At 37.5% G+C, this 69,843-nt stretch overlaps 4 protein-coding genes and 3 pseudogenes across 5 annotated transcripts; 3 read left to right on the plus strand and 4 right to left on the minus strand.

Moving 5' to 3' along the window:
- Window positions 1-12,479: 12,479 nt before the first annotated feature.
- LOC120201502 (scarecrow-like protein 6) lies at window positions 12,480-14,788 on the minus strand. Of its 2 annotated transcripts, XM_039202100.1 has the most exons (2): window positions 14,368-14,788; window positions 12,480-14,334 (listed from the first exon to the last, which is right to left on the minus strand). In XM_039202100.1, exons 1-2 carry the CDS (start codon window positions 14,634-14,636, stop codon window positions 12,483-12,485), a joined length of 2,121 nt encoding a protein of 706 aa, XP_039058031.1. In that variant the 5' UTR covers window positions 14,637-14,788; the 3' UTR covers window positions 12,480-12,482. The 2 variants fall into 2 exon arrangements, with proteins under 2 accessions (XP_039058031.1, XP_039058029.1); XM_039202098.1 differs by having other exon boundaries at window positions 12,480-14,788.
- A 2,848-nt stretch (window positions 14,789-17,636) lies between these two features.
- LOC120201501 (scarecrow-like protein 27) lies at window positions 17,637-20,507 on the minus strand. Its single transcript, XM_039202097.1, has 2 exons — window positions 20,493-20,507; window positions 17,637-20,244 (listed from the first exon to the last, which is right to left on the minus strand). Exon 2 carries the CDS (start codon window positions 20,157-20,159, stop codon window positions 17,994-17,996), a length of 2,166 nt encoding a protein of 721 aa, XP_039058028.1. The 5' UTR covers window positions 20,160-20,244; window positions 20,493-20,507; the 3' UTR covers window positions 17,637-17,993.
- Window positions 20,508-34,319: 13,812 nt separating this feature from the next.
- LOC120201494 lies at window positions 34,320-36,672 on the plus strand (annotated as a pseudogene).
- LOC120201495 (14 kDa proline-rich protein DC2.15-like) lies at window positions 36,567-38,068 on the plus strand. Its single transcript, XM_039202091.1, has 2 exons — window positions 36,567-36,656; window positions 37,724-38,068. Exons 1-2 carry the CDS (start codon window positions 36,567-36,569, stop codon window positions 38,066-38,068), a joined length of 435 nt encoding a protein of 144 aa, XP_039058022.1.
- Window positions 38,069-39,866: 1,798 nt separating this feature from the next.
- On the minus strand, window positions 39,867-41,461 carry LOC120201496 (annotated as a pseudogene).
- A 6,311-nt stretch (window positions 41,462-47,772) lies between these two features.
- On the plus strand, window positions 47,773-54,240 carry LOC120201482 (annotated as a pseudogene).
- Window positions 54,241-56,402: 2,162 nt separating this feature from the next.
- On the minus strand, window positions 56,403-58,667 carry LOC120201503 (axial regulator YABBY 1-like). Its single transcript, XM_039202101.1, has 7 exons — window positions 58,339-58,667; window positions 58,074-58,226; window positions 57,865-57,988; window positions 57,270-57,318; window positions 57,048-57,123; window positions 56,844-56,918; window positions 56,403-56,750 (listed from the first exon to the last, which is right to left on the minus strand). Exons 1-7 carry the CDS (start codon window positions 58,432-58,434, stop codon window positions 56,682-56,684), a joined length of 642 nt encoding a protein of 213 aa, XP_039058032.1. The 5' UTR covers window positions 58,435-58,667; the 3' UTR covers window positions 56,403-56,681.
- Window positions 58,668-69,843: the final 11,176 nt, after the last annotated feature.

Raw genomic sequence — 69,843 nt, forward strand, 5'->3', positions numbered from 1 at the left:
TTCGGCGTTTTTATGTGTCGATTTTTTCACTCAAATTCAGGGTTTGGAGAGTGTATCTACAGAATGAGCATGGAACATCATCAGAAGTTGAATGCAGAATGATTAACTTGTCTAATAAGTTAACCCAAATTTTATATTTCTCTATGTTGAAAATTTATTGTTTATAATTCATCTCTCAGGGATCTCGAAACCCCTGCTCGCCAAAAAAGCTCTGATGCTTATGCTGCTGTGGTATGTAATGGGCCTCCTTATGACTTATCACATTTTTAGGTTTCTATGATTGAAGAAGAAACTGTATTTCTTCAGTGGTGTTTGTTGTAAACTTTTGTTTTATTTTTGTGAAGTAGACCATGGATTTCAATTTTGAGCTCATTTATTATCTTCTGATCCATCTTTGTTTGTTGTCTGTACATATTACTATTTTTGCCACGTGACATTGAAATCGATTTGCTAAAACAGATAGCTTTGCAAGAAAAACTTAGAAGAGGTGCACCACTGGACATTGATTTTTCACCAGAAGAATTTGTTGATTGAGACCTTGATGGGTAACGAAATCCTTGTTTTCTTTCGTAGACAAAGAGATTGGAAATATATTCGCTTTGTATTGATTCTTGTGTTTTACTCAGAGTGGAGAAAAATATGAGTTTTGAAGTGCATACATTTAACTCAAACGAGTTAAATTACACAGAGAATCAGACATGGAAGCTGCCCTAACAATATGTCACTTCATCTAATCTAGCCATCCAATATGCCGAGCTCATGAGCTAGATTATTATCATATTCTGCACTCGTAGTTAAAGAGAATCATACCGTATTCTAAAGCAATGTTTGGCCTTCACTATAAGGTAGCTCTTTGATGACAAGTTTCAAATCTGATTCTATGATGATACCCCTGAATTCCATCACTATAAGCTAGCTCTACATCTCTATCTTAATGATGAAAAGGAGAGAAAGCAGGAGCTGTCTTAGAAGTTGCAAATGCATAACGCATTCAATAAGAATGTTTCTGATTTCACAAGTAATATTATATATCACTGGCTATTGAGTTTGGACATGGCTGGTTCTGATTTCGACTATTATTTTAACTATAGCTTTTGCTTTTGCTTTTGCTCCACTCTAAATAAATAAGAATGTTTACAAAGTCATGAACTACAATAGAGGATTAGGAAGTAGGCCTCAGAAGCAGCGTGAAATTAGAAGGAAAAAAAAACATAATCTCAATGGCGAAACAGTCCTCTTAAAGAATTACACCAACTTCAATTACACTTTAAGTACTGTCACGATTAAAGCTTCCATTTTGTTTTTGTCTCTTTTGGTTCGAGATTTTGTAGGTCTGGCGAAGATATTGAAGAAATGGGAGAACCAAACCTTCTCTCGAAGCTGGTTATGGAATGTGAAAGCACCATTGATCAAGTATAAACCCTTTGAAGAATACGAGGGAAAATGTTGCGGCACATTAACCATGGAAGAAACTAGAAGACTGAGCTCTACCAAACACCATTTTCTCTTCCCCCATCACTGCATACCGCCAAGTTACCCTCTTGTTCCTCGATGTAAAATCAAATACTTTGACTGAGGAGCTTTAGCTTTTGTTGAATGTATTAGTTACCATGGATGCTAGAAAAACACGTCCAATGTGTGATGGACAAGAAACTATTCCTCATTGTATTGTCATGCATTGACAGGGAGTGGGAATTACGGATTTCATAATTGTGGCCGACTTCTCCATGTAAAATTCTCGGGGTTTTTTTAATAAAATTATAGCTTAAATTTGTACAAATTCTACTTACGAGATTTGAACTCAAGCAGACAGAGAGCTTCTTATGACTTGATGCAAATAGGTTGGTCATTAACATAATAAGTCCAATTCATACGCACTGATTAAAGGCCCAAAAGAAATTTTCAAGTTTTGATAGTTCTCGAGTTCATGGGTTGAATTAGGGACATATTCAATGATAATATTGATTTACCTTGAGATCATTTATTTGTTGTTAATATTAGTATTACGGACAAAATGATGGCATTCATTACCAATGAAAATTTTCTTATAATGACCAATCCCCCAGCAATGAAAATCTTATCAAATGGAATGATTATTTTCTTAGCAGCAATCCAATCAATCGTATCCACATTTTGCACTCATTTAATCTAATAGTTTATAATGGGAAAAAGAATATCACCATTATCTTTTTATGATTGTTGATCGAGTAAAGATGTAAATAAAGAGAGATGAATATATCTAAAGTAAGAGAAACATTAAGAATAATTCAGTCATTTTTTTTTTACAATTATAATATTAGCAACCGTGATGATGATGGTATAGGAATGGAAAGAAAAGATTAAAAAGACTTGAGCTATATATAATGAAGGTGGGGTTGACATTTAATGAGAGCAGAAATATATAGGGTTAACTAAGTCCACTCCGGCTCCAAATATATGGAGATAGGGGAAAGCCCAATTACGTTAATGGATGACCACATATAAATTGGCTTTTCACCAAGCATTCAATGCTTACTTTTGAGTTTTGGTATATATAAAAAATGGAAAATCACAAATAAATAAAACATTGCAATGAAGGCGTTGTTTATAAGCTGACTAAAGGAAACAATGGAGGAGAGGAAGTTAAAAAAGAAGATATGGTGGGCATCTATTAAAGTTGAAAGCCAAAGAGTGATGAAAACCCTAACGTTTTATTGCAGACGCACACCCTTGTATGTCAGCTCTCCCCTTTTGCTTTTCTTCCGCATATGTTCCGCCTTGGATGCTCACTAGGTCTTTTCCTTTAAGCGTATCATAATATTATTGGATGATGCGTTTTCATTTTGGTATTGTTGGTTCAAAAGCTCCCATCATTGCGCATCTGCATTCATGTTTTTACCCCAAGTTTGAGAGTTGAAATCAATAGCATTTTGTGATTCATAATTAATATATTGCACATGACATGATCAACACACACATGTTTTGCTTCACTGCTAAGACAACATCAAATGCCTAAAAGTGAGAATCATATTAACATTACCACCTTCATCATAAAACAAATGTTTGAAGTTATCGAAATAACATTAACGAGGGGAATAGAGTAAATCTTGCGATTAACCTTTGTTTTGGGTCAATCTAAGGAAGATTTTAGCGTTTCAACCCAACTGTAATTAAGTCACCTCAAGAAAGGTTATTGGGAACTGTATTTTTTCAACCTTTACGATATTCTTTACCCATGCAGGGAGGGACCCCATTTGTTTTCTTTTCGTATGCTCTAGAAGAAATGTAAGGTACACTAGGTGACTCAATTCCTCACTCCAAGGAGGCTTCTTGAAGACAAAAGAGCTAACGCCAATTCCTTAATGAAAGCTGTTTATCATTATATTTACTTTCCAGGGAAGAGCTTCAAAGAAAAATTTTATGAGTTTTCCATATCAAGAAGATGCCAAGCAAAATCTGGAGGTCTTTTATTTCTTCAAATCCCTGGAAGAATCTGCTTTCAGCTGTTGAGGTGACTATAAGGAAACAATGGGCAGGTCCATTAGTGAGAATGATAGTGGGAGAAAGCCACTTTTTCCCCCTTGCATTTTTCTTATGCCCTTCCCCTTTCCATCTCTCTAATGGACCACGTACAGACTAGAGAGAGAGAGAGCAACCATAGGTTGTTTTTACTCCAGCCTCCATCCAACAACCGCCATGATTTCAATATCTTTTTTTTGGCTATAAAGATAACATCATTTTTGCCTTGTCTTTTTAAACCTTGTTAAAAGTAAAACTACATGTAGTGCGTCTTTGTTTCGTGAAAGTTCATTTGTGGGGTTGCCTCTCCTTTGTGGACGCTAAACTTGCCACCTTAAGACATTCTCTAAGCCCTGAAAATGACTCTACAATTACATGGTGTTTCTAATATCCCCATTTATGCAACTTTTGCCCCCCTTAATTATGTGTAGTTGACCAAATGAGATATGGGTCCCCAAGGCATATCTTTTTGGATGAGTAAAACAAACCAACGGTCTATGTGATTTGCATTATAACTATATGCTTTTGAATCATTGATAGCTATAAGCTACATGTATGTCATGAACTTAGGTTTTTTCTCACACTTTGGGTTATGTTGGGCCACACTTGATCTTGGAGGTTGATAGAATAGTGTATATTATTCTAGAACACTCAAGACTTGTACATATTCTAGAAGTATTCTAGAGTCTTCCATGTTAGGTAGGAAATTATGGAGAATTCTAGAGAATCTTTCCCTATCGTAGGATCAAGTCAATCTCCACCGTCCATTGAGGAGGTGGGAGGCTATAAATAGATGTAGAATCTTCATTTGTAAATCATCCAAGAGTTGTAAGCTTTCAAGCATATCAACAAGTTTTCTCTCAAAGTTCTTTTCTTTCTTCTTTGTTTCCTTGCCAATCCTTTCCCACATTAGCACGAGTTTGAGTGAGGCTGACTTAGCTATCGCGAGGGGCGAAAAGGAGCTAAGGTCGCACGAGGCTTATTGAGAGATTAAGTCTGTGACAGTTGGTATCAGAGCCAGTAAAGGCGTCAATATCGTGCACGTGTCTAGTAAGAATGGCCAGGAACTCGAACGAGTCGACTGTTGCTGAGGAACGTGGGAGAGAAGCTGCACCCACCAACAAGAATAAGAAGAGGGACCAAAGTAAGGCCCGCGAGAGCGCTTTCTTAGAACCGATGGTGGCAGAGTTTGGCGAGAGGCTGGAGAGGGTCCAGCACGACTTCAAGACGTTGGAGGTAAAGACCTCTGCCTTAACGACGAGGCTGCCAAGGTAAAGACCTCTGCCTTATATCTTTCTGATACTGCTATGTTATGGTGGCGTAGAAAACATGCCGACATTGAGCGAGGGGCTTGTCGGTTAGATACGTGGGATGAGTTCAAGAAATAACTCAAGAAGCACTTTTATCCCGAGAATGTGGTCTACGAGGCTCGCAAGAAATTGCGGGAGTTGAAGCAACGGGGTATTATGCGAGACTATGTGAAAGAATTCACAACCCTTATGCTTCAAATTCCCAATATGTCCGAAGAAGATCTCTTGTTCTACTTCATTGACGGACTACAAGGATGGGCCAAGCAAGAGATGCACCGTCGGGACATTAGAACGGTTGATGAGGCCATTGTCATCGTTGAGTCACTCGTGGACTTCCAACCCTACTCCCACACCAATGCGGCGAAGAACAAGGATAAGTATCCAGCCAGAGGTGGGGGAGAACGGCAGGAGAATAACCAAGGCAACCGAGACCGAGTTCACCGAAGGCCACAAGCTAAAGAGGGGGATCGAGATCGACGTCCGGGTCGAAGGAAATACGAAGAGAAGAAAAAGGCCTTCGTTCCGAAAGGAGGATGCTTCTTGTGTAAAGGGCCACATCCGATGAGTAGTTGTCCCAAACTTGGTTCATTGTCCGCTATCGTCGATCGTCAAGACACAGAGTTTCAAGCAGAGATGGGGTCACTCCAAGTTCTAAACGCCTTGAAGGCCAAGTCGTTGACACCAACACCGAGTAATGGGCTCATGTATGTGGAAGTGGTGATCAACGAGAAGCTGACAAGAGCCATGGTGGACACGGGAACTACCCACAATTTCGTGTCTAAAGACGAAACCAACAGTTTGGGCCTAAAGTACACTGGAGCACAAAATGGCTCAAGACGGTAAACACACAAGTGGTACCACTCCATGGCGTGGCACGAGGGGTCGAGCTACACTTAGGCACTTGGAAGGGCCAAGTGAACTTTTCTGTCATTCTCATGGATGACTTCAAGGTCGTTTTGGGGTTGGACTTTCTCCGACAGGTAACCGTTATCCCTATGCCTTCCTTTAGTTCCGTTTGCATCTTGGAGAAAGGGTCTCCTTGCATGATCCCCACGGTCGAGGCACCGAAAGGGCAAGATCGAGATGCCACCCAACTCTCGGCCATACAACTTGGTAAAGGCGTCAAGAAATGGGACATTACTTACTTAGCCATGCTAAAGGAAGATGACGAGATCGAGAAAACGGATGACCTGCCATTGATCATCCGTGAAGTCTTAGATGAGAACAAGGACGTAATGACACCCGAGTTACCAAATAAACTTCCACCAAGGCGTGAAGTAGATCACAAGATCGAGTTAGAACCCGGTGCCAAGCCGCCTGCCCTGGCACCCTACCGAATGGCCCCACCCAAACTTGAGGAACTTCGAAGGCAACTCAAGGAGCTAGTCGATATGGGAATGATTCGACCTTCGAAGGCACAGTATGGCGCACCGGTACTCTTCCAAAAGAAGCACGATGAGTCGTTGCGCATGTGTGTCGATTACCGGGCACTTAACAACGTAACCATTAAAAATCGCTACCCGATCCCTTTGATTGTCGATTTATTTGACAGACTTGGAGGAGCCAAGGTGTACACAAAGATGGACTTGCAAAAAGGCTACTACCAAGTTCGAATAACAGAAGGCGACGAGCCAAAGACCGCGTGCATCACCCGATTCGGATCGTACGAGTGGCTGGTCATGCCCTTTGGTCTAACCAATGCACCGGCAACGTTTTGCACGCTCATGAACAAGCTCTTCCAACCGTACTTGGACCAGTTCATGGTGGTGTACTTGGACGATATCGTGGTATATAGTAACTCCATGGAGGAGCATATAGACCACTTGAGGATTGTGTTCAAGATACTTCGAGAGAACGAGCTGTACGTCAAGAAGGAAAAATGCACGTTTTCCACTGAGGAAGTACACTTCCTTGGACATGTAATCTGTCACGGGAAGCTATTAATGGACGAGAGCAAAATCAAGGCCATAACCGAGTGGGAGCCACCGACCAAGGTAACTGAGATAAGATCCTTCCTTGGTTTAGTAAACTATTATCGTCGGTTTATACAGGGTTATTCGGCGCGAGCCTCACCATTGACGGACCTACTCAAGAAGGGGAAGGCATGGGAGTGGTCCGAATAATGTCAGAAGGCCTTTGAGGACCTGAAGGCAGCAGTTAGCCAAGAACCTGTATTGGCCTTACCCGACTTTACCATGCCGTTCGAGGTGCATACCGATGCATCTGACTTCGCTATCGGGGGAGTACTAATGCAAGAGGGACATCCGATAGCATTTGAGAGCCGCAAGCTGAATGACACCGAGAGGCGATACACGGTGCAAGAGAATGAGATGACAGTCATCATTCATTGCTTGCGGGTATGGAGACATTATTTACTCGGCGCACACTTCACCATCAAAACCGACAACGTGGCAACGAGTTATTTTCAGACTCAGAAGAAGTTGTCACCAAAACAAGTTAGGTGGCAAGACTTCTTAGCCGAGTTCGACTACACGTTGGAATACAAGCCAGGCAAAGCCAACGTCGTAGCTGATGCCTTAAGTCGAAAGACAGAGCTTGACGCGATCTCTCTAGCCAAGGGAACCGTGTTAAAATGCATCAAGGAGGGCCTTGAGCTAGATCCACTGACAAGAGAATTAGTAAAGCTGGCTAGCGATGGCAAAACCCAACGGTTTTGGGTAGGGGATGGTCTACTCTACACCAAGGGACGGAGAATCTATGTTCCAAAGTGGGACAACTTAAGGCGAGACCTTATCAAAGAATGCCACGACACCAAGTGGGCCGGTCATCTGGGTCAAAAGCGCACTATGTCATTGCTAGAGACGGCATACTTTTGGCCCCATATGAAGGATAGTGTGGAGCTTTATGTGAAGACTTGTCTTGTGCGCCAACAAGACAAAGTAGAGAACCGACAGCCGGTGGGATTACTCGAACCTTTACCAGTTCCCCAAAGACCTTGGGATTCAATCACCTTGGATTTTATTAGTGCATTACCCAAGTCTGAGGGATACGGTTCGATCATGGTCGTCGTGGACCGATTTTCTAAGTATGGGACTTTCATACCATGCCCCAAGGATTGCACTGCGGAGGAGGCCGCGCGAGCATTCTTCAAGAATGTCGTGAAGCATTGGGGCTTACCAAGGAGCATCATTAGTGATCGAGACCCTCGATTCACCGGACACCTGTGGACGGAATTGTTCAAGCTCCTTGGAACCGAGTTAAATTTCTCCACAAGCTTTCATCCTCAAACTGATGGGCAGACCGAACGGGTGAACGCTTTGTTAGAGTGTTACTTGCGGCACTTTGTGAGTGCTAACCAGCGAGATTGGGCTAAATTGCTAGACGTCGCTCAATTCTCTTATAACTTGCAGCGGAGTGAAGCCACAGGTCGGAGTCCGTTCGAGCTTGCGACCGGACAACAACCGCTCACGCCGTACACACTAACAATGCCACTTGACGAGGGTAAGAGTCCCGGGGCCGCCAAGATGGCTAAGTTATGGGAGGAGAACGCCGACATCGCCCGCGCATGTTTGGAGAAAGCACGGAAGAAGATGAAGAAATGGGCGGACGAGAAGAGGCGACATCGAGAGTTCTCTATTGGAGACTTAGTCCTTGTGAAGCTTTTACCACAACAGTTCAAAGCTCTTCAAAGCGTTCAAAAATGACTAATACGTAGATACGAGGGACCGTTCCAAGTACTTGCCAAGGTGGGTAAAGTGTTATCGCTTAGACTTGCCAAGTACACTTAAGATTCATCCGGTCTTCCATGTAAGTATGCTCAAGCCATATCATACCGACAAGGAAGACGCAAGCCGAGGGTATTCGCATCGAGCACCTCCCATAGTAACCAAGTCTTATGACAAAGAGGTGGAAACGGTGCTCACAAGCAGAACGGTCCGTAAGAGAGGAGTCCCACCGCGTACCGAGTATTTAATCAAGTGGAAAGGACTACCAGAGTCCGAGGCAACATGGGAACTAGCTGAATACTTATGGCAGTTCGAAGAACATCTCAAAGCGTTCGAGGCGACGAGGACGACGTCAGAATAGGTGGGGGAGAATGTCACGAACTTGGGCTTTTTCCCACACTTTGGGCTATTTTGGGCCACACTTGGTCTTGGAGGTTGATAGAATAGTGTAGATTATTCCAGAACACTCAAGACTTGTACATATTCTAGAAGTATTCTAGAGTCTTCCATGTTAGGTAGGAAATTATGGAGAATTCTAGAGAATCTCTCCCTACCGTAGGATCAAGTCAATCTCCACCGTCCATTGAGGAGGTGGGAGGCTATAAATAGATGTAGAATCCTCATTTGTAAATCATCCAAGAGTTGTAAGCTTTCAAGCATATCAACAAGCTTTCTCTCAAAGTTCTTTCCTTTCTTCTTTGTTTCCTTGCCAATCCTTTCCCACATTAGCACGAGTTTGAGTGAGGCTGACTTAGCTATCGCGAGGGGGGAAAAGGAGCTAAGGTCGCACGAGGCTTATTGAGAGATTAAGTCTGTGACATGTAGGTCTTAAAAAAACTTTAAAATGGGAAATGTCAAAAGAAAAGCATTTAGTTGATATCAACTCTTCCCTAATACACTTTTCTCAAGTTTAGATATTGGAATCATCAGGGAAAGTCATAGCCAACAAGCAAGTGCAATGTGCATGTAGTTGAATTGTAAAACTAAACGAAAGCTACCCTGAATTTAGAATGTTGTGTAATGCGTACGTCTATGCTTGAGATATATATATATATGTTTGAGTCGTACCGTAAGCGATAGTTAATTGTTTCTTAATGTGAACTCTTCAATAATTTCTATAGTTAGATTGTGTGAACTTGGCACATTTTTAAGTGTGAGAAATCAAATGAATAAAATATTTATCGGATAGACTACACTTGAATACTTTTCAGATAAATCCTTAACAGAGTAGTAAACAGCACTTGAAAAATTCTCACCCCTAGTTATGATTGTTAGGCAACAAACAAATGTTTAAATAAAATAAATATTTAGTCAAGTAAGATGCAATTCTATCGGAATGGATTCCTTGAGAAAGAAAGGAAAAATGTGTCCTCTGGTGCCAGTTTGAGGCGATGAATGAGACCGTAAAGATTGCTTAATCTTACTCGACAAAGACATTTCAGTAGGACGGCCTGTAGGTGATCTGAAAATGGACATGTTTCCGCGTCCATTTTTGGGTCTGAATCTACAAAAATTACAAAGCAAAAATGGTAGCCCCCATTTGTGTGTTTGGACTGGCATCGCATTGAACGTCCCGACGCAAGATCACGACATTTTACTCTTCTTAGGCCCCCTCTGTTGGGTTGCATTTGCCCATGGGTTCAAAATCAAGCTGCTGGGGATTTACACAAACTCATGTCTTAATCATTGCTTCTAGGGTGTAAACGAGCCGCTCGAGTATTGCTGAGCTCGACTCGAAAACTCACAAGTTTAAAATTTTCAAGATCGACTCGAACTCGAAATTCTGAACTGAAGCTCGTGAGCAGCTCGAAAAGGCTCGAAATGAAAAAAAAATCTTAAACTTAACTCGATTAAGGCCTCAAACTCAAACTCGAACATGAACCTTAAATACATAAAATCTTACTGTATTTATTTTTAAAAAAATCAATACATAAATATTAATATTAATATTATTATTAATTTATTTTTTTTAAAATAAAATCTTAATATATTATATTTTCGAGCTGCTCACGAGCTTTTCGAGTCGAATATCGAGTAGCTCGTTTCAGCTCGTTAAGAAATCGAGTCGAGCTCGAGTCGAGTCCATTCGATCCAAGTATTTATCGAGCCTTGATCGAGTCGATCTCGAATAGCTCGCGATCTGTCTCGTCTCATTTACATCCCTAATTGCTTCAGTACTCAACTATCCCCCGTCTATAGGGATTGCTAATATGGAGTTTTATTTTTAATCTGGATTTTTAACTTATTAGATTTTTTAATCTACTTTAATTTTTTTGAATTTGCCATCATATAATGAAAATATAGTTTTTGATGTTTTAACTCCCATCTAATACAATTTAACCTCGTCCCAATTCCAAATATTTTATAATGAAAAAAACTTTATTCATCTCAAGCCTGCAAGATTTAATAAAAAACTTTAAATAATTTACTAAATATAATGAATAATGGCATGTTTCTTTTAAATCCAACTTCCATCCAATCTCAAAAGAACTCATCTCATCCTCTAATTTTCTATATAAAAAATCCTATTATAAACGGGTTAGGTCGAGATCTATCATGATCAGAAAAAATTACCATCCCTACTTATTTGTATCTATATATCACAGGACTAAACTGTTGGTCAATCTCAATTCTTTTTATTTATTTCATGGGGAAGGATGATAAAAATACATGAATTTGAAAGTTTTGACTCAATTTGATCTTATAAAATATTTTTTAATTTGGGTTTGAGGTGGGACGAAACAAATCATGTGAAGGAGAGAGTAGGAGTGATTTAGAGTAAAAAGAATGATATAATCCTGATAATTATTATTATGTATTTTTTATATATAAAGAATTGCTATAATACCTCTATATATATTCCAATTATATACTTATTTTATAAAAAAAATGATTAATATCATATAATGGGTGCGTAAATTTTCACTTTAAAATTCAGGGTAGATTCAAAACAAATGAAATATCATGAAAGAAATTTTGAATTGAGATCATAACAAGTATTAAAAACCAAACCACTCATCCCTAATTATACCATATTTTAACTTAGAATAACAACAAAAGCCAACCACTCGGGAGACTGATTTATATAATTGAAATTAGAATTAAGACGGATAAAACATCATTATTGAACATGTCTATTTCTTCTGTATATACGTCCCAAGTAATAAAAGGAATTAGAAAGAGTTTATCTCATACAACCACGGAACAAATTATTACGGCAATAAAGACAACAATAGCAAGGTCGTTTTCATAATAATCATCACACATTCAATGTTTGTTTGGATAAAATATTAGTTATTACTATTGTTTAATGTTTGTTAGGGGCAATGGCATGCTTAAATTATCATATATAATATGATTTTCTTTTTAAAAAGGAAAACTCTAATTATCTATTTCAACCACTTGATGAAAAGCAGTAGCAAGCTTTAGTTAATTCGTGTAGGCATTGGATGCCATAAATCTATGAACCTGGTTCATGCATGATTAATACCAACACCTACAAGTTAGCATGGGCAAAAAATACAGCTAACTTTAATTTTGTCAAGTTATACGCCACCTAAAAGTAGTAAGGTCGTATTTGATGAAGATGATCTGGTTGGAAAAGCTAACAGGAATGTGTGAACAAGCCTTTTTTGTTCACTTATCTGTTCCAACCAAAAAATTGAAAAAACAGGGGTTGGTAGAAAACAATGATCTAGTGCTGGGATTCAACAACAATTCATTGAATTGAATGAGTAAATATAAGAGATTTGATGGCTTCATCAAGCAATTTAAAGGTTGTTCTTTTGCCTTTGTTGGCAACTTAGGCAAGGAAAAAGAAGCAAAACAGAGTTATACCCACATCTGAATTAAGCTGTACAAAGCCATACAAATGCTAAACGTTTTGTTTCTTGATGCGACATAATAAGACCTAAGGAACACAGGGAATTAGATTAAACAGAAGCTTAGGCAACAGAAATTTTAAAAATGAGACACTACGAGCCAATCATCAGCACTTCCAAGCTGAAGCAGCGATTAGCTCTCTCCTCTGCCAGCAAAGAACAAGTGAAGACTGTCTCTTCTCAACATGGAAACCTCTAATCGGAGTTCTTTGGATTAAGCACTCAGCTTGAGACTCGGTGAAGTTACTGAATGTTAATGGAGAGAATCCAGATTGCATAAACAGACTCCTCCATGGAGGCCTTCTTTCTGGGGACCGATGTCGACCCAACACTATCTTTTCGATGCTAGGTTGAAGGAAGAACCTTTCAATCTTTTCCAAGGCATCCAGATTCATGTTCACAGCATCAAGGGACTCGAGGACGCCGGAATACGATTGGAGTGCATGAATTATATGGTGAGGAAACGGGACATCGGTTCTGTCACAACCCCTGTCTGAAGAGACTACAATTTTGGGTGACAACTGCTTTACGAAACCAAGGATCAGAGGCAGAGTTGAAGGGTGACTGGAAAATGAACCAATTGGAAGATTAACCGCAATTGCTTCATTTTCAGCAAACTGCAGGGGCAATGGCCAAGAACATGAATCCAAGGACTCGAGATTCATAATTTTGATGTCGAAGGCCATGCTGATTTCGCTAGCAAAGTGCTTAAGATTTTCCTGGGTGAAACCAAGTTCTAGCTCATCATGATTGGAAGGAGAATCAAAGGCAGTGATTTTCATACAAGGGGCACCACCACTTCTTAAAACAAGTTCCTGCATCAAAGAAGCCCATTGCCCGCCATACCCAATATCAAAATCAATAATGTGAATCCTACTACATCCTTCAAAAACCTCCAGAAGTGCTTGGTTGCAGGTAAAATTCGCGAAATGAACGATTGGAGAAATCTCAGAGAATGACTTGTAAGCACCAATCTTGAAAATCATGTTATACGTGGACAAAGCCGATGTGTTGGTAGCGTTCAAACGAAGGATTAACTGTAAAGCCTCCTTAAAGTAGAAGGCAGCCCTGATAAAGGGTTTACCTACAGGGGAGAGCTGGTGATTGAGCCGCGCCAATATCCCTTGCGCGTGTACCGGATCCCCAGTTTCGATCAGCTCTGCAGCCTGGATTAGTTGGTCGATTATTGCCTGCTGAAGCTGCTGGTTCGCCAATTCGTCACTCACCATATTCGGCTTCGCTGTTGCTGTCATTCCTACAGCTGAAGGCCTTTGCTGAAGCAGTTGGGTCGGTTGTTGGCGCCTGAGATAAAGCTCCTGCCCTGGACCCGAAAATGGACTCTTAGGGACTTGATAGTTGGGTTTACTTGAGCCAGAGTTAAGTCTCTTAGGCGGTGGTGGTGATAAAAGATTATGTTCTTGCAAATGAGCATATGAAAGTGGAAAGAACATAGCAGGGTTTTGAGTAAATTGAGCTTGGTTTTGGTTCATTATCATCTGTGAATTGAAAAGCTGAGGCTTTTCATCCAAAGCTTCAAGGGGCTGCTGTTGTGCAAAGACACCGGGAGGGAGTGAAGTAGGCAAAAGATTGTGCGGTGAAGATGTAAATGCAGGATTTGATGGGGCTGAAACCATATCCATAGAAGGGTTAATGTTGCTTACCAAGTTGCCACCACTGGTAATGGACTCAAAGGAGAAACCTTGATCCATCAAACCAAAACCCGCGTTGAACTCCATATCTTGGGACCCGCCACCTGGCTGAAGAATTTTGTTTAGTCCCATAGAAGGTTCATCCACATCACCCATAATTAGCCTCAAAATGGACTGCTCTTGACTAGGAGACCCCGGCAGAACACACTCCCAATCCTCCATGCCTAAACCACATTTTTCCGTTCCTACATCAACAGGCTGCCTGCTGCACCTGTTGGAGTTGCCGGAGACAGCTTTCGCTGCCGCCACGACGCTGCTGTCCGTGGAGGCACCGCTGCCTCCGCCGCCGCTTTCTCCGAAAGAGGACGACAGTGTTGAGGAAGATGTTGGAGGACTCGGGCTTCTTCTAGTATTAGTAGTTGTGGGCTCACTGCCCACATAGCAGAAACCTTCCTTGCTGTTTTGCCACTTAGCTTGTTGATGATGGAGCTGGTTTTGTAGTAAGAGAGATGAATCTGAGCAAGAAAAAGAAGAAGAAGAAGAAGAAGAAGAAGAAGAATCTAACGCCCCCTTCCCTTGAAACTCCTCAAAGGATAGGGGCATGGCCTTCATCTAAGGAAATCAACAGCGCAAGTAACCTCCAAAAATCCAAGTACACAAAACTCTCCAGTTTCCAATATCCAATAAACCACAACCTACCGGTTAAAAGAGGAGAGGATGGAAGCTAGAACAAGAGAGAGAGAGAGATAGGCTTCAGTAGGAAGAGAGAGGGAAATAAAGAAACCAATTAGGATGTGTTTGTTAATGGAGGGCCTACCATAATTGGCTTTTGACATAGCATTGAGTGCTGACTTTTTAGTTTTGGTATAAAATGGAAAGAAAAAAAAATGACAATTTACAAATAGAAAAACCATTGTGTGGGACGCAACGAATGCGTTGTTTTTAAGCTGACTATAAGAAATGCAGAAAGAAAATGACGGAAAAGAAACAATGAAGATATGGTGGGCAAGCATCTATTAAAGTTGGAGAGAGAGAGTGAATTAGACATTTTGAAGCGTGGAGCAATTATAATTTGCATGTGTTATTGAACATGTTTGGAAATCAATTCTGACATTGGCAAACCATTGACTGCGACCACCTGTGAATGGGAACAAAATATGATTGTCTGATGAAAAACTCTAATGTTTCATTGCCCCATGTATCTCCTTGGATGCTCACAAGGTCTTTTGGCTTTTGCTTCATTTGTTTTTGTAATGTCTTCCTTTTTCTTTTATCTGTTTAAGCACGTCGTTGATTACTTGATTTGTGTGTAATGGATCATGGCCCGCCTGTTAAAAAGGCTGCAATCATTGTGCTTTTCCTCTACATGTTGAGAACTGAAACCTCTACATGGTTGCAAAAATTGTGGGGGATCCATGAACTGGGTGCAACACATCAAGAGATTGCTTCATTGCTAAGACAGCATCAACAGCATGCTTATAGGGCACAAAAAGGAATATCAAACTTACGGCAACAAATCATATCCTCAAACTTTCTGTCTTCTTTACAGCTTACCCTAAGCAAATATACGTTCTAGTAATGTGCATTGTTCCTAGTGGCAACGTGATATATTGCCGACGAATTAATCCAACTTCACTGACGATCGTATACGCATAGTTGATGATGATTCGGGTATCATGATTATTTTTTTAAAATAAAAAATTAACAAACATAAGAGAATGGTATAATTCTAGATTAACATCCATAAACTGTCTTAGCCCAAATTCAAACAAGATTTTATCATTCCCATGCATCAGTAACTAATTAGCTAGGCCGAAGGGTTATTGCTTTAAATGTTTTTAACCTTCTCGATATTCTTTACCCATGCAAAGGGACCCATGTTGTGTTTTCTATGCTCTATTGTTCATTTATAGAATTAGATTATCGGATTTCATATTGCATACAGACTTTTATCAACGTATTAATGAATACTCAATCAATTATATGGGATCATTCAGCTTTAGTCAGTGACCAGACCCAACAGACATGTTTTTGAAGTGGAAAAGCTGGCAAATATGTCGAGTCTTTAGCATATCTTTGTTCTTAAAAACTATACAACTGAATTCCTCACTCCAAGGAGGCTTCATCAGGACAAAAGTGCTTACTTCATTTCCTTAATGGAAAGTTGTTTATCATTATACTTTCCAGCCAGCGGAAGGATGTTTTTTTCTCTCACAGATTCAAAAACAAAAAAAAAAACACAAACAAAAAAAGTGTGCAACTTTTATGAGCTTCCATATCAAGAAGATGCCAAGCAAAATGTGGAGCTCTTTCTCTCATTTCTTCAAATCCCTGGAAGAATTTGCTTTCAGCTGTTGAGATTACTAAAAGGAAACAAGGGCAGCTCCATCATGGCATTGAATTTGGTTTTCCGAGATTCTGCCACCTCATATTACTCGACCATATGAGATTCGAGGTCCCATTGCATTTTAAGTTGAGCTTTTCAATGAGTTAAATATATATGCGATAAAAACTTAAAAGACGAGTGTCAAAAGTAAAACATTTTGATTGCTCACTTCTAGTTGAACTCTTCCTTGTCAAGTTTAGAAATTGGAATCTCTAGGGAAAGTCATAACCGACTATAAAAGCATAACATGCATGAAGTTGAATTGAACATGTATACGTACATATCAACCTGGACTTATTCAGTTAAAGAAACTAGTATTATAGTAGTGGTAGGTGTTACATTGGCCCATTGGTTCTTCGTCGCAACAAGGCCGAGCTATTGGCTAGTTTTTAGACAGAGTTGAAGCTCTTGTCTTCATCATTGCTTAGGTAAAGCTTATATATCTGATCAGACTCACTAACTAAACTACCGCCTCTCTGTCAGTCGGCTTGTCGCTATCTTCAACATTGACCCCAAACCCTTATTTCTTCCATCTCTTAAACAAATTGGCATTAATTAATAATTTAGCAATTTTGAAAACTAATCTGTTAGACAATAAACTATTATGGTTGATAATGAGCCACAGCATTTCACTTTCTGTCTTTATCCTTAAATAATATAATTGTGTTTTTAAGAAAAAAAATTAATAGTTATGTGGGGGTCCAATGGTACAACACCCATGTGATCATATTAAGAGATGCATTTAAAAAATTCATAAAGTTTTAACCAAACATTAGAATAGAAATTCATATATGGCATGCATAAAATATCATATTATTATTAGATATAATAGTATCAACTATAAGCTGACATAACAATATTATTTATGTATTATCATTATTTAATAAGGTTGGGTTAATGCAGAACCAGAGGGAATTTAGGATTTCGGTGCCATAAATCCACCAACTTACTTCATGATTAATACCAACACCCTCAAGTAAAATCCACTTAACAGACTCGCATGTAAACTTCCCAAAAAGTAAATTAATAAAATATACATATATATCCTATTGCTTTAATAATTGTGCTTATCAAGAACATGAAAAGGATTATCTGATGGGAAAAGCTAACAGAAAGATGTCTAAGCAAGCTCTCCTTTTCAATTATGGGTTTCCTAACCAAAATATAAGTTTAATTGCAGAAAATAAGTTGTGTAACATAAAGAAAATCGATGACATGATGAACAATTAAAAGATTGAAAGTTGTTCATTACCCAGAAATTGTTTTTGCCTTTGTTGTTCAGTGTGCAACAAAACAAAAGGGCAACTTAGCAAGGAATAAAGAACCAAAACAGAGACTTATACCCACATCCCAAGTAAGCTGTACACAGCCATACAGTTGCTAAAATGTTTTCGAACGGAAACAATAGGCTTACGATGGTACATAGATAATTAGCCTTTAAGAGAACCACAGGCAACAAGAGCTTCAAAGCATGAAAAAAAGGATCAGAAACTAAAAGCATGAAAACAAGGATCAGAAACTAAAAGCAGGAAGTTGTGAAGCACCTTTGATGCAAAGTTGAATTGATAGAATCACCGATATGCTCAGCACCTCCAACATGATGCAGCAATTAGCTCTCTTCTCTGCCAGAAAAGAACAAGTGAAGACTGCCTCTTCTCGACATGGAAACCTCTAATCGGAGTTCGTTGAATCAAACACTCAGCTTGGGACTCGGTGAAGTTACTGAATGTTAATGGACAGAATCCAGATTGTATAAACAGACTCCTCCACGGAGGTCTTCTTTCCGGGAAACGATGTCGACCCAACACGATCTTTTCGATGCTAGGTTGAAGGAAGAACCGTTCAATCTTTTCCAAGGCATCAAGATTCATGTTCACAGCGTCAAGGGACTCGAGGAGGCCGGAATAGGACTGGAGTGCATGGATTATATGGTGAGGAAATGGGACATCGGTTCTGTCGCAACCCCTGTCTAAAGAGACTACAATTTTGGGTGACAAATGCTTCACAAAACTGAGGACCAGAGGCAGTATTGAAGGATAATTAGAAAATGACCCAATTGGGAGATTAACAACAATTGCTTCATTTTCACTCAAGCGCTGAGGCAACGGCCAAGAACCAGAGTTCAAGGACTCGAGGCTCATAATTTCAATGTCGAGATCCATGTTGATTTCGCTAGCAAAGTGCTTGAGATTGTCATGGGTGAAACCAAGTTCTATCTCATCATGGGCGGATGGAGAAGCAAAGGCAGTGAGTTGCATAGAAGGGGCACCACCATTTCTCAAAACAAGTTCCTGCATCAAAGAAGCCCATTGCCCACCATACCCAACATCGAAATCAATTATGTGAACTCTACTACACCCTTCAAAAGCCTCAAGAAGTGCTTGGTTGCAAGTAAAATTTGCAAACTGAACAATGGGAGAAATCTCAGAGAATGACTTGTAAGCACCAATCTTGAAAATCATGTTATATGTGGACAAAGCCGATGCGTTGGTAGCATTCAGAGGAAGTAGTGACTGTAAGGCCTCCTTGAAGTAGAAAGCAGCTCTGATAAATGGCTTACCTACAGGAGAGAGCTGGTGATTGAGCCGCGCCAATATCCCTTGCGCGAGTACCGAATCCCCGGTTTCGATCAGCTCTGCGGCCTGGATTACTTGGTCGATTATTGCCTGCTGAAGCTGCTGGTTAGCCAGTTCATCGCTAACAATTTTCGGTTTCACTGTTGCAGCCAATTTGATTGTGGTTGGCCCTTGCTGAAGCATTTGGATCTTTTGCTGTTGGTGCCTTAGATAGAGCTCCTGCCCTGAATCCAAAAACGGAACCTTAGAGACCTGAGAGTCTGGCCCGCTTGACCCAGAGTTGAATCTCTTTGGCGGCGGTGGTGATAAAAGATTATGTTCTTGCAATTGAGCATATGAAAGAGGCAAGAACATAGTCGGGTTTTGAGTAAACCGAGTTTGATTTTGGTTTAAAATCATCTGTGGATTGAAAATCTGAGGCTTTTCATCCAAAGCTTCAAGAGGCTGCTGTTCAAAGACACCATGAGCGAGTGAAGTAGGCAAAAGATTGGGTGGTGAAGATGTAAATGCAGGATTTGTCGCGGCCGAAACCGAACCGGCACCGGGAAAATCAGAGCAACTTCCAGCTATATGAGAGTCAATGTTGCTTACCAAGTTGCCACCAGTAGTAATGGACTCAAAGGTGAAACCTTGATCCACTACACCGAAACCAGCATTGAACTCCATATCATGCGAACCACCTCCTGACTGAAGAATTTTGTTTAGTCCCATAGAAGGGTCATCGACATCACCCATAATTAGCCTAAAAATGGATTGCTCTTGACTAGGAGACCCGGGCGTAACACCCACCCAATCCTCCATGCCTAAACCACATTTTTCCTTTCCAATATCTAAGGATTGGCCATTGTTGTTGTTGTTGCCGGAGACAGCCTTCGCTGCAGTTACACCGATTGTGTCCGTGGAGGCACCGCTGCCTCCGCGGCCGTTTCCACCGAGAGAGGAAGACAGTGTTGAGGAAGATGTTGGAGGACTTGGGCTTCTTCTAGTATTTATAGATGTGGGCTCACTGCCCGCATAGCAGCAACCTCCCTTGTTGTTCTGCCACTTCCCTCGTTGATGATGATGATGCTGGTTTTGGAGCAACAGTGATGAATCTGAACAAGAAGTAGAAGAAGAAAAATCTAACGCCTCCTTCCCTTGGAACTCCTCAAAGGATAGGGGCATGGCCTTCATCTACAGAAATAAAAAACAAAAGTGCCCTCCAAAATCCAAGCACCCAAAACTCTCCAGTTTCTAATATTCAATAAACCACCAGCCACTGGTTATACAACAAGAGGAGGGGGGTCTCGAAACCAAGAGTGAAGGGTTCGTTTGATTATTAACAAAGAAGTCAATAAGACACAAATTTCAACAGGAAAACCAACTCAAAATTTGGATGATACACTTTCTGAAATATCAAAAAAGAAAAAAAAAAGAAATACTCCTAACATGCTATAATTAGCTTCTTCTTCTTCTTCTTCTTCTTCTTGAGCTTTCTTGCTTTTAATCCATGGATGTTATTGTTACCTCAACACCCATTTTTGATGCGATCTTTTTCTTAGAGTTGTTTGTTCTACCCCTTTTCTTTGTAGTAGTACTATGTCTTCCTTCTGTTTTCTGCTATGGATGCGTACAACATATAAAAGTGATAAAGTACCCCCCCCCCTTTTCTTTTCCCTCTATTTTTTTATTTTCTATTTTTTATGGCTTTTGTCTGTAGACGTAGTTATCTCTCTAGTAGGGTTTCTGTCGTTCATTCAACCCCGACTCTCACCTCACCTGCGCGTGTGATGTTCTTCAATTCTCAGCTAATTTAATTACAAACTAACCCAATAAAGAAATGGTTTAATAGATTATTCGAGCACTTTTTTCATTAAAAAATATACTATAGTTATAAATAAAAGTGTGAAAGAGGGAAGATTATATAAAAATATAAAATAATTCTAATATCTGATATGAATTGAATTTGGTAATTAACTCTTGAAGTCTCGAGATCAAACAGTTATGTCTGTAATGTGTTTGTTATTAATAATAAAAAAATATTATAAACGCATATTATCTTATAATTATTACAAACTATTTAAAAAATAAGATTTAAACTCATATCTTCAAAACTGTAAAAATTCAATTTTACCGGTCAAGTTAAAATTTAATTAAAATTTGAGTGATAAAGTTCTTTTAAAATATATCAAGATAATATTAACTTTAATTTCTAAAAAATAATATTTATTAAAATTTCAATTAAAATAGTTCCCCTTTAATTCGTAATATCAATTTATTTTTGATTTAAAATATAACATATTTTTTAGTTAACTCAAAACGCTAATTTATTGTGGGTTCTCATTGTAATATAAAGTAAATTAAAGATTAATATTATAAAAATTATTATATTCGTATTAATTTCTAATCGTAAAACTAATTATTATAAATCACAAATTAGACATGTCCTAAATTAGAGTAACTTTTGACGTGATTTAAAGGGGAAACAGACAATAATTATATAGAAAATTCTACTGTATACAACGCACATCCTAACATACTATTAAATTGATATATTAATATATTATTAATAAAATTGTTTTTATTATGTAAATACTAAAAGAACAATGATTTATTTAAAACTAATCATTTATTGAAATTGAAATTTAATTTTAATTTTAATTGAACTATAATTAAATTATATTTTTTATATTAAAAATAATAATTAATATAATAAATTTACTGGAGCAAACTAAATTAGGATGGTCGTTATTGCCTCTGCAGTAATCAACCTGGATTAGTCGATCGATAGATTAAATATCGATACTTATATAAAAAATAATTGAATTAGAATTGAAATATCTAACTTGTATAAAAAATTTAAGGGTCACCTTGTCTCACTCAAAAAATCGTTTTATGCTTACTTAGAATTGCGACTCACCTACCCCTTCTCCTAAAAAATTCCATTGCTTTTGCGGTGTCACTTCATTCTTACTATTCCAACCGATATCATATTATCAAAAATTATCTTTTTAAATATATATACATATAGGTATAGATTTAAACTAACACACGTACATATTACGATGTTCAAATTTAGATAATTTAAAAAATCAATATTATCATTAACCACTATAACTACTCTAAATAAAATTTAAAATATTAGTTTTATGGAATTTAGAAGTGAACATATAACTTGACCTGTAATAATGTATAAATAATCGGGAATAGTGTTACACGCTTCTTATAGGCACGGCGATTTATTGTTTCGTATGGATCTTTATTATAATAATTTTTATTTTACAGGAACCGGAGGTGAAGTGGCTCAGAAGTTGATTTTGGGCGACGATGGGTTGTAGGAAGGCAGTTTGGGAATTTCGACCCAACAGATACTGTGCGGCTTGTCTTTCGAAACTGAATCTGACGATGGCAGTTATTTTTTCTCACATAAATTTATTTTATTTAATGAGTAAATTACATAAGAAAAAAAAATGTAGTTGAGTTTGCATGCCTTTGTCCTCGACTCATGTGGACCAATCAGATGGGTTGGGCCCGGACAGCTCGTTTTTTGTTTTCAGGTTATGTTAACATTCTTAAGGATAGACTATACCCCATTTTGTCATTTCAAATTTCGAATTACTCCATTTTGGTTTTTCAAATTTGCAGTTTGCATGCTTTAATTATATTCTTGTTTTGATCACTAAAATTTAACATTATTCAATTTGGTATTTCGAATTTCTCCATTTTTCACTCGTGTTAAATTATAAATAACATGGTAGCATACCCCTTTTTTTGGTGATGTGGAAGCTACCCCATTTTCTCAATTTTAATTTTTTTCCGTGTCATTATATTCTCAAAAAATTTAACATTTTTATATTTTCCTCCGTATCTCATGTCATCGTTGACACTGCCATTCTTTGATGTCATCTTTTACCACTTAAGATATTGATAAACTCACCTTATAGTCTCATATTGCTCAATCAATTTAGATTTTTTCAAAATTTATTTTTAAATCGATAAACTCCAACCTAAAATCTATATAGAGGTGACTTTGATCTATAGTCTCCATCGTTTGATTCCTGTGGAATCAAGATGTATTGCTCATATCCTCCTTCTCCACCTCCCCACTGTTGAGATTTGGAAGAAGATGTTCAAATGTTGAAAATCAAAAGGAATATGAAAAGCTAAGTTAAAATTTTGAGAATGAATATTTCAGAGGGATTTTTGCAAATTTTAAAAAAAATGAGACACTTTCATGATTTTTAAAAGATAGATGTATTGTAATAACATGGTTAAATAATAAACGATAGAGTGAAAAAATGAAGTAATATCGAATTGAATGATGAAATTAGTTTTTTAAAGCTTAATGATCATAACTAAAATATATTCAACGTTGAATGGTGAAATTTGTAGTTTATCCTAATATTTTTGGGGAAAGTTAAGCTCGTAGTTACCATTTAGCTTTTGTGTAGTCATGAAAATTTAATTTATGTTCATTGAAATAAGGTAATAAAAGAGTCGATATTAAGGTTTTAAAAATCTATTCCCCATTCATTTATATGAATTTTCTAAAATAAAATATTTAGAACAAACATGTTTTGTCCATTTCCTGTGTGTGAAATATTTTTTTAATATTTCTTTCGAAATTATGTTTAAAATGTGAGTAACGGTTTATGAAATTATTCAAGAAGATCACCATTGTGCAATTAAATACGTGGAGGGATTTAAGAAGAATCAGTTCCTTCTTTCTTAAGATAATTAAATGTTTTTCGGTGGATAATTAAAGTTGTGTGAACTGATAAAAGTACATGTTCCTTTTCTTGTAGCATACTACAAAAAATATTACTCAACTGAGGGTTTCAAGCAAGGATAACTCTACATGGAATGTTACTTATTGATATACAATTAAATAAAAATAAAGTATACTAATGTGTGAGAAATATTTTAAAAAAATTGTTTAAACAATTAATCAACTGTTTTAAACCAAAACCATATCTTACGAGTTGCATGTGAAATAAAAACAATAATACCTGGCACTAAATAATTAAGCAATTAATGTCGCATTCTCTCTATCATTTGCACGTAGTGAAGCTATAATCATGAAAATGAAAGACAGGTAAAACATTTCCTTTTGCTCGAGTGATTTCATCGTCAATTTTCACTTTTTTCTGGAAAACGAGGAGCATTTTATATTTGTTTATACATACTTGAAAGAGTAATTAATTTTAAAATTCAATGCAGGGGCATTACAGGAAAATTGGGAGGTGAGACATGCTTAGGCTTGCCATGAATTGTTTAGGAAATCCATGATTTGGACATGTCCCTCCCCCATGTGGTTCTTAACCTCTCCCTCTTATCAACCCTCAACTCAATGCTTCCTTTCATTTTTTAAAAACAATTATAATGTATATTTAGAGATATTTATTGTGGTGGCAAAGGTTATTTTTAGTTTTTATGAGTAATTTATATATTTTTTTAAATAATAATTTAATGAATTTCATTGTATTTAACCCTTTAATATTTGTTCATGGGATGGTGAAAGTTCTTTTCTCCATTCTCAAGGCACCCATGGGAGAGAAAAAAGAGCTTGGATTGTATTTATTAACGACTGAAATATAATAAGAGACGCATTACAATAAGTGGTATGAAACTTTTTGCGGGAAAACGAAAACTCAAGGCGCATGAAGTACGACGTGAGGGCCTCTACGAAAATAGTTTGTATAATCCACACAACATGTCATTTTATTTTCTTACGTCGGAGCCCATGAATGATTAACATCCAACACGGAAGAAAATAAAATATGATGAATTATTCATTGGTTCACATGGACCATTGAAACTAATACACACTTTGGCTGACTTCTATGACACAAGGCGCCGCCTATTTAGATCACGGATCAATCAATTCTAAGCACTTATAACATTCAACACACTTCTTGGGTTCAATTAATTATGAAACAAGCGCATGCACATATATATATTCATGCATTTTCGTTTTACTATTTTGATTTTCTTCTACTTTTACCATGTAGAGGACATCATATATTAAAAATTGCAACTTTAAAAAAAATAGTTGTTAGTCAACGTTTTGCTACTAGATAGACAATTAGGGTTTGGCATTTGCTGTTTCGAGTAATAGAGTGGGTGAAGGGCAATGCAGATAATGATATTTTTCATTAAATAGTGTATTTGTTACCTTCTAAAGTTGTGTACGAAACCGCTACTCTGGAAGCAAATAATAATTAAGTTGCAAATACAACCAGACAACTGTCTTTAAATACTTTGACCATTGGTGGCCACCAAGGGTAAGCTGAGTCCGTGAAGGACAAACCATCTTAATTTTAGTGCATTCAATCAACTTAAAATTTGTAATTTAGTATACATGATCATTTCAATTTTTTAACAAATAAGATTACATGATTTTCATATATTCTTTAATTATATGAAAATAGATACGACACCAATATAATTTTACTTGTCACCGTCAATGCATGGGATAATAATCTTTTAGGGTAAGGCTATGTTGAGTAAAAATAACGATAACAATCCCAATCAAGTCACAAGAAAATTTGTTAATTTAAAAAAAAAAAAATCAAGTATTATGGAAAACAATATCAAGGAAAGGTATCCTTTAAAGAGTGAAACTTGGGGTACGAAAAAATCATCCATCTTCATCAATAATCATCTTACTCTCAAGATTATAATTTCATGGGTATTCTCTCCTCTAATAAAAGGAGACTTTTCCCTATTCTAATGCCTTCTTCCCTCTTGATGATTTTCTACAACCATTCATGACGCTGTCTACTAAAAATAATAAACCTTCATACTATCATCTCTCCCATAACATAATTCCGGATTTAGTTGAAGTTACTGAACATGGGAGTCTGAAACATAAGTGTTCTGCAGTGTATTTAAAATGCATGCTTCTTTCTGATTTCTCAAAGGGGTACAAATAAAGAGTAGATGACGATATATATGCTTCTTCTATTACGACAAAGGCCGTCCTTCCTCTCTTGTCAATATGATCAAAGAAACCGCATGAATATTCAACAAATAAAACTAGGTAAAGCTGGCCGCTGCCATTTTAACTCCATTCATTTACTTCATAATTCATAATTCTGACTGTCAGAGGTTTTTCATGAAAGTTACTCTCAACTTGACGTTGGGGACAACCTACTACCTTACCTCCCCTCATCCCATTACATATAGGAATAGGTCAGTTAATTTACTACAATGTTTTTCGTTTGTCGTTTAGCTGTTCTCTTTTACTGAAAGATGGCTGGTTTTGGAAAGGCCTAAATAAGGACATCTTTTATACTTTACTTCGCACTGCAAGCCCATGTGCGTTCCTATTTTCCACATTAATTAATTGACCTACCACTACCTCATCTTCCTTTTAGCCCAAATAAGCTTGTCCACAGAAGCAAACCCAAATTAACAAATCTTATTCCTTTTCATTTGTGATATCCTCATTTAAATCGACCAACATATATTTCAATTTAAGATTTTGTTCCCAAATCTAAATAACAATTAAAGATAAAAAAAAGATAGGTACCAATTTAAAAAACGCTTTTAAGTTCATATATCAAGTTGTATAATAAGTCTTCTTCTAAAGGTAAAGGGTTAGGAAAAAAGGGTTTTGTTGAGGGGTTTCTGTGTATACAGTTAGTAAAATACATATGCATATACATCTTTCTGTCTTTACCCTTCTGTATAGTGTATAATGTATACAGCTTCTCATCAAACTAAAATGTCAGACCAATGAGTGATTTAAAATTCATCCATGTATATCAATAGAGGTTGATTTAAGTGGTAACCAGCTTGATATTGTTTAAGTAATGTCTCGAGTTCGAGTTATTGTGTATGTAAAAAATTCCTATTGGGAGACTCACCTACTAATGTCAGTTGTGTGAAGCGGGTTGGTCCGGATTAGTCAAAGCGGAGCCTTGAAACGGGGAGGGCAACCAAAAAAAAAATATCGATGTGTGTTATATTCCTGCATTTCCTATGGTCAATTAGCGTTGACAATTCGAAGGTGTTTCATCTTGAATCATGAGCATTTTTAATTCTACAATGTTATACGATTTTCTTGTACAAGCTTAAACTGCAATCTTGATTATCTCTGCATGTGTGTGATATACCAAGTTGCACCCATGCTGTTTGGGTTTATTTATATTTATTTTGAAGTGTTAATTCACGTGTCACGTATAGATTCAAGTTCAATACACATCTTAATTTAATATTAAGTGTATGTAATTCTTTAAATACATATAATATTTAAAAAAAATTAAATATACGTGCCTCAAATATATATTCACGTCTCTAACAGTGAAAAATCTTTCTAAATCTGTAACTAGGAAATTGGAAAATAAGCAGCTAAAATTGGCGTGGAGACAACGGAGAGTGAAGCAACCGAGAATGCTGGACTTTTACTAGGCATGAATTGGAGGTGATTTGTGAACTCCCTCATAGCTCAAATCCCCATCGGAGCCTGTCCCGCCGTCGCTCCCTTCTAAACCCAACAAACACAAACATCAACCCATGAATATCGCCAAGCTTCAGCTCCTAAAGGCATGATACAAACAAAACATCAAAGCTAAATGCATGCTCTCAACAGGAGAATGTTTATGTGCAGTCCATGCCTGTTAACGATAAACTTTATTAAATATCTTGGAACTCATTACAGTTATATTGCAAAATATTATTGCTTGGTTTTGTATTTTCAATGCGAAATATTTTGGTCCCAGGTATTGTGAGAGCATTAGAAACAGTGTCTTAGGCAACCTTAATAACCAACTAAACCATCACGGCCATTAGTTACGGGTTTAGTGATGTATTCAAAAAAGCATGGGAGGAGCCTAGGCAACAAGCTTTTGTGGCCATGGAATGGGGGCGAGTGGCAATTTAATGGGTCACATGGATTGGCTGACACATGCATCTAGAGCCGGTATTGACGGTTAAGGTGCACCCCTCTTGTGTTTCGCAACATGAACAAAGAAACGATGGTCCACGCATCCTTGTCTCTTTTCCTTCTATTCTACTCATGGTCTGTCCTACCGTCCCCACACGTTGTTTTCGTAGCCCAACTTCTATTTGCAATGTTTTTGGACCCACTTTTTTATTTTATTTTTCTAAGTCTAAGGCCTTCTTCTTTCTAGTTAGTGTTTTGGGAGGTCCAGGTGCAATCTTTTTAAAATTTTAAACAAGTCAGATCCGTTTATAACTTACTATCGTTCGAATTTAATTTTGGAAACACTACTTGTCAACTTAATCAAATATCAATTCATTTAAAATTATATAGTGTAATATGCAATTTACAAATTTGTTTTATAGAATAAGAGACATTTTGGTCACTAAAGAAGCTTGTTGTCGATTTCGATAAAAAAAAAGGCTTTCCCATTTTTTTTTTAATTTCAGCATTATAATTTTTTAGTTTCAAGTAATTCAAGACCAAATAGTGGGCAAAGGAAAAATGAAGTACAACACGAGCTACATGGCTTAATTGCAGCTCATCATCCTCGGAACACTCAATTAGCTAGCAACGCTAAGCTAGTTAGGCGCCGCGTTATCATTCTTTGAATTCCTTTGTCTTCATTGTTCCTCATGTAACCACTCATGTTGATACAGGTGGTCCGATCCGATCTTAGGTGTCACATTATAGTCATCGGAGTGACTCACCATAAAAATCTGGAAAAATTAATTTTTTGTTAAAACATGTAAAATCATAAAAACAATTTATAAATACAAAAAAAAATTTATCAGTATTTAGAAATAAAATAGACTCCAGACTCGGATAAAAAAACAAAATACAAGCTACATGCCCCCTAATCAGATGCACCGTACTCCGCAAGCAACGTTGGTGGAACTCTCTTACCGAAGTCGATAGTTACACTGGTTCAATCCTTTTAACCTGAAAAAGTGAGAACAGAGTGAGCTTTGGAAAGCTCGGTAATAAAAAACTACTAGATGATGTTTAAGAACATGCGGATAACAGATAAACATATGTTTCCTTATTGATTCAGACATCTACAAACATTTATACTGAGCTGAGGTCCCACTGATATCTCAGATAGTAAAAGACAGTAAACTTCCAGTTCAGAGGAAACGTTTTGGATGACTGGGTTTAGAAGATCAGAATAGGGTATCTAGTGTGTTCCCACAAAACCAGTAAAAAGGTACAGATCTTTTAAAAAAACATAGTAATCCTTCTAACCGAACGCCATATGCAGCTCCCCAGAACTGCATAACCTAAGGGAGAACTTTAGGGCCTGAGAGCCTACCCAAGAAAGATTATCGGGGTCGCAGAGCCTACCCAATGGTCGTCCTAGGTTCATAAGGAATTATCAGTCGGTGCTAAACCTATATAAGGAATTACCAGCAGCTACTGAACATGCCAAAGATAAGGTTAGAGGTTCCAGATATTATTTGGAGGTACATGATAATCTTATCGGGTAGGGAAATATAGATCTTCAGTATACCGATAAAATGCTGAAAGTTAGAATCACTGTCAAAAGAGTTCATTAGCTTACGGGATCATTAATTATTTAGAATGTTATTTTTCAGGATCATATAATATTCAGATATTTTTCTGAGGCACTATGTGTAATCAGAAAGGTATTCATAATCCTTTGCATCCAAGTTACTTGTGTTTTCAGATATGACATGAGTGATTTTATTATTCAGGAAATCAGAGGCATTTTGGGCATTAGGTTCTTGAAGAATTCTTAGATATTTGATCTAATAAGGGAGAAACGAAGATTCAGGGAATTTAAGATTTGTGTCGATCCATCGGAATATCGAGTTAACTCGAACTGAACAATCCCAACACTGATACTTGTCAACCGGTCAAATCGTTGCACTTCCAGAGTATTCACTTTTTAATACAGACAATTATTGTCCATTGATCATCTTCAGAATCATCGTTGAATGGGTCTTAGGGAGACAAACATATATTCAAATGTTCTTTATTCCAATTCGGCATTGCAACTTATTAGGAAATGTCGACGTGTTTGATTTGTGATTCAAAACCCTTATGAATGGTACTATATATATATATATATATATATATATATATATAACCATTGGTGTTTCTAGATTTATCCAAGTTATTCGCTTAATTCAAGGTCATTGAGGGTACTTAAGCCATTTAATAGTCAAGTCTATCTCAGTTACTTCGGAGTTTCCAGAGTAATTAGGTCGTTTCTGAAATTCAAATACATATAGTACTTCAATTCAATTCAACTAGGTCATATAATTTAGTCATTCCAGGGCTTAGAGATATTTTGGATTATTTTACTCTTTAGGGGTATTTTGGTCGTTTTGCGGTTTAAGGGTGTTTCAGTCCTTTCCTTCAGTCATGTCTTTCTATTTAATAAAATTTATTTGAATAATGCAAACATAAATAATACTTCCAATGTTTTAGCCTTTAGGTATTTGCTGATAAAATCGATAATTCTAGATATTGTACCTTCTCGATGTAAAATCTGATTATCAATGACTTTCCGAACATATTGGGAATCTAACGGATGAATCAACAATTTATCGGATTAAATATGGATTCTCAGGGTATTTTCATTGTGAGGGTCAGTCCGAACCATTTTACCTCATAGGGTAATTTCGTAATTTCATAACCATGTGATTTCGGTATTAAAGCTTTTAACAAGAACAAATAGAATTTAGAGATTATGAGGTGATTTCCTTTTCCAGATAATCACCGAACTTGAAATCATTTCTTATCAGTCTTCTTGTGTCTGTGCATGTAGTCCGAGCCTTATTTAGTTTAGTTTAGTCTGTACATGTGACCAATTATATTCATCCATGCATTAATCAATACCAAAATGTTCCATAAAGCATGAAAAAGGTAGTAGTGTATTATCTTGATATCCGTGCCCCACCGATCAAACATTTAAACTCCATTCAATCATTCTCGAACTTGAATTCAACATCCAATAATTCCTCGGATACATAGCAACCGAATTTACGTCAGAAACTGAACTTAATTGAGAAACCATATTGAATACGAAGGTAAATCACTAAAAATCGGTTTATCGGGTGCGAATTTGGTAAAACGGACTTCGGATTCGGACTCAAGACGTCGAAAAACATAAAATAAGACATTTTCGAAAAAAAATTTGACTTTTTGGTCAAAGTCAACGAGTTGACTCAGACAGGTTGACTCGGTGGGGTCAAACAAACTCGGTTCAAACCGGGTTGGGTTGATTCAAATCGGTCCAGGCCGTTCTAGAAGACTCCCAAGGGCGTGGACAGAGGTCGGGTGATCGGCCGTTTCATCCCGGAGCATCTACACACCATCAACAAGCCAAACAAATTCAAAAATTAACCAAAACCAAAATAAAATTAACCAAACTATAAACCCGAAACTTACCCACGGTAGCTGGTGAGAACGAAGACAGTGCGACAACCCATGGGTCGGGTTTTACACGGAACAGACTGGTGAACTCGTTGGCGGCGACGGTGAGGCGAGACGGTCACCGGATCAACCGAAATTGCAAAATAACCGAGGCGCGCGAGGGTGGTTTCGTCGAAACTTCTTGGCAAATGGCGATGATTCACAACAGAATATGAGTTGGGTTTTGATCATCGTTCGATGGTGAGTCTAATGGTAGGGTGGCTTGAGCTGGGGTGGGCGGACAGCGGCGGATTGAGATGGTAAAAATGGGTCGGCATGGAGTAAATTGGGGGTTAGTGATTTTGATTTTGGGTTGATAATACGGGGTTAACCGATCGCGGGGTTATTTTTCATGTGCAATCAAAATTGATAAAATTCGGGTTCAAGTCCCTAAATTTTCCTACACTTCTAAAATTGACTATAAGTTTCGAAAAGTTATAATTTGACCCCTAAATTGGTGTGTGACACCTCACTTCCCCCTTTATTTAACATGTGATTTTCTTTTTGGATGTTCTTCTAAATCCCCAACAATACATTAAATTTTCCAAATAAAGCTCTGTGTTGTGTTCTTCCTCTTCTTTTTCTTTTTTCTTTTCCTGGCGAGGGGTGCTTCGATCAGTGTCTTTGGGACCCAATTGATCGGTATAAAGACATGAGGGAAGCAACCCATACCATCTGCATGTTCTAAGAGAGATCTTTAATTTACCTTGGTAACCCGCATTTAATTCTCTTACTACAAATACCACCATAACACCTATGCTACACTCTATCTTTCTACCCTACAAAGAATTTTGCCCTTAACATGTCAATCGCATCTTGTTTCCTTGTTTTCCTTCTCTTTCTTTCTCTGCATGCTTGTACTGGTCGTCGCCTTGCTACAGTTCACAGTGCGAATCAGCATAAAAAAGAGCCTCACGTATCCGCCGCTAAGGTTTGTCGTCATTATATTTACATGTAATCATCTTATGCATGTTGACACTCAACTTATGTTGGGTAATTGTCATTTTGCAGAACGATACCCAGAAACCGGAAGACGCTGAGGTCAAGTTTAAGACAGTTGAAAACGAGAAAGAGAATAGTACTTCAGGTGCAATTGGAACAAGTAGGCCTGTTGTTTCAGTTTCTTGGCGGGTTCCTCATAGGAAACATGGCGAAAAGCTTCCTGGTTTTAACCAAGATTACTCACCACCAAAGACACATCCTCCTTCTCACAACTGAGATGATCAACACTTAAGTGTTGTTCGTTTTTCTTTTCCGGGGAAGCAACAATGCAAGATGGATACCAGCATTGTAAACTATGGAGAGTACTCCATGTCTTATATATTAGGGCTTAAATGTCCATCATTCCAACATAGGCATAACATATAACAGATGTTGGTGGATTAGAATGAGTTACAAGCCTCACCCCACCTCAGATTCAATGTACATTGATCGAAGGTCATATATATGTTTAGTATATTTAGGTTTCGTTTTGTATTCTTGAAGTTTACGGCTAGTGCCTAGTGTTGAAACTAAACGCTTTCAAAATATGGGATTGTGATTAATAATATTAACAGTTACTGGTATATATGATTCAAAAAATAAGCATGGGAAGTTGATGGTAGAGGAAAATAAAGGATGAATTAAAAGCAGGAATGGTCTGTAAAAGAGAGAGATGCAGGGACATTGATGGTAGGAGCATATATGTAAGGTCTAGAGATGCGGTGGTCGAGTTTTCTTCATAAATGAGGTCGGCTGCTTATCAATAGTATCAGTTTCTACGGTTGAAGTTTGAATCATGTTGCACAATGCACATGGCCCCATCTCAAATGAGCTCGAGGAAGAATTATTACTTTACTAGTCATAGGATATTGGGATGCTGTTAGTCAGAGTGATAAAGAGTTCAATGTCTTTTTAAGGTCATAAATTCTCGTCTTGTAGACAAATGAAACAGTATTAAGGGAGCTTTCACTCAAACTTTAACTAAGATTCAATATAATCACTGGATAGAAAAAAATGTAAGAAATAAATAATTAATGTAAGTAGTAAATGTTGAATATACCAGTGGACCCCCTGGTCACCATTATAAATGTTAAATGTTGTTGAGATCAGACCAACCCGTCGATCATGTCGGTTGGACTAAGAATACGTCGAGGCAACAGTCCAGATATTATGGTTGGATTTGAGATATAACTGAACCGGCAGAAACCATTCAACCTGGAACCGAAGAAATAGGGCCAAAGTAGGTTTTTTTGGGCCATCTTTTAGTCCAAGTATATTATTGTATGACAAAATGTTGTGAAAAGAATCCAAAAAGGTTAAATGGATTATGTCAATTTCTACATTATTCAAAAATGTAGTTTATAGTTGATTCCACATAATTTTATTTTGTTCATGTTCATCCCTGCATACCGCTTATTTTCTCCTTATAATCTGGTGTTTATTCAAAATCCCAATAAAGTAGTACTTGATGTTATTTATCAGGTTAAGATAGAAGCTGAATCCCAGCAGACAAGGCCTATGTTAGATTTACAAATATTACTCAAAGTGCATCAAGTAGGTTAGGGTTGAGTTTTTATCTTAGGGACAAAGGATTTACATGGATGCTTGGGCATCCTGTCTCCTAAAAGTAGACGCGGACATTCTATCCAATTATGGAACTAGCCCCATTAAAATATTCATACTACCATTTCAATGTAATCATAATTCATGGAATCATTAATATTTTTACACCCTCACAATATGATTTTCAAATCATTTCAGTGAATAGTTATATTTTATTTTAAATAAAATCACCATTTAATTCATTAATAATACATAAAATTTGATTCTTTATTTATATCATTGAAATCGAAAACAAATTTGCATTAGTGATTCGGTACAGTTTGGGGTTTGCCTCTCTGTTTCCCGCCAAAACTCTCAAATCCCTAACCTCACTTATCACACATCGAATCCAATCCTTCCCATTCGTACTGGGGAGAATAGAGATGGATCCTAAACAAGTTGGTTCATCTCTCGATTCTCTGATATCTTCGTTTAACACCCGTATCGCTGAGCTACAAGAACTCGTGATTGCAAGGAACAGGGAGTTAACTCGCAATTCAGTTCCCTTCTCCATCTCCCCCCTTTTTTGTTTGGGGATCCATGCTAAATTTTGCTTCAGATTTTTTTCTCCGTAAAAACCGAAGCCGGCTTGTCAGCTTAATGATATGCCTTTGTTTACAGTGTACCCGGCGAGTAGTGTGGCGGATTTGTCGGCAATTGTTGCGGCATTGAAGGGCATGGAGCTGCAGGTAAAGGTGATCAAGGACCGTTTGTATGATGAAGCCGAGGCCATTCCCAAGGCCAAAGTTCGTTACTTCTAAATCTTCATTTTTTTTCTATCATCTAGGGACTTGGATTTTAGAATTACAGTTCAAAATAGGTTTTTTACAAGTTAATTAGAATATTATTGGAAAATTTTTGGCTGAGCTGAGATTGTTGATTTCAGAAATTGATTGCCAAATCGCTGCAGCAGAAAAAGAAGTTGCAGAGTTGTCTGCTTATGTACCCTCATATTTGCCTGAAAGGACAACAAAAACATTGAACTTGGACTCTGATATAGGGTAATTAAATTTATAAATTTGTTTCCCATTATGTATCCGGGGATCTTTTCAATATGCTAATATACTTTAATTTCATTTTTTTATGTAGAGATAATGATCATTTGTAGCATCTTTTTGTCTCAGTTTGGTTCCAGAAGCCTTTAAAAAGCAGCCTAACCAGGGAACTATGGTTGAGGAGCCTGTCGCTTTGCCAAAGGTTTGTAATAGCAGTTAGACGAATGGATCTGAGGACGGGCTTATTTAATTATACTTCATGCAATGGCAGGAGAAGAAGAGCCGTGGCTCTCCGCCGTTGTGGTACATAACTGCAAGTGAACTGGATTCATTGTCCTCGTAAGTATGTCTTTTTAAACCAATGCTAGAATAAGCTCTTTGCTGCACTCTTTTCTTGTACAGTGACTTAAGAATGGCTCATTCTTGTCTGTCGCTAACTCGTGCATTGTGAAGATACATGAGAGGAAGGCTCACTCTTGAGAAGGTCAATGCAGCCATTAGTGACATGGCAACATATGCTGAGGCAAATTATCAGCTTGTTGATGCTTCTAAAAAGAAGGTACTCATTTGAAGCTTTGTGGTGTTTATTTGTGTGTCCAACTGTCTAGGATATTGTTTTCATTGCTAATAATTTTCCCTTTCTTCATGAAGTTGGCAGAAAACCTGTGGGAGAGAGCATTGGTAAGTGAACTCTAACCAGCTTACGACACAATGTTTCTATATTGTTAACTTTTTTCAGAACTAACAATGTTTTTTTGTAAGTTAGAGAACCATGACATCTCATCAGAATATGTATCAGCTGCGTGGATAAGAAATATTGTCCTTTATTTCTGTTTCAAACAATTGGCTTGTAACACATTGGTGTAGAACATGCTGATTAACTGTTGTGAATTTGAAGTAATATTCTAAGTTACCTTATGCAGGAACTGAGAGATATTGCAACAACGGATTCTGTAAAGGGGAAGCACTTTTTCCTTGAAACTGACATGAAAGGACCATCATTGAAGCTTGACAATACTGGAAAAGCCATTCTGACAGTGAGTTCCTTCTTGCCCTTCCTTTCGTTTGCTAAGTGATAAAGGTCTGCTCATAGGATGCAAATGAACTAGGATTCATTGTTTGACTGATTGATAGGGCTGGTTTTATGGTATGTGATTCCAGAATGCTTGTTCTTTAAAACTGTTAAGATATATGGCTGAAATTTATTAATAGAGTTAGGTTATTCTTATGTGAAAAGAATTATAAGTCTGTCAATGATTGTGCAGACATGGTTTGTAGTTGATTGATAAAAACTTCTAAATACTCTACGATGGGGAAAGAGGCCTATTTTTATGATTGTTTTATATGATTTTATTTGTGTAATGATCGTGGCATGGAACTTTCATTTGTGTCGTGTTATGAAAAGTGATGTTTTATATAGAAAAACATTGAAATCCCTTGCTTTTTGACTTGGGGTTTGAGGTATGTAAGGCATTTCATGGCTATGTGCTGTTGGGAATTTAGTATGGTGGACAAATATCATAGTGCATCACGCTGTTTGACAGGTCCTACGTCACCTTGGCCGCATCAGTGAGATTCGGATTGCACATCATCGTGTGATCATTCTTTTGAAACCTCAATGAATTGCCTCGATTCATGAATGCCAAATTACATCGTGTATTGCTAATTTGTGTTGGACCTGCATTGATGTTGAAGTTTGAAGACGATATAGTGAGCAGTAGCCATGTAAACTCCACTGCAAGTATCGGTAAAGCTTACTATGACCATCTCTAGGAATGTGGTTCGAATTTGAACTTGTTTATAATTTGGAATTGTGATATATAAAACGTACCTGTGGGTTAATTTCTTTTATCCTCCAACAAGAATTTGCCAAGCTGTTCTCTCATGTGCTTGAGGCAATACCCTTGATTTGGATCTAGGATTTTCATTAGTTCTTTATATATATATGAGGATGAAATTTCTCTAGTACTTATTTTACACAGAAGTAGGGATTACCTATGGACTATTGAAATTTAAAGTCGATAAAACAAATATTATAAAATTAAGAGAAAACATTCAAAGCCCCAAATTGCTGCTGATCTCATTAGGGATTGTATTAGCCGACTTTAGATATTAATTTTGTAAGGAATAGTCAAAGTCAGATTTCTTTTACGTTCGTCGCTGTAACTATTCCACATGACAAAAGACAACCATGATTACACAACTTATTTTTCTCACCCGTGATTGTTTCTTAGCGATTAGGAAAATCACTAGTTGACGGCTACTGCATAAAAGATAGGCTTTGCTTTTCTTGCGAATCTATGGCCTGATGCAAAGCTAGTGCCCTTCTATATATATGTATATCTAGTTGTTCATTTCCTTGCCTGCAGGATTTCTAGGGCTGTTTATTCATTTAAATCTTAATATAATCTTTATTATTCGAATAGAAATTATACATTTTTTCATATCCTTTGTCCCTTTTTGTTCAGTTTATAAAAAATGTATACATTGGACCAATGATTTGAAAGAAAACCAAAGCCTTGTGTTATTTTTCTTTTATTTCATTTTAGTCTTCAAGTATTTATTTATTTTGGTTCTAGCCTATATTTATCACCAAAGTCGTCGTCAATTGTTTATGACTCCAATTGTTTTCTTGTGTTTCTTTATAATTTTATCATTTTTTTTTCAAAATTGTCCATGTTTGTTTTGTTTTGTTTTTCTATAGTAGAGAGGGCTAAAGTATATATATAAATGTTCTGACATGGGAGTCATCGTTCCATCAAATGTTACATCTATATAAATCCTATTGACAGTGGAAACCACTGCTTTTCTCCTCTCTCTCAACATTATACCCTTGCCCACCAACGCCAAAGAGCCCTAGGCCACCATCGAGTGCAGTTTATTGCCCAAGGGATGCCCTAAAGCTAGGGGTATGTGCTAACTTATTGAACGACTTGGTTCACGTTTTTGTGGGTACCCCACCAAAGAGCCCTTGCTGCCCTCTCCTGGGGAGCCTTGCTGATCTAGAAGCTGCTGTTTGCCTTTGCACTGACATTACAGCCAATGTGTTGGGAATAAACCTCAACGTTCCACTCTCCTTGAGCTTGGTCTTGAACTACTGTGGTAAGGGTGTCCCTAAGGGCTTCCAATGCGCCTAAGTGTGCCTCTTGTATCTCAACAAATTTATTCTGCATTTCTTATTTCCTTGTTTAAATGCTTTCCTTAACTTTGTTTCTTTTCTTATTTATGAGTTTACTTTCTGCTCATCAACTCCATTGTATTGCCTTTTTCTACTCCAGAAGAAATTAACTCCTTTTCTTTTTACCATGAATTTGGTCCTTTCATATATATTATGAAATCAAAAAATAAGTTAAAGTGAAAAAATGAAAAAAAAAATCATAATAAATGTGAAGATTAAATTGAAAACGGATTACAATAGAAATAATGAAAATCACTCTAATGATTAAATACAACTGTACTGACTTGCATAAATTTTCTCTTTCTCTCGCAATTTTTTGAAACTAGAAGTACATAATTATGAATGTACAAATATAAAAAAAATTATTAAAAGTAAATTTATAATATATCGTGGGATTTATCTTTACATTTCAATAAATGTAGTCCGAAAACCTTTATATCCATCACAAACTTTTCAGATCAAAATAAAATTTGAATCATAATTTTAACTATGGATACTGATTTTGTTAAACGACTTATGGATGGTCAACTAACCTAATGCAGTGACAAGGAAATTACCATCGATTGACGCTTAATTCACATTCAAATCCTAAATATTTTTTTTCTTTTTCATAAGTAAAGATGTATTTGTTAATAATAAATGTTCTACATAATAATAAGATAATTTATACATAAATTAAATGACCATCAATGATGATATACGCAGACACGAGTTATTTAAAGCTTTATAAAAGACTCTGGAACCCTTGGTTTCTTGTTTTGAGGTACGGTTATTTGCTTTCATTAGTCTCTATTATGGCTAGTTTTCATGGGTACTATCTTATAAGTTTGTGAAAAGGATCTTGCTAGCTTTTTTATTTTTAACATCTTTGATGTGTATGAGACGTGGTGATTTTAGGAGACTATTGACTTCGATCGATTGCTGCTTCTGTAATTGGTTCTTGTCGCTCAGCAGTTAGATCAGTAATGGTGTTGATTCTAAATGAATCGGACATTGCTGTGGTAGTAGGGTGGGTTGTGGCTGTTTGTGTTTGGCTGAGTGCATTCTCATCACTAGTTTTAGCTGATTGGTGAGGTGCTTGAGTTGATTGTGAGCAGTTCAACCTACTCAAAAGCAGTCACTGTCTTGAATCTGTTTGTTATCTTTCTCTTGAAGTCGATTGGTATGTAGGATTTGTTCTTGTCATTAAATAATATAGTTTGTTCGTGTTCGTTTATTTAAATCATAAACAGATATAAACGAAATAACGTAAACAAATATAAAATTAATTGAGTTTCTATTTGAGAATTGTTTTTTTCTTTTCAAATAATTTTAGGTTTTATATTTTCTTTAGTTGATTTGGATTTTTTATTTGAATTTTAAAATATTAATTGGTTTAATTTTCAGTTTTATTAGGTTTTAATATTTTAACCGTGTTTGAAGAGTAAACTGAACATAAATGAACAAATTACAAAACATTCACAAACATAAATAAACGATCAAAGATTTTATTATTTAATTAAAAAATTCTCAAATAGAAACTCAATTATTTATATTTATTATTTAATTAAATGAATATAAAATTTTATTTATATTTATTTGTTTAATAAATTAAAAAATATAAATAAACCTGTCATCGAACAAGTAGGTAAACGTTCGGTTGGTAAATAGAGTTAGTTTTGGTCGGTGAGCACGTGATTCTTGGATTTACCAACTAATGACCCGCTCTCTGGGATTCCCTGCTCCAATCGCTTGGAATTATATTAAGCAAAAACCTGCTATTGATTGCATTTTCTGTCTTCTCCATTCTTCCGCAGATTTGTCGGTTTCACAATATCAAGCGACACAGAAATCCAGAACCAGGACATCTTGTGAACTTCAATTATGTACCCTATGTCTACCATCTTTACATCTTCATTGCACCACTAATCAATTTATATTATATTAATGATTAAAAAAATTATAGTTATTTTAAAAGGTTATAGATTCAAATATTAATGATTATAAGAATAATTAAATATTCATTATTAGATAATTAAGAGTATTTATAACAAATATTATTTTTTAATAATAATAAAAAATTACATCATCACCATAGCAATTTGGCCTTCAAAATTTAGAATGTTTAATTTTTAAAATTGTTTCATTAATTTAATCTATAATTTAAGTACTAAATATTAATTCGTGTCTAATATAAAATATATTTAGAATGTATAGATTATAATTCAAATAAGTTTATACTTATTGTATGGACAATATAACTATGATGCATTTGAAAATTAAAAAAAAACAATTATTTTAACAGATTGAATTTAAGTTATACATGTAGTTGATATCTACTGAGCAAATATATGTTAGAATGATAAAGTAATTTGATTGATACGAATATTTTTGAAGTCTCATTTAAAATGTTTCGAAGCTGAATGACTAATTTAAATTTTGAGTTATAGTTTAGGATAATCTAGTGAAATTAACCCCAAACATTGTATTTTATAAATAATATAAAACTCGTTTCCCTATTACAAGCACGAGTAAAATTTTCTAGCTAAGTTATTTAGTTGCACACATGTCGTAACATGGACCATTAACATACCTGTTAAGCATCATATGGATTAAAATATACTATTATCAATGTTTATTAGGTTAAATGATAAAAAAAAATTATAAATCTTTAAGTAGTGTTTTAAGTTTGAATTTTGTGAATAGAAAAAATCAATATGAAAAAAGCTCATCTTTGGAACTAAAACTCAACCTGATTGGACTTGGAAATTAAATAATAAAAGCTCTTAGAGTTATAAGATGAAGAGTTTTTTTTTTTAAAGAATGATGTTAACTAGCTAACATGCAATACTAAACAGACCCAAACAAAATCAAGAATAATGCGATATATAAGCAAAGAGGAGGAATAATAAACAACAGTGTACGAGTAAAATAGAGAGAATAAAGAGGATATTCTATGGGCATACAAAGCCTTGAGGAACCTTTTCCCGCAAGCATTTAGCAGCAAACTGATGGCAACAGGCATTTTAGCCTTGACGACTCCAAGCACATTGGCCTTAATCGCAGCACACAAGCACAATGCAGCCTCTAGATCAGCTAGACCCGAAATCAGTGTACAACACTCCTTACTAGGTGGAGTCCCAACAACCTCATGAACCAATCCCAACCAGCTTCCGCAAACCCCGAACTTGAGCGTATCTTTAGGACATTTGGCCGCGGCAGACGGAGGCGACAGTGTCGGCTTCGGTGAAGGTGTGCATGGGACAACCTTACGAGACGAATCACAAGTAAAAAATAAAACGTTAATCAAAATGAAAATTGCTGATGCATTACTACAGCTGAATGCCATTGATTTCACTACTGCAATGGAAAGTGAGGTAGTTGTTAGGTATGGCTTATAAATATACTAGTAAAGACAACAGGGTTGATTTTGTAATTATGTACCAGAGTTTTCTATTATAAATAGAGATGTAACCTATGTTGTGAAATTCGGGTTAATTTCCACCAATAACAGATTCACCTTGAAAACTATTATCTAGGTGACTAGTGTGAAAACGATTGTACTAAAAATCACCCCAAGGTAAATTCCCAAGAAAGAGGAGGGGTCACAATGGTCCCTCTTAAAACCCACTTTCCTTAGACAGAACTACCAAGACAAGTAATTTTAATAGGACAATAATTGACAACAACTATACCCGACAATAGCTATTAAATAGACATAAAAGAGAACACCAAAATATTTCACTAAATAGAGGAAATATTACAAAGAGAGAAAGAATACAAATAGCCTTTAAAATAGAAGAAGGCTTATATTTGTGGGATGATTAACTAAAGAGGATGAGGGCTTTATTTATAACAAAAGAATTTCCCTCCTCCTTATACACAACCAATGTGGGACTTTTGCCAAAAACCAACAAATCTCCACCTTGGCAAATTCCACACACATCTCTAAAAAACAATCTTTTAATTTGTAACAATATTGACCAAATCTAAACAATGTTTAAACTTGACCGCAGTTACCACTTTTGTCAACATATCAGCAGGATTCTCAGTGGTCCGAATCTTCTGGATTATGACTCCACCTTCTTCTAGAATCTCTCGTACAAAGTGATATCGAACATCGATGTGCTTCGTCCTTGCATGGTAAACCTGGTTCTTTGCTAAATGAATAGCACTCTGACTGTCACAGTGCACTTTGATGTGCTTTTGTTCCATTCCCAATTCACCAAGCAACCCTTGAAGCCAAATTGCCTCCTTCACAGCCTCTGTAACTGCCATATACTCTGCCTCTATAGTAGACAAAGCCACTGTTGACTGTAAGGTGGACTTCCAACTGACTGGTGCCTTTGCAAATGTAAACACATAACCAGTAGTTGATCGACGCTTGTCCAAATCACCTGCATAGTCTGAATCACAATACCCAACTACACACTGACCATCTTGTTTGTCCTGCTGAAAGACCAAACCAACATCTACGGTGTTCAGAATATACCGCAGAATCCATTTCACAGCTTGCCAATGCTCCTTTCCAGGATCATGCATATACCTGCTCACAACCCCAATTGCCTGTGAAATATCGGGTCTCGTACACACCATTGCATACATCAAGCTACCAACAGCACTTGCATACGGAACCTTTGACATGTATTCCCGTTCTGCATCATCCTTAGGTGACATGGATGCACCGAGCTTGAAATGAGGAGCAAGAGGTGTACTAACTGGTTTTGACATCTCATTTATGCCAAAACGTTTTAGTACCTTCCTCAGATATTCTTTCTGAGACAAACAAAGCCTCCCCAATTTCTTATCCCTTGATATCTCCATGCCTAGAATCTTCTTCGCTTCACCAAGATCCTTCATCTCAAACTCCCTGTTCAATTGAGTCTTTAGTTTCGCAATTTCTGTCTGACTCCTGGAAGCTATCAACATATCATCAACATAAAGAAGAAGATATATATAGGATCCGTCTTCTAGCTCGCGTAAATACACACAATGATCATATTTGCTTCTTGTGTACTTCTGCCCTATCATAAACTTGTCAAATCGCTTGTACCACTGCCTTGGAGATTGCTTCAATCCGTACAGCGATTTTTCTAATTTGCACACCATCTCTTCTTTTTCAGCAACTTTGAATCCATCTGGCTGAGTCATGTAGATTTCCTCATCCAAGTCTCCATGTAAAAATGCAGTTTTTACATCCATCTGAACTAGTTCCAAATCCAACTGCTACCAAAGCCAACAAAATTATGATGGAGGAATGTTTTACAACTGGAGAAAATACTTCATTATAATCAACTCCCTCCGTTTGAGCGTAGCCTTTAGCCACCAATATTGCTTTGTAGCGGATGTTATTCTTGTCAGGAAATCCATCTTTCTTTGCATATACCCACTTGCACCCAATTGCCTTCTTTCCCTTCGGAAGACTAGCTAGTTTCCACGTCTGATTCTTTTGAAGGGATTGCATTTCTTCATTCATGGCAATCCTCCACTTTTTATGTTCTGAACTTTGAACTGCTTCATTAAAAGTGGTAGGAACGTCATCAATTGCAATTGGTGATGCAAAAGAGACCATATCAGCATAACGAGCAGGTTGTCTAATGGTCCTCTTTCCCTTTCTGAGTGCAATTGATTCATGTTGCTGTGGAGGTTCTTGGGTCTGAACCTCTTCTTCATCTGACTCTTCTTCTACCATAGGAGAGTCAACATCATTTTCTTTACTGGTTGGGACAAATTTGCTTCCTTCAAACTCCACCTTTTTGGGAGTTCCATCTGTCTGCTCCAATTTTTCTGAAGTCACCTTTCTCAACATGGTAGATTCATCAAAGGTAACATCCCTGCTGAAGATTATTTTCTTTGTTTCTGGACAGCAAAGACGATAGCCTTTCACATCAGAGGTGATCCCCATAAAAATCGCCTTCTTTGCTCTTGGATCCAGCTTTGACTCCTTAACATGGTAGTATGCAGTGGAACCAAACACATGTAAGGAATCATAATCTGTAGCAGGTACTCCAAACCATTTCTCTAATGTTGTTTTACCACCAATAACAGTCGATGGTAAGCTATTGACAAGGTGACAAGCATAGACCAAAGCCTCAGCCCAAAATTCTTTGCCTAACCCAGCATTAGACAACATACACCGAACCTTCTCCACTAATGTCCGGTTCATACGCTCTGCCACTCCATTCTGTTGTGGTGTACCTCTGACAGTGAAGTGCCTAACAATACCTTCCTCTTCACAGACTTTCTGAAATGGATCATTTTTGTACTCTCCACCATTGTCTGTACGGAGACGTTTGATTTTTCTGCCTGTTTGAGTCTCCATCATCTTTTTCCATTTAAGGAAAAATCCTAGCACCTCATCCTTTGTCTTCATTGGATACACCCAAACTCTCCGGGAAAAAATCATCAACAAAGGTGACATAATAGTGTGTTCCTCCCAATGAAGTTATCTTGAAAGGTCCCCATACATCTGAATGAACATAATCCAAAATACCTTTAGTATCATGGATTGTTGTTCCAAATTTCACCCTCGTCTTCTTCCCTTTGATGCAATGCTCACAAAAAGCTAATTTGCAAGCCCGAGCACCCTTCAATAATCCTTGATCTATCAGTAATTTCAAGGATTTTTCACCAACATGCCCCAAGCGCATATGCCATAACCTGGTTGCTTCTGACTCCTGTTCATCAGTAGAAGCTGCCACTGCTGCTGTCCCAACAATTGTACTACCCAGAAAGTAATACACATTGTTTATTTTTCGGATTCCCTTCATTATCACCAGTGCACCAGAGATAATCCTCATAATCCCATCTTTTGCCCTCACTTCTAAACCTTTTGACTCTAAGGTTCCCACAGAGATGAGATTTCTCATTAAATCTGGTACATAATGGACATCTGTTAAGGTTCTGATTGATCCATCCTGATTCCTCAAGCGAATTGAACCAATCCCAAGTGTGTCAAGAGGGGAATTATTTGCTGTGTAGACAATTCCACCTTTTAGTTCTTTAAAATCAAAGAACCATTCTCTATTGGGGGTCATATGGTGGCTACAAGCTGAATCTATCAGCCATGAACTGGAACAGCTGGTTGATGGCGTAGCAGCGAATGCGAAATCTGAATCTCCATCATCATACTCGACCACATTTGATTCTGAGACAGCCTTCCCCCTTTCAGGTTTGCCTTTATTCTTTAGCCTGGGACATTCTTTCTTCCAGTGCCCTTTTTCTCGACAAAAGGCACATTCATCTTTGCTCAATCTGGACTTTGACTTCGATCTCCATCTGCTTCCTTTATTCTGACTCTTGGAACGGCCTCTAACAACAAGAGCTTCTGCTTCGACACTTGTGTTTTCTTGTTTGTCTTTCTTTCTCAATTCATAACTATACAAGGCAGCAGTTACTTCACTGAGAGACACATCAACCTTCCCATGAAGTAGAGTAGTTTCAAGATACTCAAACTCATCAGGAAGTGATCTCATCAACATCAGAGCCAGATCTTCGTCTTCAAAAGTCACGTCCATATTCATCAGATCAGTCACCAGCTGATTAAAGCTAGTAATGTGATCATTCATAGTGGTACCTGGTACATAGTTGAAGCGGAACAGTCTCTTTTTCATGTAGAGTTTGTTCTGACCGCTTTTCTTCAAAAATTTCTCCTCCAGTGCCTTCCACAATTTACTTGCAGAAGTTTCCTTAGAGAATGCATACTTCTGCTCTCTAGAAAGACACGATCGAATAGTACCACATGCCATTCTATTGATCCTCTTCCATTTTTTCTCCTCAACATCATCTGGTTTCTCTCCTTCAATAGCAATGTCTAGACCCTGCTGAAATAGGGCATCTAGAACCTCGCTTTGCCACATGTCGAAATGACCGGTGCCATCAAAAATCTCCACTGCAAATCTAACATTTGTCACAGCATTTCTTGCCAAAATTGAAGATGAAGAAGCGTCTGTCATTTCTGCTACAAATTCTATTTAATAGCTGCCAATGCAGAATGTCAATTATCCCAAGGAAATTTTTCTGATGTGGAAGATCAGCCTAAGCCGCAACCACAGAGCATACTAAAATAAACCAAGAGCTCTGATACCAATTGTTGTGAAATTCGGGTTAATTTCCACCAATAACAGATTCACCTTGAAAACTATTATCTAGGTGACTAGTGTGAAAACGATTGTACTAAAAATCACCCCAAGGTAAATTCCCAGGAAAGAGGAGGGGTCACAATGGTCCCTCTTAAAACCCACTTTCCTTAGACATAACTACCAAGACAAGTAATTTTAATAGGACAATAATTGACAACAACTATATCCGACAATAGCTATTAAATAGACATAAAAGAAAACACCAAAATATTTCACTAATAGAGGAAATATTACAAAGAGAGAAAGAATACAAATAGCCTTTAAAATAGAAGAAGGCTTATATTTGTGGGATGATTAACTAAGGAGGAGGAGGACTTTATTTATAACAAAAGAATTTCTCCTCCTCCTTATACACAACCAATGTGGGACTTTTGCCAAAAACCAACAACCTAGACCTAAAAGATTATTGAATAAAACTTCTATCGCCGCCTAGACACCTAGGACGTAAGCACATTACCGAACCTCGTAAAATTCTCGTATTCTTTTGTTTTCTTTAACCTTTTTCGTCAACAGTAGTTATAAAGAAAAATTGTTGATGGTGTTAGATATTTATGTACGTGTGATTGGCAGTAAAAATTCTAAAAGCAATATAAAAGATTTGTGGTTGTTATTAGTAGGCAGTAAATCTAGTGTCGATGGCAGTATCGTTGGAATCAACCCAGGCCCATTCCTCACTTGTGTGGTTATATTCTTTTCAAAGAAATATCTATATCAACAAGTGTATTAGGAGCAGACGTGAGCATTTGTTCTTCGTGCATTCAGATACTGTAATCATTATTAAAAGGGGACGTGGACATTAATCCTTTCATTAGTCTAAATTCCAAAATTTTATATTTCTTATATACTAAACTCCATCATTTAGAAAATCCAAATATTCAGTTTGCGTTAAGATAATGCATATATTAAACCGATTTGAATTCAAATATTACACTATCATTTATGGCATCCCTAGTTAATAAGCCTCGAACAATTCAGAAGCAGAGCGATGAATGGTTCACTCAAGTTCAATGTAGCAATGCTAAAAATACAACATTATAACCCAACACCCAACATGCTACACGTGTACGTGTAGGTGTGAGGGAAACCTGAAACCGCAAATTCATTAACAATATCTTAGTTTACATAAGCTTCACACTATCTAACCACCACCGAATCAATTCACCTGATCAATCATTTAACTACGATCAACACATTTTATCAGGGCTACAAATTTTACACACTAAAGGGAAGGACCTAAAACTCATGATTCTTTTTTTCCCCCTTAAAAAAAACAACAACAACGTCGCGACTAATTACTGCTTGACAAGATAGCCAATCAGGACACCAAGAAGACCAACTAAAACCACAAACATTAGAGAGAAGCCACCAGAACGAGCTGCATGAGAAATATGTTATGGTGGAGCCATAATGAGCATGAAGAAGAACTAAAGATAATAAAACGAAGATAAATATATTTAACTGCAAAGCAGTCATCATGCCAATGTCATCATTGAAATTCTGCTCTACCCACTTCTGAATTTAAGTTTCACTCCTTTAACTTACCACTCTCACTCCCATTCTCTGGTGTCTGAACCATGTCTCTCACTAGAACACTGGACGATTTCGATCTTTCGCCGTCCATTTTTTCTCTTTTTGTAGAGCCCGAGATGTCATTCTCGTTTAATGTCTTTGATCCAAGTCGTAACATCTTCAGTTCATTTCGTTTACCTTTTGACTTTGTCACAGATGCTATCTGCCTGTCGGAAAAGCCGGTTTTGTCGGGCCATCGTAGGATCAAAGCTATAGATGAGTTGGAACTGCGTTAGGGGGCTTTATTTGGTCCGATTTCTGGTTTGGGTTTAGGCTCCGACCTGTTTAAGGGAGGGGATAGGAAGTACACGTGGAAGGCTGAGACAAAGGGTGAAGCGTTCCGGAAGTACCAGTACACGGCTGAGATCAAGGGTTCCGATGGTCGTAAATACAAGTGGACAGCTGAGATTGAGAATCCGAAGAAGAAGTACAGCTGGATGGCTGATATCAGGGGTAAGAAGGAGGGAGATGTTGCGAAGAAACGCGAAAGCAAAGGAGTGGCAGTCGAGATCAAGGAGATGGGATCCCATGCGCAAGAGTGCAGTGATGGTAAGGGGAAGACGAAAGGAGGGTGTTCCACGCATGTGGTGGAGATGGAAGAGCCTGATTATCAGGCGGCCAGGATTCTCTAACAAGTATGTGTCTTCACTGTTTCACTTTACACTTCACACATCTGAGTTTCGTATACGCTATATGGACGAAGATATACTTCAATGGCAAAATTGCATTTTAGCACTTGATAAAAAACCTTTTTTAAGTTTTAAAAGTTTATAAATTTATCTCCATCTTATAAGTGCTTAAACCTGTTTGTGGGCATTGGAAATTAATGAAAATTTGAATGTATGTGTTTGAATTGCGAAATGCTTTTGAGAGAAAGGCTGGGGCACCGGCGAGGTTGAGAGGGAAAAAGAAGGTATAATCACCGGATGAAGTAGCATTGGTGATAGAGAGGACCTTCAGAGAGCATCTGATACGTAGGCACAATATATACGAGCTTTGCGAGAGCTGGCGGTGGCAAAGTTGAAGCTGAAGGAACTCAGGGCATTGTTTAATAACTACTCGTACAAGCAGAGCATTGACCGTGATGCTGAGGAACGACAGCGCTACTATGAGCGGATTTTTTTCTCTTATCCTCACCATGGATGCTATTCGGGTACCATTGCAACGGCGATATACTAAAATGGTTCATACGGACTCTGTGTATTCAGGGTACTGATGTAATGGTTCGAGTTGGAAGAAGGTCAATTCTTGATGAGCTGGAAGCTATGCTGGATGCAATCTGTTAGGAAATAAACTGAGTACAAGTAATTTCCCTATAACCATATTAGTGAGAATGCGAAATAAAAGCGGAAAAATAATACCCGAAAATTGATAACGAAGTTCAGCCAATTGTGCTTACGTCTCCGGGCTGCTGCAGATCTTTTACTAAGAGAGAGAAAATTTACAGGTGTTTACAAAACACTCACTACTCACAAGAAAACTCTCTAGTATAGGAAGAAAGAAATGTTTTGGGATGGTTTTGAAGCTAAATGAGCTAGGGTATTTATAGTTGAAGCTTAAGGACTTAATCTTGTAAATAACCTAAAATACAATGGCTAAATGTATGATTTAACCATTACCAAATTTAACCAAAATTTTCAACCTTTGAAAATGAGCACCATTCGGTGCCAAACATTTGAAAAAAAACAAGCCCCCATTTGAAAACCAAGCTGATGCCCATCACCCTTTGTTAATTTCAATTTGGGCGGTGCCCACCCCCCCTTTTGACTTTACAATCTCCCACTTGAAGAATGATTTTAATATGTCTTCACATCTCGATCGATGCAGCAGCATTTCTGTTCTCGTTACTCTAGCATGCCAACTGAAGCTGAACACAACTTCAGTTTGTCCGTAGTCACCGTCTTTGTTAACATGTCTGTCGGATTTTGAGCTCCACTGATCTTTTCAAGTTTCAAAATTTCATATTCTAGAAGAGACTGGATAAAATGATATCGCAGTTGTATGTGCTTCGTTCTGGAATGAAAAGACGGATTCTTTGCTAGATGGATAGCACTTTGACTGTGCAATACAAGACATTATTTTCTTGTTTCTTGCCTAACTCTTCCAATAAACTTTGGAGCCAAACCATCTCCTTGCTGGCTTCCGTAACAGCGACATATTCTGCTTCGGTTGTGGAGAGAGCAACTATCTTCTGTAGTTGAGAAACCCAACTCACTGCGGTTCCTCCTAGAGTATAGACATACCATGTAGTACTTCTTCTGATGTCAATATTTCCGGCTAAGTCAGCATCTACATAGCCTTTCAGAATCGTATCTCCACCTTTGAAACAAAGTGCTTTGTTTGTGGTACCTCGCAGATATCTGAGGATCCATTTGACTGCTTCCCAGTGTACCTTGCCCGGATTATTCATGTACCTGCTAACAGCTTCCACTGCATGAGCAATATCTGGTCTCGTACAAACCATGGCATACATCAAACTTCCAATTGTTGAGGCATACGACACCTTCACCATGTGTACACGTTCTTCCTCCGTCTTTGGTGATTGGTCTTTGGAGAGTCTGAAATGAACACCTAAAGGTGTAGTTACTGGTTTAGCATCTTGCATGTTGAACCTGGAGAGTACTTTGTTGATGTACTCAGCCTGTGATAACATCAAAGTCCCCGACTTTGTGTCTCTTTTGATCCTCATCCCAAGAATCTGCTTTGCAGCACCCAGATCCTTCATAGCAAACTGTTTCGACAATTTTTTCTTCAAGTTTATGATCTCTTGCATGTTTGAACCTGCAACGAGCATGTCATCAACGTACAACAATAAAATAATGAAGATGTTGTCGAACCTCTTGATGTAGCAACAATGATCTGCTTGGCATCTGGTAAAACCACTGCTACCCATGAAACTATCAAACTTTTTGTACCACCGTCTAGGAGCTTGTTTTAGACCATACAAGCTCTTCTTCAACCTGCATACCAGGTTTTTCTTGCCTGCCTTTATGAAGCCTTCTGGCTACCTCATATAGATTTCTTCCTCCAAATCACCATGAAGGAAAGCTGTCTTTACATCTAACTGCTCAAGATGTAAATTCTCCGCAGCTACAATTTTCAACACCAGTCTGATTGTAGACAATTTTACGACTGAAGAGAAAATTTCATTGTAGTCAATACCTTCTTTTTGCTGAAAACCTTTGACTACCAATCTTGCTTTGTAGCGTTTGCTCCCATCGTGCTCTTCTTTGATCATGTAAATCCACTTGTTATGGAGCGCTTTCTTGCCTGGTGGTAATTCAGATAATTCCCACGTCTGATTTGACATAAGCGAGTCCATCTCATCTTTCATGGAGGACTCCCACTTGACTGAATCCTCCACCTGCATTGCTTCATCATAGCACTCTAGTTCACCATTGTCAGTCAGCAAAAATTAGTGCAAAGTAGGCGAATACCGTTGGGTTGGTTTAGGAATTCTGGAGGAGCGTCTCAGTTCTGGTGTGCCTGGTTCTTCCTCTTGAACTGCTTCAGGACTGATTTGAACATCATTTCCAGAAATCTCCTCGAACTTAGCAAATTCATTTGTTTCAGCTTTGGTATTACTTGATTCTGCGGTTGACCTATCTTTGTACATCACATTTTCATTGAAAATGACGTCTCTGCTTCTAATGATCTTCCGATTTTCGTAGTCCCAAAACCGGTAACCAAACTCATCACCACCGTAACCAACAAATACACATTTGTTGGACTTGACATCAAGTTTACTTCTTTCAGCAGAGTTTATGTGTACATAAGAAATACAACCAAACACTCTTAAGTGTGAAAGGTTTATTTCTTTCTTGCTCCAAACTTCCTATGGTATTCCGCCATCCAAAGGAACTGAGGGCCCACGGTTGATCAGGTAAGCTGCAGTGTTGATAGCTTCAGCCCATAGAAATTTGGGCAATCCGGTATGTATCCTCATGCTTCTGGCACGTTCATTCAGAGTTCTGTTCATGCGATCTGCTACGCCATTCTGCTGCGGTGTTATGGGAACTGTTGTCTCCATCTTGATCCCATTGTTTGCGTAGAAATCTCTGAATCTACTGTCTCTGTACTCTCCTCCATTGTCAAACTTCAACTGCTTAACTTTCAAACCAGTCTCATTTTCCACCATGGCCTTCCATTTTCTGAAGGTATCGAAGACTTCTGATTTCTTCTTCAGAAAATAAACCCACACCTTCCTTGTTGAATCATCGATGAAGGTGACATAATATAGTGAGCCTGCAAGAGATGGAATTAAGGATGATCCCCATACATCAGTATAAACCAATTCTAACCTTTCTGCCTTGGGTGTCTTGCCAATTTTTGCAAAACTGACTTTCTTTTGTTTACCAAAGATGCAATCCTCGCATAGTCCGACATCTACATTCTTTAGATCCGGCAGCTTCCCTTTTGATAGAAGTATCTTCATTCCTTTCTCACTCATATGGCTAAGCCTTTGGTGCCATAGGTTTGATTTTTCATCAGCATCTGCTACTGTAATGATATTCTCTAAATTTGAGGTTACATAGAGAGTACCAGTCTTCTTATCACGAGCAATGACGAGTGCTCCTTTGGTAATCTTCCATTCACAACCTGAAAATGTTGTACTGTATCCTTCTCCATCAAGCTGTCCTACAGAAATCAAATTTCTTTTGAGACCAGGAATATGTCTCACTCCTGTCAGCTTCCAGGTGGTCTGGTTTGACAGCTTTAGTCGGATGTCTCCTTTTCCGATGATCTTCAAGGTTTCATCATCAGCAAGATGAACCTTCCCAAAATCACCACTGACATAGTTCTCCATGATTTCTTGGCATGGCGTGGAGTGGAAAGATGCCCCTGAATCCAAAATCCATGATTCAATCGGACTGTTGACACTTAAAATCATGGCATCACCTGTCTCCTCCGTCATGTTGGCAGATTTCTGTGCGCCGGTATTTTTCTTCGGTGCTCGGCAATCTCTTTTGAAGTGGCCCTTCTTGCCGCAATTATAACAGGTAAAATCTTTATTTCCTGTTCTTGATTTTCCCATTCTGGATTTCGATCTGCCACGATTTGAATTTCTTTCTGAAGTTCTCACTCTGGACTCCGTGTGCAAGGCTGAGGAGGTTGAAGCTTCACCCGATTCTCTCCGTCAAATTTCTTCGCTCAGTACCAGATCCCGAACATCGTCGAATTTTAATTTGTTGTTTCCCGACGAACTGCTGACTGCTGTAACAGTAGCATTCCAATTGTCTGGTAAAGATGATAAGAGAATTAAAGCTCGAACTTCATCATCAAATTCAATTTCCACTGAACTCAACTGGGTTGTGATTGTGTTGAGTTCATTTAGGTGTTGTGCCACCGATGCCCCTTCCGTCATCCGCAAATTGAATAATTACCTCATCAAATGAACTTTGTTTGAGGCCGATGGCTTCTCATACATACTGGAGAGAGCTGTCATAAGACCCGCCGTGGTCTTTTCCTTTGTTATGTTGAAAGCAACATTGCGGGATAACGTCAGTCGGATAACTCCGAGGGCTTGTCTGTCGAGAAGAGCCCAGTCTTCATTCTTCATGCCCTCTGGTTGTTTTCCTGAGAGGGGTTGATATAGATTTTTCTGGTATAGAAAATCTTCAATTTGCATCTTTCAAAATCCAAAGTCCGCACCATCGAACTTTTCAATTTTCACATTCCCTTCGTCTGCAGCCATCGCTCCCACTCGAATCTGGTTTCGTTTGGATCGTTTCTGACAATTTCTGCGAACCGCTGTGTATTAGAACACCTCCGTCGACAAACTCGTATCGCCGACCGAATTTCACTATTCACGAAATTCACTATTTATGTGAATAGTAATCTGAATAGTAACCTCGCAAAAAAATTTACAGAATTCATAACCAAAAGGTCTGATACCAGTTGTTAGGAAATAAACCGAGTACAAGTAATTTCCCTATAACCAGATTAGTGAGAATGCAAAATAAAAGTGGAAAAATAATACCCGAAAATTGATAACGGAGTTCAGCCAATTGTGCTTACGTCTCCGGGCTGCTGCAGATCTTTTTTCTAAGAGAGAAAATTTATAGGTGTTTACAAAACACTCACTACTCATAAGAAAGCTCTCTAGTATAGGAAGAAAGAAATGTTTTGGGATGTTTTTGAAGCTAAATGAGCTAGGGTATTTATAGTTGAAGCTTAAGAACTTAATCTTGTAAATACCATAAAATACAATGGCTAAATGTATGATTTAACCATTACCAAATTTAACCAAACTTTTCAACCTTTTAAAATGAGCACCATTCGATGCCAAACATTTGAAAAAAAAACAAGCCCCCCTTTGAAAACCAAGCTGATGCCTATCACCCTTTGTTAATTTCAATTTGGGCGGTGCCCACCCCCCTTTTGACTTTACACAATCGACCCGCATCCAAAACTGGGATGTTTGAAGAGGCAAGCAGTTTGAGGATCTACATGGAGTTGCGTCTGTTATAGTATTCGAAGTTTGGTTCTCTATCTGGTGTTACAGTTTCGTGATCTAAGTCGCCCTTGTCTTGTTTGTGTCTAGTAGTAGCATGGGATTAATATCTTTAGTGTTGTGTGTGCACTTGACATGGGGAAGGTCTTTGCAACTTTCTTCTCTTATCAATGTGCATGACTGCTTTTCATTTGGTTTTCGTTTCAACTTTTACTAAGCATCAAAATTAAAATGACTGGGAAATTTGACCAGAAAGTGAAAACATGATGGAGATAAGAGGGTGGTATAATATGAGCTGATCAGGCAAAGAGCCTGCACTTAATAGAATGGCAAATGCATTTATCTTAGTTTAGTCCCTTCTGTAAACCTCATTAAAGTGCTAACACGTTCGAATATTTCTTAACCTGAAATAATAAAGTTGCATAAAATTCTGACCGAACCATTATTATTTTGCAATTACATTCCTCAAACTCCATGTCTTCATCGACACCTAAAACAGACCTGATATAATAAAAACACTACTTTTATGGAATTGTACGAGCTCCATGACTTTCCTAGTTGCTTTGAATCGAAAACGGTAGTTTTGAAAATAACACCAAAATTAATGATAAGCTAATGAGGGTTATACTTTGATCGACAAGGTGGAGGATGGTGCCTGTAAGAACTAGAGGAACGAAAGTGGGCTCTGGAGTTGTCAAATGGAAAGGGTGTATAAATTGGCCTGATTCCAACTTTAAATGGAACCATTACAGTTAAGCTGAAAATTGAAAAGTCAGGGGCTGATTTCTCAAAACCCTAACATTTTCATGAGAAAGCTTATATAAAGCCTTTTTCCCAATTTATTTTTTAAAAAGACACCTCAACTTTGACAAAACGATGTCATGTACATCAGGGTTAACTTCTTATATTATGGTTTAAATTTTAAAACATTACAATTGAATCTAATTATTTAAAATATATATTTTGTTACATACAAGTTAACTTTTAACGCCAGAAAAAAGACGTAATTGATAGAATCTAATACTTTATGACTGAATTATAATTTATTGAAGTTTAATGACTAATTTAAAATTTATGTCACGGTTTTGGGTTATCTGATCTAAAACTTGAAGAAGTTGTGGCAGAGTTTTAGTAAGGGGAGAAATTTGGGTCGTGGTTCATGCCTTTGATATAGACAATGGATAAGGGTGGATGATAAAATGGTTTATTGCTTGCCTATTGAATGTGAAAATTCTTCAAGTAGATGACCTGGTGATAATCCCTAGACGAATACTGATTGGTTAGAGCACTTAGATGACCCCTTGATTGATTAATTCTTTGGGTGGGAGATGGAAAAGAAACAGATCTACAACATACCAACGCTTACAAAAGGGGCTTATCTTCGTCATTTTATTAATTTTATCCATAACCTTGAATGCAGAAATTTAGTATCTCAAGATTTTCTCTCTCAACTCATCAAAGGATCTTGTGAGCATCTCGACCAAGGTTCATAAATCGTGTCTACCTTATCTTGTACGTCAAACTGATCTGTTATTTACTTCCGTTGATCTAGACACGAGGATCCAATTGAACAATTTAGAGACTTGAAAGAACAAATTTGATAGATTAGAGAACATGCAGGACCAAAATGGAAACATAGACGAAATTGGAGAAGTGGCGGAAATGGGGATTGAACCCCTGCACCGATCAAAGTTTAATCTACTGATCATGTTTTTCACAATCAAGGTACTTTTGGGGACTCTCTCAAGAAACAAGAGAACTCTCAATCTAAAATAATAGTCGGACACTTCACGAAAACCATACATTTTCTATTGTTTGAGGATTCCGATCAGGTAAACGAGATATCTCAACAAATATAATTTTGGGTGAAAAAATATAGATGATGGCATGGAGTATATATTTATCAAGACTAAGTAATTTTAAGGGCTTTTTAGGTCGGAAAAAAAACACCCACATCACAAATGCAATAACAAAGACACAAACAGACGCACACATTTATATATAGATATATATGTCGAATAATACAGCTTTTTCTGTGTGTGCTTAATTATGTTTCTAGTTAGTTAGCAAACCCTTAATCAACTAAATGAAACACACACACACACACACACACACAAACAAATTAAACGTTGAAAGAGGAAGATTAAGCGAGGATTAACAGTAAGCATTCGACGAACTATTATGACATAAGGCTAACATCTGAGAATTATAAATTCATCAGCATAAAAGCCTTCATCTTCATAAGAGTTCTTTAAATTAAGGTACGTCCACCAGATGTTAATTAGGTTTCACGAGCATTAAAGTCCGAACCCACGTCTTTCTAGGAGAACTTAACTTAAAAACTGATAACGACGCCTAATAACAGCTTAAACAACAGTAGGAAATAGAGAAGAAATAAAGAAACCCTAACAGTAGTTTCCACTTGTTTATTAGTAGGGAGCCACACCCACGTTGGTTGGAGCAAAGAACCCATCTTTAATCATCACGTCCTCTACTTCCTACAACACAAAATATCGCAGGAAAAAAATTGAAAACCAGTTTATTGTTTAGGGTTAGCGTATCATAGCAGGTTAGGTCTTAGCGTATCATACCTGTTGGCGTACGTTAGTTTTCTTCACGGGTTGATCAGGCATGAGTCCAAAATGTATGTGGGGGAAGTGAGCCCACTACAAGTAGATAAAAACAAAACAAAAACAAAGAAATTAGTACATTAACATGACTAAAACCTAGAATTTTTTTCTGGAAGAAAACAAGTTTTAAAAGAGAGAAAGACATTCTCGAATCTTGGATCTCACATTCTTGGCAGCAGCACTGAAGGCTTCTCTGTGACTAATATCAGGATTCCCAGCTTTGATGCGTTGGATTTCGTCCCTGCAGATATGATAGATGTCGATATCATGCATGTGCTTCATTGTTCTTTTGTATTTATATCTTTACTTTAATGAGGGGATTAAGTTAAAATATAATAGTGCGTTTAAAGAGTAGCGTAAATAAATCAAGAGTTAAAGTTGGCTTACTTGATGAAGCGGTTGTAGGCAGATGGGACTCTCTGTCTTTTCTCCGGAGCTGGACATATAAAAAAACAAATTAGCACAGACAAACCATGAGATAGACGCATTAAAATCACATCGCTGACTTTTTTTGGTAAATTTCGGCTTTCATTATCTTCTCTCTCTTCAGCCTCATCATCAACCCATCATCATCTCTACACATATAGATCTATATTTCCGGGGGAGAAAGAAGATTGAAATCTAGTCACATTTTCGTACGCTTTTGTTTAATGCTTAAAAAAAAGTCTTTCTATGAAGGAAAAAAAATCCTGGATATGATGAATCTTGAGAAGATTTCTCTTTTGTAAGCTTGAAGCTACTGATTGCAAGAGATGAAGTTAAGTGTTTAAAGGGAAGAAGAAGAAAAGTGTAAACGAGGAAGAAAGAAAAAAGCGTAAGAACTAAAAGCCTGTAGACATGTAAACCATAGCTGGATTTTTCTCAACAGATTGCGTGGAACTTTGTTTAAGGTAGATTATAGCGTTTTAGCTAGTAAAAGGGGTAGGGGAACCAAACGAGAAGCACCAAAAAAAATAAAAATAAAATATGAAGCAAATCTCACGTCTGTTGACCATGGGAGGTTTTGGGATCTCCTCAACTCCTCCTCGAATAGCAGGCATAATCGAGTCATTAGGGTACGGCAGATTCATCTGCATATTCGGTGGGGCAGTACTTTGGATCTCCTCCTGGCATATATATGTCAATGTTACTGGCAATAGCTACACTAAGTTAACTGTGTTGGAATATTTTGAAACCCTAATCTATATATACCATGATATTCTGTGGAGTCAAGAAGGAGTGGCCATGGTGAAGCTGATTAGCTGCAGGGAGAAGCAAGCCACGCATGTTGACAGACAAAAGATTGGTGCAGTGGCCGCATCGAACCGTGACGGTCTTGAACAAGCTAGTGCAAGGAACACTCACCTGAAATGATAATGATACAAATACACAAGGAAAAATTAGATAGTGGAGAAAACCATAATATAGAACACAATAGGGACAAAAGAAAGGGAAAGGGAGGGAGAGAAAATGATACAGCGAGAACAGTGTCGCAAAAGTTGCAATGGACGTAACAGAGCTGGTCGGAGGGAGCGAGGTGGTCCGGTGAAAAAGCAGCTGACGAGGACGACATCTTTCTTTTTTGATGAGGTTTTTTTTTTATTTGATTGATTGATAGATTGACTGATCAGTGGATTATGATAGGACTCTAACCCACACCTTGATCTTATCTTTCTTGGTTGTGGAGTTCGTGCTAAAGATACAAAGAAGATGGATGAGGGATAGAGGAAAGAGAAAAGGAAGCTACTATAATATACTAGGAGATGGAAACAGACCCAGAATGTGTTCCCCTTTTATCTCTCTATCTTTGCACATCTGTATTGTAAATATAGTGCATTTATACAAGTTGTTGATGTATCATAAACAGGCCCCGGGTAGAGATTTAAAACATACAATAAAAGAGAAAGAAAATTAATAAAGAAGGGGGCAAAAGAAAAATTGAATGGTTGGCATTCCCAATGGATGTTGGTGCTTCGTATGAGAGAAAGAGAGAGACGGGAGCAGAGACGGCAGATGTGGGGGAGAGGGAGCAAGAAAGGGACGTGTGCATGGTAGTAATTAGCTTTGGGCTCATTCACCTGTTGTTTTCACAGTTAAGAGGGACGGAGGGCTTTTCTCGGTTCTCTACAATTCCATGGCTGCCGCTGCATCCAATTACTCCACACATCTCTAAGCATTTTTAGTTCATCAAAACCCTAATTTCCCTTTGTATGCCATATATTGCTATATATGCCATTTCAACCTCCAGTAGCTTTGCCAATTTACACGACTCATCAACTTTTTCCTTAGCATGGTTTACGCTGTCAATTAAGAGCTTGAAAAAAATGCGTATATTGGTGTTTGACATTAATGTGTGGCTATAAAAAATACAAGGATGACGGTTCCAACTGTATAAGGGCAACGGTGTACCTCCAGTAGTCCTCATAGTGTTGGCTATTTTGAATTAAACTGAATGAATTGAGAATTCAAACCATAAATTTTGACACATTAATTATTAAACTTGAAAATAGTTTATCATATGATGTATCTCCAAGATTCATTAAACTTATTCGTTGGGAAAAACAACAACAACCAATATTCCAAGAAAGTTATTTAGCAGAATGGAGAAGAGATTTGTTTTTGGTGCACCGAGAATGACAGAAGAGCGAGTAAAATTCTTTAATTGGAATGAACTATCAACTAGGATCAGTAACTTAACTTTCTAAATAATGTTTAAAACCTAAATGATCAGTTATAAAGATGGCTCCTATAACTGAATTGTAAAAATTTGCTTACAAACCTAATGAAATATCGTGGTTTGTTACGTGAGACGTATTGTTTTTTTCAACTATAATTTTTCTTTTAAAAAAAAGAATGACGAGTCACTTTAGGCGAGACGACTCTTTTTAACGAAGTGATAATTTATAACTACATTCAAGAGGTAATTAGTTACCATTGGAGTGGGTTGAGACAATTATTCGGGAGACATGGAGAGGTAATTAGTTCGTATATCGCAAGGAAAAATGATAGACCAGGAAAGCGTTTTGGTTTTGTTAGATTTTCAAACAGGGTTGATTCAAATAGAGCAATCCAAAGATTAAATGGATTCTGGTTATATGGATATCGCTTATCAGTCAATGAAGCACGTTATCGAGTTAAGAATCAAAACTGGAAAATGAGTAATCCTGCATCTGCTACAACCAGGATAGAACAAGGATACAGTGACAGAGAAAAAAGGGTGAAAGAATCGGCAAGAAGGAGGTCTCGGTTAATTCAAGGGGATGTCGATGAGGATATTGTTCGTAAGCTCCAGAAGTGTCTTGTAGGAACGATGGCGACAGTTTGTTCTTCGAGACAGGTGGAAGACAGACTACAAGCAGGAGGTCTAGGAGAAATTAAGACAAAATTCATGGATGGAGAGATTTCCTATTGCAAATTGATGATGAAGAACTGTAAAGAGTCCTGAAGGAGCAGAAGTGGTTGTTTTTTTAATGAAGTTTTCCATGAAATTAATCCTTGGTCAGAATCCTACAGAGCGTCGGAAAGAGTGACGTGGATTAAATTGTTTGGATTGCCACTTCACTGCTGGAACCATAGCACTTTTAAGAGGATTGCACAACAATGGGGAGAATGTCTAGCGCTGGGAGAAAATGCTCTTCAAGAATTGGGGTGAGAGGAGATGACCATTCTAATAGCAACCTCTAGGAAAGAATCTATTGACGAAGTGGTATAATTGGAAGCAGGTAGAGATATTTTTAGAATAAGAGTAGTGGAATTTCCAACGACCAGAAGTGTTTCATTGAATTGTAATCAAGAACAAAGAGTGGGTGCGGCTCTTGTCGATTTTGAATCTTCGACAGGAAAAACTGTGGACTCATCGGAGGAGAAGGAGTCTGAGAGGATTTCCGATGATGAAGACAGTCAGTTATGGTGTATGGGGAATTTATCTAGGGGTAACTTTTTGTCGGGTGAGGACGGGGAAGAAAGGAACATCGGGGAGGAAACTATTATGGGTTTGCTGAATAATAGAGTTGGTGCAGGGAAGGATCAAATGCAAAACGAGTTAGCAGTGGATCACGAGGATGTGTTGTACCATGTGGGGAGAGAGGCAGAAGCTGTCAATAGTGTTAATGAGGTAATGGAGGATTTTTTAAAGGAAGTGCCCATACTAGATTGCCGGCTCGAGCCAAAGGTGATGGAGGATATTTTAATATGGGTTTCACAAACACGTCTGTTTCAAAAACTCCCATGGGAGACGGTTTTCATGAGGATGGGGTTGGGGTTGGGGCTGATCAGTTAGATGAAAGGCCCAATACTGGGATAGAATGTGAAGATGCGGTCTAGAGACTTTGTTTGCCAACAAATTTGGGGAATGATTTTATAATGCTCAATCCCAGACAGAACGTGAAAGCTAAGGGGGGAAATAAAAAATATAGCTCTCTTCAATTCATCCAAGACAAATATTTTGTTCCTCAAAGAAAGTCTAGAAACTGCTGAGGTAAGAAAAATCTGAATAAGGTGCAACGTAAGGAAAAAACAACTGAATTGAAGATAGATCCCTGTCCGATTCTGACTTACATGAAAGATGGCAGAGACAAAGGATTGAAGCCAAAGAAATGTTACGGGTGGGGAAAGAATTGGGCATAGCGTTTAAAGGTTCTGAAGATGCTTTGATTCAGGAAATTATAGCAATGGAAGAATTAGAAGGTGAGTCAAATTCCCTATCTCTTGAATTTTAGTATTTGAGGATTTTATCTTGGAATATACAAGTGATGGGGTCTATTATTATTTTTGAATTGAGGATGTTTGTTACGATGCATAAGTTGTGTGTTTAAGAATAAAAAAAAGGGCTTCTATTGTTGAGAAGGTAGTTGGGAGTCGGTGGTATGAAGATGAGTTCGAATTATTGGCAGCAGAGGTGTTCTGGTGGTTTCTTCGATTGTAAGGTTTATGAGCTAAATTTTGGGATCATTATTCTAGAGGAAGACGGAATATGGATGGACTAGATACGCTGATTCAATTGGATCTCAAAAATTTCTTGATTCTATGGAGGAAATTGTTGTATTGTAGGAGGTTTTGTGGAGGAAAAAGTTCAATTTCTTTTTGTTTTTCTTAGGGGATACAATCATTGCATAGTAACACAAAGCAATGTTGCAAGGGCTAGATTTTGGTGTCAAATTAGTTGCTATTATGAAGAATCTTAAGTGGAGACTTTTTAGGCATTTCTTTGAGCATTCTCAATGATATTTCAGTCGCTGGATGATTGTGTATATCATAGAGTACAAATATTATTACCATTAGAAGTATCAAGTTTGGAATTGCCATTTTCATTAGAGGCTTTAAAGGAAGTGGCCTGGTCTATTTTCTCTGTATTGGGATCGATTAAGCTTTATTTTTTTGTTGTATTGTTGCGAAGTTGGTTGCTTTTTAATCTGATTTGGTCCTCTTTGTCGATAGAGCTTCCTGCATACAAGCTGTTGGTACCTGGAAGTGTTTATTTGCTGGATTATCTTTTGTATTAATCGGTAGTAGAATCTTCTTCGAGAATTTCGTTTGGTGGCTCGCTATGGTGCTAGTGGAAATGTTTTTGTGGAATCTGCATGAGATGTTTGTGTCGAGGAAGGCATTTCGGTTGGTTTTGCTTTGTTGGTTTAGCTTTTATTGCTTTGTTGGCTGTTATGGTGTATTGGTTTGTTTTGTGCATTCTGGTTTTTGCTTTTGGTTCACAGTGCTTGTTTTGTTCTCTTATGTAGCACTCTTTTCCTCTAATTTTTTGGGAGGTTTTTAATGAGGCTCATAAGTTGAACTTGGTCTATTGTTTTAATTTAATAAATTGTTCTTGCCGAGCAAAAAAAAATTATTTTTCTCCACACCATGTGAACTTCTTTTTAATAATTTTATTAAAACTAATTAGACATTAATACATATTAACATCTTATTAACTTAAATAAAAATTCAAATAAAATAATTGGCTACTTTTGGGAACACATGAATCAAACCAACACCCTATACATAAAAGATCTTACACTTGGCCACTGAATTAGACTTAAATTTTATTATAAATTAACTAAATATATATTTAAATTAATCAAATAAAAATCACAAGAACTGAAGTTAACAAACAAACATGGGAAAGATGCAATAGTTTTAGTTGTGATCACTAATAAGAATGCCAAGAGTAAATGATCCACCTTGTATTATTAAGTAAAAAGAGAATTACTTACATGTGGAGGTCGTTGAAAAGTTGAAGATAGACTCGATTTGCACAAGTAACTCTTGATATATTAAGTAAAAAGAGAATTACTTACATGTGGAGGTCGTGGAGGGACATTGATTAAAGGGTTATCTCTGTTCCACCTTGTATTATGTTGGTTGCCTTGTTTACAACAGAAGATCCAAAAAATGCTCAACTTATCACTTAATTCAGTTCACGTTCATTAATCATTCCCTTAAGTGACGAAACCTAAGAGATTTACCATTCTATCAATCATTTCACTGCATAAAGCAAAACACATCGATGATCAAACTATATCTAGAATCAATTAATGGTATACAATGCACTTTATTTGGAGCAGAATTGCTAGCAGTATAAAACGTTTTGGTAGCTTTAAGAATAGGGTAAGCCTAGCCTGCTATATAACGGAGCCCGGACACTCGTTTTTCAGATACTAGAGCCTCCTTGGGAGGGAATTCACCGCCAAATTATTACAACATAATAACAACAAAATTAAAAACCAATAAGTATTACAATAAAGGCTTTTCAAATATCGATTTGACTACTCACGTAATAATCTTCTCTCTCATAATGTACAGAGATACGTAGTTGTCAGTGATAACAGCGGACACAGATCCTTTAATCGAATTTATTTTACTTTGTCCTTTCATTGCATAGAGATGAGGTTTTTTTTTATAAAAATTATATCTTCTCTTTTCTTTCCTTTTGGGCTGGTTTCATTTGTCCTCTACGCTGCACTGCTGCAACTGCTATCTATCTCAATGGACATGGTGGTTTTTGCTTTCTGTTGCAAAGTAACCCTAAACTTTGCTGAAAAAGATGGCTGTCATTTCTCTAACATTTTTGAAAACTATCACCATCCATCCACCCCCCACGCGTGCAAAAGGGTTTCTTTTGTTTTTCGCACCACATTTGCCCTCGTAGGTAAAATTTCAAGTCACTTAGTTAGAAGTGAATGTGGGTCCTGCATAGATGCCTTTGGCAGCTTTCACCGCCTCTCTGTATAGTTAGGGCATAGCTGGCCTGCAGTCTGCAGGCTCTGTTGGAAGTTTATGGTATGCCTTTAGAACCACATCCCAAGAACCATGAGCTCTTGGTGTGGGTGCCCCACGGAGTCACACTTTTTCTACCCTTGAAGGTTTCCCCATTATACGACCTTAATTCCTACATTATTTCACACATGTAAACATTCATTTCCATTGAATAGTTTCGTTACAAATTAACCCCAAATAAATAAATGAATAAATAAACACTACCTAGTACAAAAAACTTCCATAAAGCTCTTATGTCATGTAAAGTAATTAATAAAAAAATTATTCGCTTTAAATGAATAAATAAACAAACCTACACGTTCATACGTACAACAGTCTACACGTGCTACCAGTGCATGGTATATTCCATAATATATAAAATAGCGGTTGCAACATCTGTCGCGGTTACGGTTGATGCGTCACGGTTGCGGATGCCGCAAATGTGATTTCTTCCTCAAAAATCACAATACTTTTAAAATATTTTATCGCGTTGCATTAATATTGCATCGCGGAAATTTAATACCATGATATATCCATACTTATTGATATAAAATAGTTAGGATTCGAAGACAAAAATATGAAACATAACACTCAACATGTCGGCCTCATAGTACAACTCTATAAAGTACATCATCTTGTTTTAATCTTCAGGGTTTTTGAGATGACAAAATGCCCTCTTATTATCTTTCACCTACCACTTGCAATCGGATCCATAACTTTGATGAGGTGATAGTAGGTTGAATATCTTATGCCTGACATTCACGAGAAACCTAACATAAAACCAATTAATGCTATATATAATGCATTGATTTCGTGGTTTTTTCGGCAGGTAAGACACATTCAATGCTTTCACTGGATTGAGAATTTGTCTCATCATATGAGCAAATATATGCCACGAACACTGAAGTGCCTGCAGCTGAAACATTGTACCAGAAAAGAAAAGAAGTTGGACACTGACTACAGCTATTGGTGAAGTTGGATACTGACTACAGCTATTGGTTAAGGATATATATACAAGCTAATAAATTGGTTTACGTACATGTAAAAGTTGTAACAAAGGAGAAGAATCAAATTAGTGTCTTATGGGTCATGCTATGAAACTTGATATTAATGAGAGAAGTCGTCTCCTGAAACGAAAACTGATGTGATTAGACTCTAAACTTAATCGTTTAAGAAAAACACTGAAAATCATTGGGAAAATATATTTATTTATTAATGTGTTATTATGGGAAAATATATATAAACACATACAAATTAATGGAAGGGCAGGAGGCGTCTGGAAAAGCCTTGGGGGGGTAGAGTAGAGAATGCTTAGAAGTACAAGAAAAAGGAGTGTAATTTATAGACCTCAATTCTCAAGCAGCATAGATAGCAGTGCACAGCTTCACACAAAGTACGTACTACGTACTGCATCTGTAACTTCAAAGCAGAGATGGCCTCTCTTCTTACTTTACTCCACCTCGAGGAACCTTAGCCACCCACCACAATATATTCATCAAAGTAAGATACATATATAGAGTAATTTTTTTCAGCTTGCACAGCCATTTTCATGGCTTTGTTGCCATTTTTTTGAAACCTAGACTACTAATGAAAGTGTATAGATAATGTCGGTCGCCCGCTTCCCCTTGCAACTGTCTCTACAACTGCGGATGGAGTCCGCAAAGCTCTAGCGTTTGTGCCAGCAAAGCAAAGCAGTTAAACCCAGACCACTAATGAAACTAACCCGACCTGGAACCGTCACAAGGGAACCAACGAATAGATGTTAGCACAGTGTATTACAGAGCTCTTTGAGAGCCCAACACAACACTGTTCTCGTCTTTGGGCTTTTTGTTTGATCACATAGTTTAAAGCGAACATGCTCAATGGTGGATCCAAAAAAAAATTCTAATAGAGACAAATATATCAATAACATAATTTTTTCATATGGAATGAACAGAAATAAAATTTCATGATAAAAACTAACAGTAAAATGAGTAATTAATTAAAGAAATATGGATTTCAAAATAGGTAAATGCTTACCCTGAAGAACATGTAGATCCGCGGCTGAACAATTTGGTGAAGAAACTGGAAAGTAAAATAAGCAATGGACGAAAATGGAAAAAGGGGAAACTATGCTACCCAAAATAATTGAATTACCCGGCACTGTCTCTGAAGCTAGTGAACAATAGTTTTATGACACCGATGGGAAGCAAAAACTGTTGTTTTATATGTCGCATCAATCTTATGAAGTAATAAATGACTTAAACGAGTTAGATGTAAAGTAGTATAAATATGGTGAGGAACGAAGGATGCCTGTTTGTGTTTGTGCGAGCATGCATCCAGTTTTATTAACGAGAAATAGAAGTACAATTAAGTGGATAGTTGTGGTCCATCCCATATTCACTGTTAGATAAAAAACCACGTCTTATATTAACGAAGGAGATAGTTGAAGACAACCAGTAGCAGCAGGGCCAACGGAGGAATAAGCCTAATACGTGAGGCGTAGTATTAACTTACTACGACAACACTGACTCTCTATCCCATTTTAACAAAATGAATCACTGACTCCGATCTTTGTATCAACAGGAGTGTGAGCATATTTAGGTGAGTTCTACTTTGACAAGGAAAAGAACAAAAAAAAAAAAACTCGACCCTGCCAAGCGAATGGTCAATGATGACAGTATACGTCGTGTGGGTTGGCTCCATCGAAAAAGTTGGAAATTTTTTTCCCCCTTCGATGGAGTAAAAAGGGATGCCATGCGGCTGGAAGGAAGGAAGGAAGGGGTACAAGAACAGTGAGAACAGCGCCGGGGAGAGCGACCGAAAAACACGACCTGCTTCTCTCAACATGAGCCTAACGCCACCATAGTGTTTACATGTGATAATTAGGCTTGTTCAAACAAATATCTGTTTTTGGTCCAATTTATGATAGAAATTGAGACGAGTGAATGATGATAATTCGATTGAAAGAAGAGAGTCCATTTGAATATAGTGTCATGGGCCGTGAATTTGTGGGCAAAGTCGGCCCACATCAGACTGTCTGTAGGGCCGCGATCAGCACAAAGCATGCTGTTCTCACTGTGAGGTCGAGACCAACACCCATCAGAACACGACAAGCACAACCCAGGCGGCTCACGAGGACCATGCCTGATGTGATCATACCAAGGACCAAAATTTTTCAACACAGGATCACTTCAAGGGCGTTCTACCTTGTTAACTGTAAGAGAGTATTACCTTATTTTATTACTTATTTACTTATTTATGCTTTACATGTCTTGCATATTAGTATTTAAATTTTTTCAGCATGTTTGAATAGCTTTGCATATCATATTATGTTCATTCATCAACTCATTTAAGCATCTTGTTTAGCACGTGCATATTGTTATTATAATTAGATATACTTGCATTAGCATTTATCATAACAGCATGTTATCATTCATTTCTGTTAACTCACGTGTATTCACATTCATGGCAGCATAGATAGCATTAGTGTGCTTCATTTGCATTCATATTTAATTATTTGTTAGCTCATTAATATTTGTCATCTTAGTATTCATGCATACATGTTTGTTCATATGAAATAAAATGACTTGTCATGTTTTTCACGTATTAGCATATCATTTGTGTAAGTCATTGCATTCATCTTTTCTATCCTAGTATGTTTCACGTGTTGTTCATGTTTGCATTCATCTTTTCATCTAGCATTTTCACGTGTAGATCATTGCATCTAGGACTTTCACGTGTTATTAATGTAGTTTAATGTTAATAAACATGCACATGGTTCACAAGACACAAGGACATACATGGCAGCAAGTATATTGTTTTATAAACAACACCATATCTTTAATATACTTGTTTATTTGCACTTGTAGGAACATTGAGACATTCACAAGCTGGAACAGCATGTGAGAGCACTAAGGAGTGTCTAACCGGCTGAAATTGGACATGAACAACTCACAAGGATAAGGCAGCACGTGGGAGCACTAAGGAGTGTTTAAAACTGGCTGGAATTGCTCAACAAGAACACCACCAGTCTTTGTCTTTGATTAATTAAAATCCCCACTAAATTAAAGCTTGGAAGAAGACAACACACCCATGCTGCACATTCCAGTTTTTCTTTTATTTAATCAGCCCATGCTTGTTGACCAGCTACCACTCACGTATGTTGGAAGGATATCTTACACGCCAATTGCATTCAACGAACACACCATGTGCGTGACCAACGAAGGCAATAAGATTGACTCCACTCAGCCACTAAAATGTGCATATCCAGCAGAAAATATGAGGAAGTGCAACTTCATTGGAATCCACTTGACGAAACACAATTGAAATACGGCCAAGAAGAGTTGTCTTCCCTTTGTCTCCACTTATCCATAATTTGAGGACTCGGTCAAGGGGACTTGTTTCCACAATTGACCGAATTTGTGCATGATAATCATGCTCAAAATATGTTTGGATTATATGCTAAAGGTTGGCACATCAACAAAGCACCACTCGACCCAATCATGATGGAATCTTAGGCCATGCCTAATGTAACACGTCCATGCATGTATTCCAAGTCCTATAAATGGACTTTCATTTTGTATTGAAAAACTTAACATTGAATTTGAATTAAACTTGAGAGTTTTGTCTTATTGAGTCCTTTGTGACTTTTATCGACTTATCAAGTAACTTGTTACTTGTGGCGTCAAACCCGACTTATCAAGCTTATGCTTGTGGCGTCATTCCTTTCACCTTGATACTTTTGGTTCCTATCTCGTTATAGATAGCGGGTCAAAGTCCTATTTACCATCCCTTAGAACGATTTGTAAGGCTGGGTATTTTCTCTTTATAGCACTGGTTCTTTCTTGGTTACTCTAAGATACTATCAATTTCTTATTTACCATCCCTTATTGAAGCAATATAAAGTATGGGTCTTTGTTCTTTAACACTAGTTCTTCTTTGAGTCTTCCTTAAGATACGATAATATTTACCATTCTCCATTTCGTTATCCATATTATTACCACAACCAAGTCTTCCGCTACCATATCTTAAAACCTACCATTACCAGCCACGTTTTACCACCTTCAACTATCCATTTGTAATCATTATCTTATGCAGGTTGTTTTGCTTCCTTCCTAGATCCACAATCAATCGATAAGGTGGAAACGCCTTCTATCAATGCCGAGATCAAGGTGCACACAACGCCTCAAAGGGTCAAGACACACCCGTCCTAAACTAAACTACAAGCACAATCTACGCACGTCCAACACCGCCTAGAGCCGAGGCCGCCGCACACCAAGGATCGTCTAGGGCCGAGATTGCCGCACACCAAGGGTCGCCTAGGGCCGAGATCGTCGCACACCAAGTGTCACCTAGGGCCGAGGCCGACGCACGTCAAGATCTGCCAAGGGCTCTAGCCAGCATACAACGAGACGCATTAGTGGTTGGGGCCAGCGTACACCGAGTGTATGCCTATAACCGAGATGAGAACACAAAGGGGGTCGCTTAGAGGCGATGGCAGTGGACATCGGAGGCACACAGGACCGAGGCCTACGCACATTGTGGGTGCACTGAGGGCCGAGGCCAGCACCAACTTAGGGTCTGTCCACTTAGCAAGGCCGGTCATTACTTGGAAAAATAAGAAAAGTATCATTGTCCTTAGTTGAATATGAATCAAATATTAGAGTTTTAACTAAAGTAAGAGTTTTACTTGTAGTTAAACTAGGGGTAGTCATTGAATGTAAGGGGACTTCACTATAAAAGGAGGTCTCCCCAC

This window comes from Hibiscus syriacus, unplaced genomic scaffold (assembly GCF_006381635.1).
Source record: "Hibiscus syriacus cultivar Baekdansim isolate YM2019G1 unplaced genomic scaffold, ASM638163v2 tig00007387_pilon, whole genome shotgun sequence".
In the NCBI taxonomy this organism is placed as follows: Eukaryota; Viridiplantae; Streptophyta; class Magnoliopsida; order Malvales; family Malvaceae; genus Hibiscus; species Hibiscus syriacus.

Coding starts and splice junctions, on each gene's coding strand:
- LOC120201501 (XM_039202097.1), bottom strand. CDS start 20,159: ATGAAGGCCATGCCCCTATCCTTTGAGGAGTTCCAAGGGAAGGAGGCG.
- LOC120201502 (XM_039202098.1), bottom strand. CDS start 14,636: ATGAAGGCCATGCCCCTATCCTTTGAGGAGTTTCAAGGGAAGGGGGCG.
- LOC120201503 (XM_039202101.1), bottom strand. CDS start 58,434: ATGTCGTCCTCGTCAGCTGCTTTTTCACCGGACCACCTCGCTCCCTCC. Junction 57,989..58,073: donor TGACTCCACAGAATATCATG/GTATATATAGAT, acceptor TATATATGCCAG/GAGGAGATCCAAAGTACTGC. Junction 57,319..57,864: donor ACCTCCCATGGTCAACAGAC/GTGAGATTTGCT, acceptor TTATATGTCCAG/CTCCGGAGAAAAGACAGAGA.
- LOC120201495 (XM_039202091.1), top strand. CDS start 36,567: ATGAATGCCAAATTACATCGTGTATTGCTAATTTGTGTTGGACCTGCA. Junction 36,657..37,723: donor ATATAGTGAGCAGTAGCCAT/GTAAACTCCACT, acceptor TCCTATTGACAG/TGGAAACCACTGCTTTTCTC.